Here is a 71251-nt window from a genome sequence, read left to right as displayed (position 1 = left end):
TATTGTCAGTTATAGTCAGATATAGTCAGATATAGTCAGTTATAGTCAGTTATAGTCAGATATAGTCAGATATTGTCAGTTATTTACATTTACATTACATTTACATTTAGTCATTTAGCAGACGCTTTTGTCCAAAGCGACGTACAAGGGAGAGAACAGTCAAGCTAAGAGCAATAAAAAAGCATGGTGTAACAATAAATACTACTTTACATGAGAATTAGAAAAACAACAACCTAGAAAAGAGGAAAAAGAAGTGCAGGAATGTAACTGCTGAAGTGCAAGTTAAGCGCTAGTCAGGTGCCAGTTAGGAGGGGAGGTGCTCTCTGAAGAGTTGGGTCTTCAAAAGCTTCTTGAAGGTAGAGAGGGACGCCCCTGCTCTGGTAGTACTAGGCAGTTCGTTCCACCAACGTGGAACTATAAATGAAAATAGTCTGGATTGCCGTGCTTGCACGGACGGCAGTGCCAAACGACGCTCACTAGACGAGCGCAGCGTCCTGGGTGTAACATTTGCCCTTACAAGAGCATTTAGGTAGGTGGGAGCAGAACCAGTAAGCACTCTGTAGGCAAGCATAGTTATAGTCAGATATAGTCAGATATATCCTAGTTATAGTCAGATATAGTCAGATATAGTCAGTTATTGTCAGTTATAGTCAGATATAGTCAGTTATAGTCAGGCAGCACTGCTGGGGCAAACTTAGTCAATTCTGAACTTTGGCCTCACGGGTTAGGAACCAAATTCATTGTCATTAATTGTGAATTAATGTTCGCATATTTAAACCGATTTTCTTCTTATTTGCCTTTTCCCCCGTCTCTTCCAATCTGTTCTTAGCCTCGTTTGCTCTAATCCTGCCACCACAGTTGGTGTGGCTCGTGCGAGCGGGCACACGCCCGTAAGACGGTGGGTCAGTGTTAATGGCGGAACTTGCCCCCGGGGGTGGGTGTGGGGGGTGAAGGGGCATGGGGAATTGCCTCTCCTTGTGGTACCTAGCCCAGATTATGTTCATCAGACTTATTTTTTGGGGTGGGGGCTGGGGGGTTGGGGGGGCAGGGAGGGGGTTGGGTTGAGTGAGGGCAGGGGTTCAAATAAGCACTCTCCAATTTAGCTCTAGCCATATTTTTAAACCAGTACTTTACTCAACACTGAATCCTGAATCCCTTTAAAACACCTCCACAGAACTACCAAAGAAGCCCATGTGAGTGTGTGTATGTATTTGTATGCATATTAAAGTGGGGTTGAATGATGAAGCATCCTAACTCCCCACAGACATACTACACACACAGAGTCCGGGAGCTAAATTGCTTCACGGTCTCCTTGCTGGCTGACGTGGGCAGCCTGAGTGACTGGCCCGGGGGGGGCGGGGAAGGTTGGGGGTGGTGGGGTAGGCTGGGGGTGGGCGGGGGACTGGATGGGTGGTGGTGACTCCAGCCTGGCCTTGCCTCCAACAGATCGGGGGCCAGATTGTGTATGTGGGTAGTGTGTGTGTGTGTGTCTGTGCGTGTGTGTGTGTGTGTGTCTGTGTGTGAGACACTGGTCCCTGTCGGAGGGGTGCGGCGGGGAGTGGCCCCGGCGCTCCTTGATTTTAATCATTGAATGTTAACACTTGACATCTGCTGCCAGCGCAGAGCCGCCATGGGGCTCGTGCCACGTCCTGGGCCGCACCATATTTCCCTAATTACGACAAGGAATTGTTTTATTCCTCAATAGTTCTTTTTTTGGGCTTACTGTTAATCCGGACCTAAACCCTGCTCCCGCCACACCCCTCCTGCTCCTTGTAATCAGCGAACGTACTTTTATAGATACAGGTATTATTTAAAAACCGAAATTAATGACACACACAATCTGCTGGGGAAATAAATCCTTTAATGTAACAGCATGATCATATTCCATTTTTTGGGAAGGAATAATTAAAGGAGTGAAATCTTTTAGGATGATGTGAAGGATACTTACTAGGAATCACATGTTAATCCATAAGGAAGATTGCACTTCTGCATACCTCATCCATGACATGGACCATATGCCTCCTACCATATGTGAGCTGTTTTTTTCTGACAATGAAAGAGGCAATGGTCTTTAGTCACATTAATCCCCTGGTTTTTAATATCAAAGTTATTATTTAAATCAAAGCCAGATTTCATTTTCATTTTTTATAATACTCTTATGAGGCCACCCTCTCACTTTCATCCGTCTTTTCACAGTTAAAGCAGAACTTTCTCTCTGGCGTGAGGACACAGAATCCAGTAAAAAAAAAAACGCAGCAATTTTTACATTTTCAGAAATGCACTCATTTTGAAAAAAAATATAACTTTTGTTATGTTAATTTATACTTCATTGCTTGATTTATCACATTAGACTTAACAACTACACTTAAATCACCCTACAATAGAATGTTTGTTTTTGTCATTTCCCAGTCAAATTTGAAGTGCTTTACTGAATTTATTTGGGAATAATTTGGTTATCGGAGGGTTCTTGATGACAGAGAGGAAGACACGAGAAGAGGCCCGGCGCAGTTCTGCCCCCACAAAAGGCTTCTTATTGCCCCTGTGGGAAAACAATGCAGGGGCGCACAAAGAAGCCGTCCTGATGATTGGGCTCTTTATTTCTGTGTCCGTAAACGTTGGCCGGTGACAGTTGACAGTCTGGTTCGCCACAACATTCCCTGGCTGGGGCTCTTCTAATGAGGCTCCCCTCGTAAGTGACTTGATGATTTCTCCCTAATTAGCACACTTTGGGAAGGTGGGCTGAGAAAGAGAGGGTCGAGCAATCAGCCTACGCCGGGGGTTAAGTTAACCCGACAGGCCTGTGGTGGCCTGAAGAATGGCGCCATTGTTAGAGTGAGTTAACCGAAGTGGACAGACTCTCCCCTTTTCGCAGGGAGCTGGGTGGATCAGCAAGTCGAGCACAGGAACTCGACGCCAGTTAGAGCCAACGCTCAGCGGACGCTGGGTGTTCACACTGTCCTTTTTCTTCTGAGGCTTGAGCTCTGCTGGCCTCATGGAGTGGGCCCACTGGGTTACCCGGCCCTTAACTGAAGGGAGCGGGCCCACTGGGTTACCCGGTCCTTAACTGAAGGGAGCCGCGGGGAGGCTTTGTGGCGTGGTGGGGAGGGTCAGAGATGGGAAAGATACGTTTGTTCTCATGACCCTCCATCAGGATGGCTTTTGGATGGTCAGCCGTCTGCATGTGGTCATCTCACTAGCTTCCAACCTCTGTCCTGCTGTCACTGACGAGACTGTAGAACACAATGCTGGCATGAGACACCTATAAAGAACTGACTGAAGTCAGCCTTGTTTGTTTTTGTTGTTTTTAGAGGGCGATGACTGTGGTCACCATTACTGACACGTTCAAAAAGAAGAATCCGCGAATTGATGCTCATTTCAAAGGCCATTTACGATTAAATTGAATTGAATTCAGTTAATGTTATTAGTGTCCCAGGACGGTGGCTATAATTAACGTCAGAAATCTGGGCAATGCTTGCATCGCTCTGAAATACTTGAAGAACAATCTCCAATCAAACACAAGCATTGTGCGGGGCCAGACCTGAAGCCTGTGCTCCATATAGGAACATTTTCTTGTTGTCTATTAGACATTAATCCCATTATGACCCCCTCCCACCCAAACACAACAATCAACGACGAACAAATAATTGTCTTCACTGTACATAATAAGTGCCACACGCATGCATATATTAAAGGTTAATTATCCATACGTTGGCCGCAGACGGCGGGAACAGAATGCATCATATGGCACGTGGGCCCACTTAGCCACCAGAAGGGAGGACGCCACTGTCAGGAGAGTGTCTCGTATCTGGCCAAGGAGTGTCGCAAGACTGGCATTAATCTTTAATCATAAACTGTTACACCTAATCACCCCGCTGGGCGCTGACAGTTGCGTTGTTTATGTTTGTGACAGATTTCTCGAGTGTATCTTGTCACAGCGTGGCCTCACTTCTGAAGTGACGTTTCTTTCTCAGATGCAAGATGGGCCCGGATCATTAGTGGCTTGTCAAATGTTTTACTTTAATCCTGGTTCGAAGAGTTGTTTACGTGGGTGAATTAGGTTAATCTACCGGGGGTCTATTTGCATAAATGTGCATTTTTGAATAATAAGTAGGACAGCAACGTGGTGTGGAGCTTGCTTTGCAGGAGTGTGACGCGTGGCCAGACTATTGTCTTTTTTGCCCTTAGCTTACATAAACAATAGACCAGCAAAACAATTAACAACACGCCCAATAAGGCCTGGTGTTGGGCTGGCTCTGTGGGGGTGACCCAGGCGTAATCACTGTCTGGGTGGAGAATTATAGCGCGGCAATTGCTGCTATCGCTTACAACACTTTTAGGATGGAATAGAGAGCTGCTCAGTGGAGCAGTGGAACAGTTTAGTTTAGTCTAGACATAAAAATCCTGCTAACTGTTATTCATGAGGTTAAGTGCCTTTTTTTGCTGAGCTTGTTTATAGTAATCAACAGCGGGGGGTTGTGATAATGATACCCATCAGGTCTAGGCAATGATATCATTTCAAACTTTTCATCAACTATTTATAGATTCTCTTGAAAAAAGATGTAGTGATGAAAATAAATATTGCACATTACATTGAGTTGGATAGCCACCCAAAAGCCCCCCATTGGTTGTTCAAGACTGAACTCCATCTTATTGCTCAAATTGGAGCTTGTACTGTCACATGCACGTGCGTACACACACACACACACACACACACACACACACACACACACACACACACACACACACACACACACACACACACAACACACACACACACACACACACACACACACACAACACACACACACACACACACACACACACACACACACACACACACACTCACAAAACATTAATCAGAGGCTATCCAAGACCCAACCAAATGTCCCTCTCACAAATGGCCACAGTTGCTAATTATTATTCCTTCTCATTGATCACGGGCGGCTCTCATTCCCAGGTGGGCACTTGATGCCTTTTGTCAGAACTCTCCGGAGAGACGGAGGCAAGCCGCGTCCCAACGCTCCTTTCCCTCTCCACTTTGTCTCTCTCAGAGGACAGACACTTGCCACTGGGTGGGCCTGGAGAGGTGTCACAGTTTAATGGTAGCGCTAATAGTTTAATTATTAGAAGCATGTGTGTGGAGGGGAGGGGAACGGGGTGGGGGGGGGGGCTATAGAAGAAAATCATTAGATTAGCTTTTGCAGATAACAGTGAGAGTGTGCCCCATTAGTCAAAGGCAGTGGTTTATATTACTGAATGGTCCATCGTGTCATACACTCTCTTCATGTAATGGCTCCCAATGACCTATCTTTTCTATCCTAAACAGCTTTGATGCTAATGTGTTTGGTACATAAAGCAATTTAAAACATACAGTAGGTAAGATGAGCCAGTGGGTGACACCTGTATCTAGGCAACCATACACTATGTTTTGTCATGGGCTCCTAAATTTAGTTTGCATTCTCCATTTTCATCTTCACTGAGGAAGAAAGAACCATGTGGATGAAGTGGATGAAGAAGAAAAAAAGACAAAGATTTTTAATTTTTTTGCCTGTTAAATTATAGTTTTGGCATATCAGGTATGATCAGTCTCACATCAAATGTAATTCCTGTCAGTTTAAAAAAGTTAAATCAGATATGCTGATAAACTGGCAGTTCTGGCATGTAAAACTGTGAGTAAATTAGCAAAAGTGAAGCTCTGGGTTGCCAGACTACTAAGCACTTTTCCCAAAATGGTGGCTGTGGGGCGAGGAGCCAGAGTTCAGAGGTCAACCGGTGGTTCATCTTACCCCCTCATGTTTCCATGAAGTTCAGTTAAATATTTGGTTTTTAAATTAGTGTTGCATCCTAACAATGAATAACTGATATTATATTTCATATTTGAGATGTAGCATAGCAGCGGTCATGCCACGTAATTACAGAAGAAAACAGTTTGGTGGCTCCATCGTCATGCGCTTGTAGCCCTGGTGTTTGTTTACCTCCTTGTGGAGGATGTAGAAGCATCACTCTTCTTTTGTTCATTTTGAAATGCATTTTCTATACATTTGTGACGTGTTAGTGTTTATATTATTGGTTACAACGTTTGCAATTATTTGCATATCAGAAGATGATGTGACATGTTGGTGGTGGTATAACAACAACAAATGATCTATGGATGTTCCTGAAAAAACAACAAAAGTTTCATTCAATTTAAGGCTTCCATCTCTTGATCCTAGAGACTTGGCAAACCATCTTCAGGTCTCGAAACTAAAATTTTACGAACGCCATAAATTAGCAGAGAGGGGGGTGATTTCAATTATTAATAATTACATTTAGAATTCTACTCTACAAAATCTGGTTAATACAATAGTTAGTAACTGTTACTGTACTGTAACTGTTCCTCAGAAGGCTCAACGTACCCCGAACATGGGGCAGACATTTGTGACCTTGCCAAAACCTTTGGGATGGAAACAGATGTCAATATACTTATAGCAGGAACAATTAATCAGGCCAAAAAAATGGGAGATATAAAACAATGGCCAAAAAATGAAATGATGAAAATAAATAAGTAAAATGATGTGGGTGGGGTTAAGCAGTCTAGCGGAGCTAAGAAACCCCAAAAATCTAATCCAAACATTCATTCAGCGTAGCCCTCATCATCACGCAAGCTTTTACACAGCAGAATCCCAAATCTACAAAGCAATAACATACGCTCCCGAAGCGAGCAGCCTCTCATTATCCCGCTCGCACGCAATGACAATCAGAGTTGGAAAAATTAAACTTTCTGATTCTGTTTTTTATTTTTTTATTATAACAAACAATGTTAAGCCTGTTCAGGTTTAATAACGTTGGCAAATGGCTATTTTTTTTTTTTTTTTACAACAATGAACCCTTGTGAATCTATTCTACATTTCTGAGTCTGTTGTTTCTTTATGATTAAATAAAAGATTACATTTGAATAGATGCAAAAATCAGATTAATGTTGTCAGGACAGTTCATATTGAGGATGACTAATGTGAACAATTTGTCTGTTCAGAGGGTTATCTTTTGTTTGTGAACTTGGGCGGATGAGACCACACCAACTCAAGCATCTGTTTTGGGGTTTCAGAAACTGCTCTTCTTGCGTGTCATCGCCTTTCCTGGACATTCTGGAAGCACTGAAACATGTCCGTCCGTAATTGTGGAAACAGAGGGATAAGAGGGGATGGCTCACAGCATGGAGCTGACAACTCTTAAGAACAAAACAAGCCGATCATGGTCAATTCTTCAGACTGGCGTCCGATGACTGGTGCATCCGCAGGGGGTCTGAGCCGACAGACACGGGTGGTTGGGTGGAACCCTACGGTCTCCTCTGTTTTTCCTTGGTGGCTGAAGCAGTGGTGTCCCATGTTCCTGGCGATTACAAATCTGGAGGAATCTTTAATAGATAGGCCCAAACATCTGGACGTGGTGGAGTCCATCTGGTTGCTCAACATGTGTACACCCTCACACCCCACCAGTCCTTCTCTCCACTCAACTCCACTCCACTATGCTCCACTCCCCCACCCCACCCCACCCCACCCCACCCCCGGCCCACAAGGATTTGCCCATGAACATCTGCCAGATGTGGCCGGCCGCTGTGCGGAGGTAATGGTTTATGGGGAGGATCACTGGACGCCATGTAACATCTCTGGGTGAGATTTACATTGCCTTTAAGAAGCTTGTCTCCACGCAGCTTTTTAAGTCAAAGTCCCATTCTTGAAGAGCATCTTGTTCAAATGTGTAATGAAAGATCCGGTGTCTTGGAGCTTCTTAAGCTAGCTTGGAAACAAATGAATGCTAGAGATATACAGTGGAGTTGGAAATGGAAGTGTTCGCCATTTTGCAAGTCATAACTTGTCCATTAAATTCACATTTTTTGAGTTTCTGTACAAGTTAAATGTTCTAACAAATTCAAAAAGATGTAAAAAACATCAATGTTTGGAGTAACATCTGTACATCTACATCTCTTAAGTTTGTTTTCTTCCTGCTAAAAATGTTTACAGCCTGAAACACATTATTAGGTTTAGTCCTTTAGCATCCTTAACCCACCCAAGTCTTTTCATTGGTGGATCATTACAGGAGGGATGCTCAAACAACTGAGTATTATATTGAATGTTTCTCCAGTTCCTAGTGGCGGGATCCATCTCAGAATTAGGGCACGTGGCTTGTCTATTAGTCAAACCACTTCCATGTGCCAGGAGATCACCAGAGAAAATTAGAGCAAAAAGCGATTTTTGACGTTTCCCTCTTTAAGAGATTAATAATCTTGGCGGTGGAGAATTGACTGGAAATCTTCTCTGGAAAATAATGAGCAGAGAAACATTTACTGATTAGTTTAATCCCAGATAATCCCTTCTGATGACACCATGAAACCCAGCCTTGTAATCTGGCCCTTAAAATAACATAATTTTTTCTTTACTTGGTTTACTACAGCAAGCAAACATGTGAAGGGAGAGGGTTGCCTCTTTTTGATCATACGTGATTAAACATTTAATTACGGAAGTGCTTCTTTTATTCTTTTGAGTGCTATTTTTAATGTGATTCAGAAGTCTTGACCAAATTATTAAACAATATGATTTGGGTGAGTTGTGTCTGTTGGTCTCATTTTGTGGACTACAACTGACATTAAATATTTGCCCAATTATTTAGGGAAAAAATCGAAGAAAGTGCTCAAAGGAAAGGAAGAGACACTATTTTATACACTCTGTACAGATGAATATTGCAGTTTGTGTCAAAGGCCATCATACTTAAAAGACTTTGCTGCCCTGGGTTTAGAGATATGCTCAACCTCGTTTGACCAATCAGAGTTGACTATTGTGGTTTAAATTAATTAAAACTGTTAATAGTTAATACTTTTCTTTCAGTATAATTTGTATTAATACATTTGTTAAAGAGATTCTGATGCTGAAAGCACAAATATTTTAATTCTGAAAAGACACCATACATGACCCTAATAATCTCAGCTAAGCATTTAAACAGTATTTACACCATAGAATAGCTCAATATAACTGCAAATATTAAATTAATGCTTTGCACCAAAGTCCCATGAACATCTCTGCCGACAACAAGGGTTTTTTATCCTAATGGACAAATGACCCAAAAGCAGATTTCCAGTAGCCCTTCATTCAAGCCATAGATTAATGAAAGAGTAAACGAATTTAATGTATTTCATTTAATTATCTTGTGTAGACGATTTTCTCTAATTGCTTTTTAAACCAGGGAGGCCGAGATGATACCATTTTGCCTCGTTTAATGAAGGCATTTGGGAGACTGTTTGCTGCAGTAGACTACCTCAGGTGACTTCTCTATTGCCTCAAATCCGATCGACGAAGTTACCACTTGCGCCTAATTTCTCAAATTACTTTTCCACTTAAGGAGCTTCATTTTCTCCTGTCCCCACCCCCCACTGTCATTAAACCAGAACCCACCGAAATAAAGCTGATTTGATGGCTACGTCCAAACAATTTAGGTTTTATCCTAATATCTGTCTCGCAGGAAATTTGGCGGAAGGTCGGATTACCAACTTTAATTACTACAGGAGAATCTCCTCACGTTAGTCTGCCTGGGCGAAAGTGTGCATGCAGGGCACACGTGTCATTCAGGGTGTCAGGCGCATATGAACCTCTTCTCCAGCAGAAACTGTGAGACTCGTGCCAAGCCACAAGTTTTAATATCTAAACATGCCTACAGTGACCTCTCTATATTCTGTAACTCATTCATTTATAGGCTAATGAAATGTCTGGTACATTAAGTGAAATCGAGATAAAAACATGCAACAAGTAGAGGAGAAAATCCTCTACATAGATTACACAAGAGATATTTATTGATTTATGTAGAAGACAGCATAAACCAAGCGTAGGATACTGGGATTGAATATATCGATAAAGTAGTATTTTATTAATTGTTTGCTCAAACGTACTTGCAACGTATATTGTGTTAAACTCTGCTGAGCGTATTAGAACATCCAAAACAGCCATATATACAGTTATTAGAAATGTTTTGGTGAACTTTGAAATTACTCGCTTTTTTGTGGCATCACGTCAATCAATTCTCCCTCTTTAAGTGCTTACCTTCAAGAGGTGCAATCAGTAGATATTTCTAGAGACAAAGTCACTGTGCTGGAGTCTTCAAGTATATAGGTGATGATGGATTGCCCTGTGTGACAGTGTTTTTTCTCCAGAATGATGATTTCTTGTTGCACAACCTGTTTGTAAATGTTTAGACGTCCCTCATAAAATGATCCTACATTTTGTTTAAGATACCAAAGCTAATGTGATATTTGAATAAATGTCTACCTTTAAATACCGCTCTCAATGTACCGTAAAAACTACTCACGGAATTCATGCAAACTTGACCGATATCACACTACGAAATAGTCTTAATGTAGATGTACTGTATTAGCATACAGTTATAGACCATTATATGTTTATACATGCAAAGTGAAATGAAAAAAAAAATCCATGCCAGTTTCTGCGTTTGTTAAAATAGTTTATTTACAAACATGAAAGAAACCACAATTGTCAAACAGAAAAATACATGTAAACCCACATTTTGCGTCTACATAACAAGCAACTTGCCTGTCTGTCCGTGGGCCTACTGTCTAAGTGAAATCTGCCATCTAGAGCGAAAAAAACTACTTAGGACCAATTCAAATAGAGGGAAGAAAATCCTTATCGGATTTAAGGGAAAATTGGTGGCAATTAATCCTTTGGGATTGAAAAAGGGAAACGCCTCCTCTTAGTTGACATCCCTTGCATTGAATCTGATTGGACGCTGAAGTGATGCGGGCTGTAGATAAATTGTCCCGCTCATGTGCTCTGTTGCCTCATCCGTTTGAGCTTTAGCAGAAATAGAAAGTAAGATTTACAGATGACGACCATGACGGGACGAGAGGATGCAGCGGACGAAAAACATAAAGTCAAGATTTTAACCCCATCTTTTGGAATCGACAAAGCACGACTCAATGGCTCAGGATTTAGATCTAAGGGTTTTGCCATCACAGACCTGCTGGGTCTCGATTCGGATCTCCAGCCGCATCAGTCGGGGCACGGTGGTGGCGGCCACAGTGACAGTCCGAACCCGGGGATAGGAGGGTTCTCTTTCGCCGGAGGCTCCTTGCCGCTTGGTTTGGGGTTCCTTTGCAGTTTGGCGGCTCAGCAGCCACCTGGGGCTCCGTGTTTCCTACCAAGTCATTTACCTCTACTTCAATCCAGGACGGAAAGCCACTACATGCAAAATTTGGAGCAGCAGAGAGACGCTTATTCTGGTAGTTATCCTATTGAAAATATACGTGCTTTAGTTTATCTTGGTCAGTTTACCTACAAGGAACTGTCCACTGTAGCCATGATTATAGCGGTGCTGAAGATGTTCGCTAATAGCTCAAACATTTAGTCAGCACACAAAATGATAAGCATTTTACTTTTTTACAGAAAAATAGCCTACAAATCTATGTCTAGAGTCGTTATCATACATTTGTTTGTGAGAAAAAATTAGGTTTAAATGTTAAATTATTTTTATTTAAGTAGACTACATTTTAATTAAGTAAATAATACAAGCAGCATTCCAAAGCTCAAGTACGTAATGTGAAGTACTTTAAGATCTAAACGAGTAACCTAACCTACTGAATACAAAGTGCAAAATTGTTATTTAAATAATTTCTTTTTTTTTTCTGTCAGATGACGATTGCCTCTCTGGGGATAGAAACGATGGCAAAAATTCAAACTCTCAAAAAAGGAAGAAAAGGAGGCACAGGTATGCTTGCTTCACTTTTCAGTTTGGACCAATAACCGACATGTGACCAATGTGTTGAAATGAAATTCGATGCAGCTTTTACCGATCAGGGTTTTTATTGGGATTCTTTTGACTTGTAGGACCGTATTCACCTCTCATCAACTGGAGGAGCTAGAGAAGGCTTTCCAGGAAGCGCATTATCCAGATGTTTACGCACGGGAAATGTTGGCGATGAAGACAGAATTACCAGAGGACAGGATACAGGTAATTGCCCGAAATCACGTCTGACATAAAAACTGCGCCAGCAACATCAAGCAAGATTATCAATCCTTCAATCCCCGGACGGCTTTTAAAATATATATGGTGTGTGTTTGAAACAGGTGTGGTTCCAAAACCGTCGCGCCAAGTGGAGGAAGAGGGAGAAGTGCTGGGGGCGCAGTAGCGTTATGGCGGAGTACGGCCTCTATGGTGCCATGGTCCGCCACTCCATCCCCTTACCGGAATCGATCATCAACTCCGCCAAAAGCGGCATGATGGGCTCGTGCGCTCCCTGGCTTCTAGGTGAGCCAGCAGGTTGTTCACCCTATTAATAATTTTGACTCAAATATGTATTTAATTGTGAATACATAGTTGAGACGTCTGGTGAAAAGTACATTAAATATAACATCTAAAAACTTTAATAAATAACTCAGAAAGTAAATATTTCTTTATGGTTTCAAATAGAATATTTTGCTACACGTTCACGGTGAAATAACAGTGTACTTTCGCTTTTGACGCAGGAATGCACAAGAAGTCGTTGGAAATTACCAAGAAGTCGCCCGGCACTCCCGAATCCACTCACTCGGACTCGTACAGCGAAGAAGCAAAGGGAAAGGACAGCGACATTTCCTGGTCAAACAGGGCCAGTGCAACGGACGACATGGAGGACATGGCAATTGACCTATCCAGCACTTCCAAGCAGGAAAAGAAAAGCACTTTGAAATCGTCGCCGCAGATTAATCCAACGAACAGCGATTCCGACACCGAAAGTTAAATATTCCTCTTATTTAATGAATGAATACGGACTATGTCACGAGGAACTATATCAACTTGAAGACTAATTTATTCAATCTCTGGGCAACTTGCCCACCATCTTTTTAGAGATGTATTTGTCTTTTGTTTTTTTAATTGTGATTGTTTAAGTCTCTTTGTTTGAAATATGAGAGTTTAATGTTTATTTTATTGTTCTTGTTCATTTTTATTTCAAGCATTAGTACTTAAGAAGCCACACTGGGTTTTTCAATGGTGGTGAGGGCACTATTGAATCCACAGTTTTGATTTAGCCTCTCAAAGTTCCCTTTATTTTGATCATTTCAATATTGGCTCAGTTGTTTCAGTTAAGTAATTAGACTACCCTTGCGATTGAAATACATGGTGAAAATTGGGGGTGTAGTCATATTGCCACCTGTTTTATTGTGTTGTGTTGTCAATGTTTGGGGTACACACCTGGGACCTTCAATACACAAAGGCTTCTTCATGAGCCCCAAATCTAAAGCACTTTAATTGTGTTGATGCTGAATGTCATGTAAAATTCTCAAGAGAAAGATGTACTATCAACAGGATCAGCGTGGACAAATAAAAGATATTCTATGCATTTTGTTGTGCATGTATATTAATACATAGAAACAGTTCTACAGTAACCATTCATCTATTTAACACTGTTACCTCTTCCACTTGATGAATTACGCTACCTAATAGATGGGTGATTAGAGTAGAAGAGAGATAAAGAGTTGGATTTTGCAAATCAGGCTGAGTACTTGTGATGACAAAAAACGAATTGGACAAACTGCCTGTAAAATTCAGCAGCCCCCTAGAGGAATCGTCCTTAGAGATTATTTTTTATTTTATTATTTATTTATGTGGGTTTTAAGTGAAGAAAGCAAGACATCTCTTCCAACCATGCTTGTGTCTTCAAGGAAAACATCTTTTTTTTTTTTACAGAATTGAGAAGGCACAGTGCCAAAAACTGACGTCACGAGCAATAGGGTCATTTCATGACCTATGCTGTCAGGCTACGTAAGACACTAATGCAGGATTTAGCTTGAACTCATTCAGCATTGTTGATGTTTTAAAAGCATTGTGTGCCCACACAGACTATTTCAAGGGCATCCGGAAACAGCATTTAGAGCATTTAACAGCACATAATTGACATCCCTTTTCATGTTATGGACATTAGGGATGATCTAGTCCGCATGCATCGCTGGGCTGGTCAGAGATGAAAGACACGAAAGTCAGAATGTCTGTCTTTCCGAGGGGAAAACTAAACCCTCTTTAGATGACTCTGCCTCCATGTTTCTGCAGACGAATGACAGAGGGGGTGTAATGTATACCCATATGACCCATCGCACCCTTAAGAGGTGCTTAGAGACCCCCTTTTCAGTCTCTCAAGAAGGAAGAGCTACCTTAACACCTCATGACCCAATATCATCACCAGCAAATAAGACAGACCCCCCCCAAGTTTTAAACTGTTTCAAGTTCTGAGCATAAAGGCTTTTTTTTGTCTAACAGAATGATTCATAGAAAGGATGTTTTTCTTGCATAGCACAATTAGACTGTTTACACATTACTGTGTAATTTATCCGAAAGCGGTGATGTCTTCATCATTTTGAAAAGACAATGACATTGATTGCTCTTATATTTCATTTCATCATCAGTGGTACATCGGAAAGTATAATGCAGGAACATTCCTCTTCAAATTTAACCTTTTCAATTTGATAGTCTCCGTTAAAACAATGTGTTTCAACCTCAGTGACTTCTATTGTTTACCAGAGAGAATGCTGTTGTTGACAGGTCACGTAGAGCCATTAGCCACATTGCCCTGAGCCCCATAAGCCCCATTGTGGTGGCTTTAGCAGCTATTAAATATACTAACTGCCATGGTTGCTGCCCCAGTTAGGTTATGGTCCTTAAGATACACATTAATATGTAGTTTTGTTATTTCTGATGTGGAGGTTAATCTTTAAAACCCTCCTCACATAATCACGTATAATTCCCACTTAATGGTCCACAAATCACATTATTGCCCCTGCCCCCTAGTTTGTTTATTGTGCCTTAATGCCCCCGTGCATTTAATCTCGTTTTGTTTTGAAATGACAATGTTGACTGCATCTCTTGTGCATACTTACTTAGTTAGACAATATAGCCTCTTGTAATGTAATTCCTAATATGGTACGGTTATTTCAACATTGGTGACACTACTATTGATAACAGAGTCTCCAGTGATAACATAAATACAACAACCGAATGTCATAATGCAGATAAAAGGGCTTGCCCTATAATGACATGACATGCATGACATGAATCTAACACATGACCTATAAACGCTGAGATGACACTCAACTGATTTACATGTTCTATACACTATACATAATCAAACACGTGAGTTTGCTAAATATAATGCCAACCAAACACACAAATGCAAGTGTGTAGTCATGTGTAACTATACTGAATGTATGGACAGGAACAAGTACAAATACAAATACAAATACAAATACACACACACACACACACACACACACACACAGACACACAGACACACACACACACACACATCCCCAACTGCGCACAAACATGCAAATGCACATATATATGCGCTGCATTTCTTTTTTAATATCGGGTATATTTTCAGTTTAAGTAAAATAATATATCAGACCCTTACATTTAGGGCTGAATGTACGAGCACGGAAAACATTTGTATTGTCGCTGAAGGTAACAAGACAGACGGTGATCTTACTACTAGCTCGTAGACGTACTATAGATAAAATAATATGTTATTGTTTTTACTATGGATAAAAGAAAAACAGATTAGGACGAGGAGGCCGAAAATACAGACTAGTGGGATTAAAGCCACTTCACACAGACTGAAGGGTATTAATCTATTAAAATGTCATCAATCACAATACACCCACCAAATCCTTCAGCCACTTTCATACCCCACTACCTCCCCCCTTAACTAAATGACAATTATATGATGGCACCATTGTAAAGCATTGTTAGCAAATAAAAGAGCAAATAATCAGGTGTATTGCTAAATCCTCCAGGGAAAACAATATTGAATAACCTTATTTGCATGGGCGATGCAATGTAATGTCATTTAAAACAGAATTAAATTATAATCTTAGGGCTGTTTTTTTTTTCTGTCTCTGCTGCACAGATCTGAATTTGTTGTGACATACCAGTTATCTATTTGCTTAGGAAATTAAATTGGAAAAGCGTATATCTCCTGTTTGGTAAATTAAAAGAAAATGATTTAACTTATAATATTGCAATGTAATAATATATCATTATCTTCCTCAGTAAGGAGATACTTTCCCTAACTTAGATGTGATTCAAGGAGGCCCATAAACATGTTGATGAAATGTATTAATTAAATTCATTAAAACAAATATGAGACAATGAATCATTTCAGATGCAATGGGAATAGGCACACTATACGAATTTATGAAACGTGTCTTCTCCTCTGTCAGGGATCACGTGTCAACAAGACGAAACGAAAGTACAGTACATATGTTTGTCCACTAGGCGACAGCACTGTTGTGCTATAAAGGATTTTGGAAAGTAATACACGCGCCACATATATTTGGCTTTTTATTGAGCTTGAGCAACAGGTTCTATATTGTTTTTTTTTATGTCTTTTTATTTTTTCAGATTATTTACAACCATATTTTAAGTCAATAAAGTGAAAACGACTAATTAAATTAAACTTCAAATACACTAGGCTATTGCACTGCTTTTGTGTAGGGTGTCAAAACTTTATAGCCTGCTCTACACTGCTTGAGAAAGAAGAACTAAACAGCCCATGCATAATTGGACACTCATAACCTTATTTGCCGAAACATCACTACAATAGTAATGATAGGTACATGCCTTTTATACTGTTATGCTAGCTGAAGTTAGGTTGTTCAAAAGAAAAGTATATGATACGCCTTAAGTTTAAGATAAGGACTGCACAACAACGATGGCTTCATGCAAGATTTTCCGCCTTTCTTACGCAACATAATTAGTCAGACTCGAGTTGGTGAAGATACAAATGAGGATGTCCAATTGATCCTGGTCTCTGATAACTTTCGCTTACTTATCCCTGCCTTCCTCTCCGTTATAGGCTACAACCTGGGGAAACTTGAGAACGCAAACCAGACAGCGGTCTCAACATTAAAGACGGAATATGGCCGCACATAGGAGTCGCACAAGTTTTTTATCTCTCGTTAACAGAGGGACTGTATCATTCAGAAAAGACTGTTACCAAAGACATGTCCTGGTTCCGTCCGGAAAAACTATTGTGCACTTTAGAAGAACAATATCGAGTACAGGCGCTAAGAACAAGGAGTTTACTGCCGCATTTAAGCTCAGAGCTCGCTGGTCGCTCATACGCAGAATTGTACGAGCTGTCAGTGAAAAATTCAGAGACATTTTGGGGATCAATCGCAACAGAGAGGTTGACATGGACCAGACCATTCGACCGGGTGAAGGATTGTGATATTTCGAAAGGAAGTATCAACTGGTTTCTTGGAGGGCAACTAAACGTCTCTGGTAATACATGCATTCATACCAGTTGTTACTAACCCGATTATGTAATCACGATTCGAGCCAAAACCCCACACCCTAACCGTTATTTAATGCACCCCACCATGGCCACCATGTATGTTTAAGTGTACAGATTCCACTACAATTGTAGACGTCACAGGACAGATGTACCTTCTATTAGCAGACAGTGCAACATGCTGGGACATTTTCACCAACGTATTACAATTGTATCGATTCACTGTTTAAAGAGACAAAGACACTGTCTGTTATCACGGCTGATGTGTTCACCATGTGCCTCTTTGGTCGGCAGTGAACTGTTTGGATGTGCATGTTGCAAGTCATCCCGATAAGATCGCCCTGGTGTGGGAGAGAGATGAGCCGGGCACAGAGGTTAAAGTGACCTACAGGTAAACGAGTGCAGTCAGAAGACCAACTGAAATCCACTGCTTGCAACAAATGAAACATAAATACATGTCAAATTGATCTAATGCATCGTGTAGGGTTATTATTATGCAGTCATCCAGGATCTTTGCTTTGCAAGTCAAATAGTATTTGCATGGTCTGCTGAGGCAGAGTGTTCATTGTTTACATGTTCATCAAGGTTGGAAACCAACCCAGCTGACAAAGAATACATTGAACAGAATCATATGTCTCTTTAGCATAGAAGGTTGTTTTCGGTATATGTAGGGTTCTAATCTTTGTTTAGGGGCAGAATGGTAACTTGTCAGGGCACAACTTTCAGGTCGATGTCAGTGTGTTACTGTGTGTGATGCGTCCATAGTGCTGGGAGACAAAAAGGGGTTAACTTTTATAGTACTTAAGAACTTCCTGTTTCAGAGTGCAAACAGGATACTTGGGGCTCTGCCACAGATAGTTGAATCCACACTGCATCTTGCACTGGGAATGGTATTATAAGTGTGTAAGCACATAACAGCTGGAAACTGAAAGCATGGTGAAGAAAAAAAAAGTGTAGGGTCTCACGAGGACAAACTCGATATTAATTTATGTACATCTAAAATAGACTTATATCTGAGGTCTGTAGCAGTTTCACATGCAAGTCTTGCAGAGGAGTGTTATTATTTTATTTAAAATTGAAACTTCCATGAACTACACTCCTGATTTCTCCTCAGGGAGCTGTTGGAGACTACATGCCGGTTGGCCAACACTCTGAAAAGCCATGGGCTTCAGAAGGGGGACCGAGTGGCCATCTACATGCCTGTGTCGCCCGTGGCGGTGGCCGCCATGCTGGCCTGTGCGCGCATCGGTGCAGTGCACACTGTGGTGTTCGCTGGGTTCAGCTCAGAGGCTTTGGCAGGGAGGATCCAAGACGGTGAGTTGCGTGTGTGTATGTGTGTGTGTGTGTGTGTAAGTGTGTGTTTGTGTGTGTGTGTGTGTGTGTGTATGTGTGTGTAAGTGTGTGTGTGTGTAAGTGTGTATGTGTGTGTGTAAGTGTGTGTGTGTGTGTGTGTGTGTGTGTGTGTGTGTGTGTGTAAGTGTGTGTGTGTGTGTGTGTGTAATGTGTGTGTGTGTGTGTACACCTGCATTGAGTCATCACCCCCTTCAGTCTCAGTACAGCAGGTTTGACAGCATGTGAATGAGCAGATGAGTGAACCACATCATGAACAGTGAAAGGAAAGTTGGTTACTCACAGAAAACAGGAAATAATGATTCAACACGCACAGCAATCGATAGGGACATTCTGCTGAATGTGTCAACTGTTGTGAAATGATGGGATTACTGAATTTCGTCATAGTTACTACACAATGAGGTTAAGGGTTGTCATAGTTACTACACAATGAAGATAAGGGTTATCAAGGTTTTCAAACTCCATTTTAGCAAACAACTAAGACTTCCTTTTACCTCAACATTTAGTGTAGAATGTAGAATGTAGAAACCACATCTACAAGTCACTGCCTGTTTGTGAGAGGATTATGGTTATGGCCCAAAGCGACTTACAAAACATAACACGCATACAAAAAACATTACACAAAATAATTTAAAATACAAATTTAAACCAATAACAACAGCAACAACAACAACAACAACAACAACAATAATTATAATGATTACAGTAATTCCAAATATCAAAACTGTTATTACAGTATATCTATAAAGTATAAACATAGATGATGTTTTAAATGTTTTTAAATGCTTTTAAATGAGATGTACTCCATGTCTCTCTCTGCACCTCTACAGTTACCAGTGCAGTTCACTCTCCCGCTCACCTTGAGAGGGGGTTATAAGTGTTGCATGTGTCAACACCGCGCACACTTCAGAGAATTTCATGCCAAGCGGTGATAAAAGCGGCTCTGGTTTGTTTTGGACATACGTACACATAGCACTTGTGCCTGAAAATGAAAACCTGACGTCAGCAGACCTATTCATAGTGACATAGAGACTGCACTCCAAAGACGTACAAGCCAGTAGAGGGAGGGTCATAGAGTCGGGCTCAGGGCAGAGGGAGGGTCATAGAGTGGGGCTCAGGGCAGAGTTATCTGGCTGTACAGTTTGTACGGGTACAGTGCAGTCTTGCGTAACACTTTCCATGCAGGGGAATGGGGTGGGGTTCAAAGTTCATCATAGAAAGGCACATAACTTTCAAAATCAGAAGAAATCCATTGGGATTGATATCCATTGGGATTGACTGGCAGCCACTGCTATGGCTGGACATCACATGTTAGATTTAAAAGTACACTATGACAGGGGCACTTCCAGGGTTCTTTAAATGAGGTGGGGGGAACAAACACTTATGGGGGGGGAACAAACACTTATGGGGGGGGGGGGGGGGACAAACACTTATGGGGGGGGGGGGAAACAAACACTTATGGGGGGGGGGGACAAACACTTATGGGGGGGGACAAACACTTATGGGGGGGGACAAACACTTATGGGGGGGGGACAAACACTTATGGGGGGGAACAAACACTTATGGGGGGGGGGGGGGGGGTACAAAAACTGATGGGGGGTATATAGCGTTGAAAATTGGCTCACAAATCATTGGGCACAACTTTCAGGCTCTTGTGCAGTGACCTGAGACCAACAACTACTGTAGACTACATACCTGAGACCTACTAAATAAAAAACCTCACATTAACAGGCATTCATTATTAATTCAACTTGTTTATTTTCAGCACAAACATTGCAGTGTGTGTTTGTGCGAGTGTGTGTGTGTTCTCTGTAGTCCATGTTCTGAGCTTGAAATCTGTGCCTGTTCATGTGGGTTAACTGTAACACCGTCACGCATGTAGGCTATGCTCTGTGTTTTTTTGTGCTGGCTACTTAATAGTCCAATAAACTCGTCCATATCCAGATTGGCAGTGAATTGGGGCAGTGAATCGGGGCAGCAATTAGCAGCGCCCCGATCTAGTGGCATTTGGCATTGTCAGATTGACAGTACTCTAGCCCAGTGCCATTGGGGGAGGGGTGGTAGTGGACCAGGGGGGCTAATCATATTTCTTTGGGGGGGGAGGCGCTCCATGATTACAAACACAAAATGTATTTGTGGTTAAACATGACTAAGTGCCCCTGCCCTTGATGTAGGGTTAACCCCATTGCAATATATAATATGTGCTATCATAGAATTGATCAATTTAGTCACATTAGTCATATTTGGTTGCATAATATTGCTCACTACTTATGTGGTTATTGTGTGGAGTTAGTTGCTGGACAGTTTGAGAAAAAAGGGAAATTAATTGAGCTTTTCTGGGGGCCCAACGGGGCACTAACAGGCGTACTCCCCTTTAGACCACTTTCATGTGAGGGTCACTCTAAATTAAGCACGCAGTAAGAGTATGCACGTGTAGAAGAATTTGGAGACCATTTTAAGCATGTCACGGAAAACATTCCCTGGATGCCGAGCGCTCACTCATTCTCCACCCGGTTCCCTGTCCTCCTCAGCCCAGTGCAAGGCCGTGGTCACGTGCAACCAGGGGGTGAGGGGCGGCCGCGTCATCAGCCTGAAGCCCACTGTGGATGCGGCGGTGAAGAGCTGCCCGTCTGTCCAACATGTGTTTGTAGCGCAGAGGACCACCAACACAGTCCCTATGGGGAAACTGGACATTCCACTTGAGGAGGTACAGTAAATCTCTAGGGTTACTCGAGTGCACTGGTGAGAGGCCTCTGGGAAAAGTGACTGAACGTGCTCAAGGACTACTCAAAGACTATACTGAACCACAGACAAAAGTCAGCCGTGGACTTTGGCTTATTCTTTGGGAATCTGAACCCTAAGGGTCCTTGAGTGAACACAGTTTAAAATGATAATGCTCCCGTTTCTTGACTGCCGGTTCAACTCCATGTTTGGTTCCGGTAGCTAAAACAGTGGGGTAAAGGTTCTAAGAAGGTCACTAGGGGGAAAATAAACATATTCATTCATTCATTCATTCATTCATTTGTAGTACTGGGGTGGGTTTTCAATAACAGTGTCTCTCAGTTGTTTTACGGAGACTAGAAAAGTATACCTTATTAAAGTTGTTCACTTTAGGTGTTTCCCAAACCATCTTTTAAGTGTTCTCCCAAAGAGAAACCTTCCTACATATACCTTAAGAGGCTGAATCCATGCTTCCTCTAAGAGAAACCTTCTTCAATATACCTTAAGAGGCTGAATCCATGCTTCTGGCATCAATCAATTATTCACATAAGTTTGAGTATGCATGAGATGATATGATGGGCATGACCCAGATTGGAGTGGAGAAAATCAACAAGAAGTATATGCAAGTTAAAAAAAGTTCCCAAATAAGGACATCTGTAGCTAGGGATTTTTGTTAGCAAGGGATTAAAAATGAACGGCTAATTATTCTATTTAATGAAGCCCATAATGTAATGCAACACATATGTTGGTCTTACATCGCTGCCAGTGTAGATGTCCAGACACTAACACAACATTTTTGGCCTCTAAAAAGTTTGTTTTTCAGAAAACTCTGTTAAGGTATACCTAAGGGTGGTCCACCCCAACCTTACGAAAGTATCTCTTAGAGAAGGTATACCTTGGCTGAGGATGTTCTGGGAAACGCCTTGAAACGTGAAACGTACAGCTCAAGGCATAAGTTACAATTGACGTAGCATTAAGAAGGCGTTGGGAAACCCACGCTTATATATGTGCTTTGGGTCAAGGTATCTGCTAGATGGTAACAAACGCAACTTGTCTAAAACCAACCACTCAATTGTCGTCTCTCATATTACGGCGCCAATTTCATTTTCAGGCTATGGCCAAGGAGTCGGCCGAGTGTCCGCCGGAGCCAATGGGGAGCGAGGACACTCTCTTCATGCTGTACACCTCAGGCAGCACTGGGAAGCCCAAGGGGATCGTCCACACACAGGCCGGCTACCTCCTCTATGCAGCCCTCACTCACCAGGTGGGGACAGGTTCTCCTTGAGAGCCGGTTCTTTGTCTTCTAGAGTTATTTGTTTACTTGGGCAGGCTTCAGCCAGATGGTCTCCACGTATATAATTGATATAAACATGCGGTGGTATGTCATCAGCATTTTCGTTTCCAGTCGTAAACATGTTTGTATTTACATGAGCGTGTATGACATGCAAAGTGTGTTGCTTTTGCAAAACTGGCGTGTGTTTTTTTTTTTTTTTCACAGTCCTGCAAAGATTGTATCACTGTGTTGTGTGATGCAATAACTAGAAGAAAGATACGAGACATATTTTGATCTGTTTGGAATTACCAGATCATAACACACAGATTAAGCGATAAACTATTGTGTACAACCGGAGCATTTTCAGAGGATTGCCCCTGCCAGCCTTATGTTCCCCCTCAGTAGTGAGAAACCTTGCTCATCATCCACGCAACATACGGGAACAGATTTTGGGCCTCTGCGAAACAGAATTAGCCTGTTTTTGTGACACACTGCAACATCTGTCTTCTCTCCGGGGCAGGAGGGTGTTGGAGCATGGGGGGGGGGGGGGGTTGTCAGGAACAAAGCTGTTTATAATGACTGTCAGACAACACGGCATAGATGAATCCGCACGAGATGTGCTGCTAATTTCTAAGTAGCTTACCGGCTCAGAGGCACACAAACAGACATTAGCTTTCCGTCCTCATCCTGTCCCCTTGGCACTCCGCACGTTTGGAATCGAATAACAAACAAAGCTGCTTTATTCTGCATCACCCCTGGAAACACTCTGGGTTCCTTGGCATGAGGCCAGGCGAACCTGTGGTGTTTTGTTAGCACTTGCTAATAGAGCCACGTACGCAGCAAGATTCACCGTGGGGATGCATGAGCCGGCTTCCGCTCATGAACCGACCCGGGGCTTTCATATCCTCGGCCCAAACTGTGACATGAATTCATCTGGTTTATTTGGCAATGCTGGCTTGGTGTACTATACAAATGCCACACTGAAAGTAATTTCATTCAGAGCTTATTAATTGCTGATTTGTATTAGCATGCTTCCGTTAGCTGTGTAATCTCGAAAGCAATATGAGCATCATGCTCCCAATATGACCACCGCTCTAATCTCACCCAGGTCCTTTCTCTTTGCAGTATGTGTTTGACTATCGAGCAGGCGATGTGTTCGGCTGCATGGCGGATATCGGCTGGGTGACGGGCCACAGCTACGTGGTGTACGGACCTCTGTGCAACGGCGCAACCACTGTGCTGTTTGAGAGCACGCCTGTGTACCCAGACCCAGGTGAGATATCAGGGCAGGCTGAGTCAACACGGCTTTTGTGAACGTCTCAAAAGAGCCTCGTGTTCTATCGTCCAGAGAGGATCGTTCCTCGGTTCCATGTAAACATCCCATATATCATAACCGAATAGCTCGTATCTAGTATTACCCTCTCCATGGCTCTGAGCGGGAACATTTACTGCATTAGTTCATTATTATTGAAGAGGTATGACATCATTATCAGAGGTCACCTTCATCAAGTCCTCGTTCACACAGAGAGTGAAAGTTGGCCATGTTGTCTGTTGGTTGTCAGTGCTGCTTTAAGTGGTATCAGGGCTGATGAATGAATGAATGAATGAATGAATGCTGTGGGGTCAGATAGTGGCCCTGATAGTCAGATAGGGGCCCCTTCATCTTTAGGCCCTTATCTGGGGCTCAGTGTCTTTTTCAACCTCAAGATTCATAAAACACCTCATAAAAGACATGACCTCCAATATGTTGCTCAATAACTGAATCACTTTATGGGAGAATACTGAGATTTTTTGGTCAAAGACTACAGTGACTATATATGTTATCAGTATTGTTACGTATGCTGGTGTGGTCATATATGTCTCATTCATTACAGTAAGTAGATTTTAGCCACAGCAGAAGACCTAACTTTAAAAATGACCTGAATGGGTTGATGTTTTCATTACACCATCTGCTGTGACTTTCTTTGTTTAGAACACCTTTTTAGTGCAGATGAGATGTATTAATGGCTTGCTATTAGTGATGCTGTACATTAATTACTTGTTAATATGATCACCTTTTATGATGTGGCTACAGCAGCCACTTCCTATTGTCATTAAACAGTACACTTAGATGGTGTCCTTTACACTATACCGAATCCATAATTTCTAAAAGTATGCATTGGTATTATATCATATCATTGATAGTCCTTCACTGTTAATAATAATATTAAACGATGTATGTAATTAGTGTTGATTGCCTTTTCTCCCTGTCATAGGGCGCTATTGGGAGACTGTGCAGCGTCTGGGGATAAATCAGTTCTACGGCGCCCCCACGGCCATCCGCCTGCTGCTGAAGTACGACGAGAGCTGGGTGAAGAAGTACGACCGCTCCTCTCTGAAAACCCTCGGCTCAGGTTAGGGAAAACAGGAAGTGTTACTTCAGCTCACATTTGGACATTGCACCCTCTCTTTCTAAATGACACTGCAGCTACTGTTTATCACCCTTATGAAATTATACAGAGGGACATTTGGACAACATTTAGTGTCCAAAGAGTGTCTGTTTCTGTGCCAGAGACTTACAAATCAAAAGATCATTTCAAAACAAACGACTCTGTTCAGGTTAATGAGTTACCCAAGACAAGGTCTCTGATCTTAGGTTCACCTCGACATGGAAGGAGCTTTAATGAGTCTGTGCTCACTGGGTTTAACAGCGAGAGGGCAGATTCAGTACCAGGGCAACTGGAGCACATCTTAATTAGAGTGTGTTTTGTGAACTCAAAGCTGGCCAAGGATTTTTTTGGCCAGCAGTGGAGCCAACAGTGTGCTCCTTAAATACCAAACAGTGGACAATCTACTCAACCAGTGAATTCAGATCCAATTACTTTGATTGAAAGAACTGCATTTACAAATGCAAATACAATAGAAAATAGTGGAAAGGAATTGTTCAGCTTTGAAACTACAAGCCACTGGAACTACTTCCAGATTGTTCATTCACCTTGTACTTAAAAACATCTCTACTCTCAGAACTAGATTTGTATATAACACAAACAGTAGAAAAGAACATGTACTGTATAAGAGCACATTCACAAGGACCTCTTTTTGGTGTATGCCCAGTGATATGTGTACTTTTGTTGCTGTCGTTTGTAGTCGGCGAGCCCATCAACCATGAGGCCTGGGACTGGTTCTACAACGTGGTGGGCGATGGCCGATGCCCCCTGGTGGACACGTGGTGGCAGACGGGTGAAGATTTATGCTCACTTACGATTTCTCGATGACTTCTATTGTTACTCGTATTATATTATTTATCACTAGTACTTTTGAGTGAGCTGGTGTCAGTCTGATTGTGGAATTCTCTAGGATTACTCCTAATGCACTAGAGTTTTCCTATCGTACCTCTGCATGAGTTTTCCTATCGTACCTCTGCATGGGTTTCCCCATGGTACCTCTGCTCTCTATTTTCTGGAGTGCTTCTCAAAAGTGCCGCTCCATCACATCACTGGCTGACAAAAAGGCATAAAAACGCAGGCGGTTGTAAGTACAAAGAGCAGATGGTATCTTCTCTTAAGCTCTCAGACAAATGATTCATGAATTCATAATCAACACAAGCACATGATGCTCGGAGGCAGAAGACAATACGAGGGGCAAACGAGTGTGGGTGATCTCGGAGAAAGCGTGCCATTTCTAGCCCTACTTCATCTGTCGTGGTGCTTTCCGTGTCGTGTTAACGACACGCATTAAGTACGTCTGATACTGTTTGTCCGTGGCTCGGCTCTAATTTGCGATTAGCACGTGGAACATCTGCATCCTCTATTGAAGATGAGTTAAAATAATCCCCCCCCCAGCAACCCCCCCGCCCATGCTCACTCACTCGTCTTGGCCACGCCTCTAGCAGTGGGGAGGTTCTTGAGGGTACTCCGAGCCGCAGGGAATTGGGGAGGTCGTGGCCTAATTCCTCGAAAAGCACTTTCGGGCGATTTCTCCCTAAACACACTCAGCAGCTGGTCTTGGCCTAGGCTGTGTCACGTTTTAGGGAGCCAAAAGATCAGTTTTTGCCCAAGTTATTATACTTAACTGTTGTATGTATTTCACTACTATATACTATTTATTCAGTCTCAAGTGATGAAATTATAGAATGCCTTATAGTCAAGTGAAATTAAGTCATACAATTTGTATATTAAAGTTTTATATTATACATAATAATTAAAACTGTTGTAAATCACCAGTTCAGCTCCCAGAAACAACTTGCTTTCTCTCACGATGCAGATTAGATTAGCTGCTATCATACTCTTTAGCCTCTTACTGTCCAATGCGCAGTGGCGTCCCTATGGTATGTTGGTGTCAAGGATAATGGTTTTCCAAAGTATGATGTAATATGGCAAAGTGTTTCTGCACATAGACAAAACCAGTGACATTATATCTTTCTTTCTTTGCCCAACTCTTCCTCCCTCCTCTCTATGTCTTCATCTCCTTTCATCCACTCAGAGACGGGTGGTGTGTGCATCGCCCCTCGCCCGGCTGAGGAGGGAGCCGAGATCCGGCCTGCCATGGCGATGAGACCTTTCTTTGGCATAGAGCCCGCCCTGATGGGGGAGAAGGTGACATTCCTCCGAATTCTATTGCCCCTTTTCAGAATAACCTCCCCATACATTTCTGTTGCCAACAACTTGCCAAGACTCTCACATGCCAGTTCAGCCTCTCCTGTAGTCACCAGTTGTGATCACTTAAAATTACAAAACCTTATTATAGCTCTAAAAGTTAATGATTGCCTGAACATACTCTGTGAAAGCTTGAAATAACTCTTCTGAACTCCTCTAACAGAACCCCATGATGTGTGTTGCAAACCCAAAATGCTCAAGGATGGGAGTTGTTTGTATTGTTTCCTCCCCCTACCCACACCCCCACCCCCCTAACTGAATAGAAGGGTGAATAATGCGTTTAGAGAGGGGCTGACCCAGAGGAGGTGTGCGTGAGATGAGGCTCAATAAGGGTGGGGGGATGGGGATGGGGATGATGGTGGGATGGGGGTGATGACTATTGTGTGGTGGGGGGTTAGGGGGGGGTTGGTTAGAGTTAAGGATACTTTATTAAACTGGGACAGATAATCAGTGAATAATAATCCACCTCCTGAAGTGACTTATGAGGAGAATGCCACCCATATGTTGGCCCGTGCCAACTGCTCTGTGGGGTGAGGGTGTGAGCCGAATGAGGGGCAGAAGTGAGGGTTTTGGGGGATTAGTTCACCCCGGCAGACTGGGTCAGATGTCTAACCCTGGAGGCCTGTCTGGTGGCTCACAGAACACTTATGTGATATTATTTATAGATGATATTTATATGATACGTGTATTCTAAAGTTGAGTCAGGTGTATATATATATATATATGTTGTAGATGAATGATATACTCTCAGACTGATAACTTTGCATTTAATAACACCTGAGGTATATTTTAAAGTATTGCAGACTAAAGCTGAAGGATCATCTTGTTGATGTCTGGCAGCAAGAGTCATCATTGCTCCACTAAGATATTTGTCGGTTGCAAATTGACCTGATTTTGTTACCGCAAGATGGCTGATTGGTTAATTAAAACTAAAGGACAATTAGGGAAATTAGTGATTAGTGCATACGTAATGAGTTGCATGTCTCGTCTGTGACAGCCCTGATTTAATCGTTTCATGTCTAAAAGCACCGAGTGCACCCATGCGTTGCACCCTTATCCACTCAGCATTACATTCTACAGGTAGCTGAAAATTAGCATCATGAATGCTAATCCACAGAATCCACAGCAAACATTTTGCAGCAAAAACAAAAAAAAAAAATATACTGACATTATACTTTGCAATAATGTTTTATGTCCAAATGGCTGTGTCTATGTCATATATCTGTGATCACTTCCCAGAACTGTTCCTGAAGAATGTCACTGGTACTTTGAACCGAGAGTTCACAGCAGCCATAAAACCATAATAATACCTGTCTGAGCTCTGGCCAGCTAACAATGGGAGAGCCCTGCTCTAAACTGCCCTTCAGTTAGAGGGATAAGACTTCAGGTTATTTTCTCACCTTTCTCACTACTGCAGGATTGTCCGTTTAAGTCTTGATCTGCTGTGGCCAGAATGCCTCGTTCAGTTGACTGACTTCTTGGGATTGACCTACGCTGACATCTGCGCCGGACCCCCTCCCTCCCCCAAGTCCTCTTTCACTTTGCAATTAAAACGGGCCTCTACGCTTTTCCCCCGATTACCAGATTTAGACAGCTTTGAGGGTGTTGTGGTCACTGTACCCTTTTCACTCTTTGACCTCACGCAGGCTGTTGCGCTCTGGCTCCCGCCAAGGCTTCGGGTCCCACCGCGTAGTGTCCAAAGTCGCCTTCCATTTTAATCTCAACTCTTTTAATGACGTGTTATTAAACACACCCAGGTCATGTGCTGTAGACCTGCCACATTAATACTACACTGTTATAAATAATGATAATAATAATAATAATAATACTGTTAAATAATGACATCGTATTAACTCTGAATCACCACCAGCTCTGTGGTTTTGCAGTGTCTTTTTATTGCTGCTGAGCCATCCAATAATATCCTTTTGTAACAGGGACAGAAAATAATAGGAAATGACGTCACTGGAGCACTTTGTGTTAGTCAGCCTTGGCCTGGAATGGCCAGAACCATATTTGGAGACCATGAAAGATTTGTGGATGCATACTTCAAACCATATCCTGGTGAGTGGATTGGGTCTTATCTTTTTGGCAGACTTCTTGCTTTGTAAACAAAAAAGAAAATGAAATATTTGGTCTGTGTGTGTGTGTGTCTGTGTGTGTGTGTGTGTGTGTGTGTGTGTGTGTGTGTGTGTGTGTGTGTGTGTGTGTGTGTGTGGTGTGTGTGTGTGTGTGTGTGTGTGTGTGTGTTGTGTGTGTGTGTGTGTGTGTGTGTGTCTGTGTGTGTGTGTTGTTTGCGTTGTGTGTGTGTGTGTGTCTGTGTGTCTGTGTGTCTGTGTGTGTGTGTGTGTGTGTGTGTGTGTGTGTCTGTGTGTCTGTGTGTGTGTCTGTGTGTCTGTGTGTCTGTGTGTGTGTGTGATATCACTCTCTAGGTTATTACTTCACGGGCGACGGAGCCTACCGGTCTGCAGAGGGGTACTATCAGATCACAGGACGCATGGATGACGTTATCAACATCAGTGGCCACCGCTTGGGCACGGCCGAGATAGAGGACGCCCTGGTGAGCTTACACACATGTGTGTGATATGTGTGTGTGCTGTGAGGCCGCTATCAATGACACTTGTGTTTTTGTGTTTTTTTGTGCCATAAAAGGATGAACATCCCAGAAGTCCCTGAATCTGCCGTCATCGGTATTGCACATGATCTCAAGGGAGAGGGTAAGGACTCAATAATACACAATAACCTGCAGTGACATACTGTATATCTGATCTGATCACACATGTGTATTGTAGTGATTCCTAAACATGTTTGATAAAATATGTACACAGGGCTCACGCACATGAACTGTCACATGCCTTTTGTAGAACTCTACAGTGGATACGGGATGTTTTAATAAAGATACTGCTTAGTCTGTTGACCTTGTGACACAGCCTTTGTCATTATCTCCTGGAAACTCTGAACTGAACTTTTTTCATGGGGTTGTTGAGTTTCTGAGCCTAACAAACAGCAGCAACGTGTTATCAGCCATCCTCAGCCACTCAGTTATAGTCTATCAGTTGTAGTCATTACTGTGGTGAATGATTGAACTCTCCTACTCCAACAAGCCCTAATTGGGCATTAATATTGATAAATAATTTACACATGAAAGATATTAAGAGCACAGGGACAATATTTTCTTATCCCGTATGCATACAATGACATTTACACTGGTCCTTGGCCTTATTCCTGCTGAATCTTTGGCTATTTGGCACCACCTTGTGGCAAAAGGGATGCATAGCAGTTATACCCCTGCAAAACCTTTCATTCCTTCGTTAGCATTATTTTAATCATTTTCATCATCACAGTTAATCACAGTTAATCAGAAATCCTAATTGATCTAGGTGTAACATTAAGCTGTCAAAAATGACAAATATATTTTCAAAACATAATAGTTTTTTGTTTTCTATAACTATTCTTTCTTCCAAAATGAACATTCTGTCTCTAATTTCTCCCCCCTCTGTAAACAGTGCCTTTTGCTTTTGTGGTCGTGAAAGAGAGTGATGGCCTGGACCAGTCAGCTGTTATTAAACAACTGAGAAACCTAGTGGCCACTAAGATAGCCAAATATGCCATTCCTGATCACTTTTTGGTAAGAATGTTAATTACTTTACTAAAGCTGTACTATGTGAATTAAGTAAGAGACCAGTGGATTCAAGCAGTTCTACCAGTTGCAAATCAGACGTGCTTGATATTAAATGTATTACCTACCCGCCAACAGATAGTGAAAAGACTGCCTAAGACCCGTTCGGGTAAGATAATGAGACGCATCCTTCGGAAGATTGCCATGGAGGAAACGGACACCCTGGGTGACGTGTCCACTCTGGATGACCCCACAGTTGTCAAGGAGATTATAGAAGCCCATGTACAGTATAAGAGCCAGCTATCCCAGAAGAAATGAGGGAACGGGTAAAGAGAATGAAATTACTTGTGCACAATTTTTGCCATATTAGTTATTTTAGCTGAATAAAATCGATTCCACACATCAATTCCAACAGCAACTCTCATACCACCAGTCCTAAATTGTGAGGATAAGAGGGTAGCATGTGTTTTCACTAATTAGCATACTTAGCCTTTATGTATTTGAATTGACCTCATTATTGCTTTGCTTATAATCCCTATGAATCTCTATGCAGTAATCCAGACATTTTAAAAAGTGTAACAATTCTTTGAGTGCCTTAATGTTTTTTATGAACACATTCCGAGTAATCATGACCTTAGTGGATCTAAAATGATATGATAGTAGGCCTACTCTATAAACTTGAATAAGGATTTTGACTCTGGATCAACTATAATATTTGTACTCTATGAATTTTCGCAGTTTTACATAATATGAATAATGATTAATCTAAAACTCTAATTCTACACTTGATGTTTGGGACAATGGAACACTTTTTCACAGAAAACAATGTTTGTCTTTCATTTTCTGTTTTCGCGCACACTCCCCTTGTCACAGTTTTTCTATGTTTTCTATGTGCCTTATAATGTTCTGTATTGTTAAAGTATTAAAATAAATCTCGCATCTATTTCAAGTGTAGATCTATTTTTGTCAATGGCATAATTGTCACATGCCTCCATCTCAACAGGGGGCAGTATACCCTGGAAAAGGAAAGCAAAACTTCCGGTTCCAATTTTTTCGGAAATTCTCTGATACAAACAAACCACACACATGAAGTTCAGTATCTGAACAATATTCAGACTAGGGGAAATTGGTTAAGAAATGTCAGATCATGGCGCTTTTCGAACAGCGTTAGCCGCCGTTATACAAGTATTTGTTGAGGCAGCTGTTACTGAAATAAGTAGGTATGTCGATGGAATCGTTACTCTGACATGCAAAGAGATGCCTTGCAGAGAGGCCAAAAAAGATGCAGGTCATTTATCTGAAGCGGAGACGGACAATGAGAAATACACAGTGAGTAACCTTTGCCTCTATTCGACATGCCTCAGTCTCTATATAAGCGCACGTGTTTTATGTCAGCGTTATACAAACTACCGTAACTTAAAACTTACCTCAACCTTGTTTGAGGATGATGGAAAACAACAGGGAACTTACTGCAATATAGAGGGAGATCCTACATAATGACCAAATCCCACGCCTGGTCTGCTAGTGAAGTAATGTCCATGTGAATGAATCAGGATGTGGAGCAGTGAGACGGAAATGCGCGCAGCCGTTCCTCGTATTGTTACTTTTTTTTTGCATCTATCAACAGATGTTCCTGTCCGCAATTTTGGGGAGGCTATCCAGAGATGCCATGGATAAAATCGTCACTCTAATGCAGGAGGTGTCTGCCACGCTACAGTTAGAAATCAAGGACTATCAGATCAAATATGAAGCCCTGCATTCAAAGATTCTGTCACTGGAGAGCAAACCTGGAGATGCAACAGGCTGCCGTGAAGAACTAGATGGAAACAGACCTACTTTCAAATCCTGCCTCTCTGTTGGGATCCAAGCTGGAGATACTGTTAATGGACTTTCATTGGGTAGGTTCATTTAACTTCTTGACTTTCCGTGTGGAAAGATGACGTTCCGTTTTTTTAACAGACATTCCCACATTTGTGGTTGATGCATTATTTTTTCATTTTTAGCTAACATGAACTACCTAATAGCTGAACTGTCAACAGGAAAAAATAACAAATGGCAAAATTCTGCCTATGTTAATGCCAACTGACACTGTGATCAGCATCAACTCTAAAACCAATACATGAGTGAACCTTAATGATATATGCATTTTGTTTCAGTTACATGCCAGAGAGTATCTAGTGAGGAAGGCCAGGTGGGTGTTTTAGACACAGTAAGTTTAAATCAGTGACTTGTTTCTATTTTCCCACCAAACTGCTCTTCTTCTCAACCCATAACTCTCCTTGATATTATATAACACGCTATTGGCTGCCTTTAAAGTGGATTACCGGTATATGAACAAGAAGGAAAATAAAAATGGGTGACATTGTCATCTTCTTCCGTCAGTTTTCAGGTAACGTGAAAACCACAGAGCTGCCAGATGAAAACAACACCAAGCATCGGATCGATGGTATGTTGGTTCTTGTGTCAGCCTACTTTGCAGACTACAAGAACAAGAATTGGGCCCTGTAAAAAGCCTGGGATAACCAATACTGTGTTTTTGCAATTCCACAGAGTCTAGGACCAACACTGCAGAAGTTGTTCCTGATTCCCTTGAAAGTACTGCAAATGAGCTGGACGGCCCTCCGTCTCTGAACTGCAGGAGCCAGCGTTCACGAGGCCGCGGAAGGGTCCGGAAGTCATACTCCGTTCAACCGGCACAGGGTTTCAGCTGCAGTCACTGCGGGAAGGCGTTTAGCAAGCAGAGCAATCTGAAAGCCCACCAGGTGGTCCACACGGGCGAGAAGCCCTTCAAGTGCAAACAGTGTGGGAAGGGCTTCACCGCCCGGTGCAGTCTCAACGTCCATCAGCTCACTGTGCACAAGGGGGAGCGGCGATTCAAGTGCGCCTACTGTGGGAAGATCTTTGGCACGCAGTCTCACCTCAAAGAACACCAGGTGGTTTTCGAGGGGGAGAGCACTTCGAGCTGCACCGTGTGCGGGGTCAGTTTCCCAGCCAAATGCAGCCTGAAGCTCCACTGGAAGACTGATCACAGAGGAGAGAGACGCTTCGGGTGCAGACTGTGTGGGATGGTCTTCCCCAAGGTGAAGGAGTTGCGCACCCACCAGGTCGTTCACACGGGGAAGAGGCCGCACAGCTGCGTTACATGCGCCAAGAGCTTCACCGCGCGCCGCAGCTTGAACGTCCACATGCTTACCGTTCACAAAGGAGAAAAGCCATTTAGATGCGACGTTTGTGGGAATTGTTTTAGCCAAAAGAGTGGGCTCAAATCCCACCAGAGGGTACACACGGGCGAGAAGCCGTACACCTGCGAGAAGTGTGGCAGGAGTTTCAGCATGAAAAGCGCCTTCAACACACACCAAAGGGTTCACACGGCGGAGAAAGCCTTCAGCTGCGAGATCTGCGGCAAGTGTTTCAGCATCGGCCCCAACCTGGTCCGCCACCAGCTGATCCACACGGGCGTGAAGGCCTACAGCTGCGACGTGTGCCAGAGGGGCTTCACGCAGTCCAGCCACCTGCAGGTGCACCGCCGCATCCACACGGGCGAGAAGGGCTTCATCTGCGACACGTGCGGCAAGAGCTACAACCAGCTGCACTCGCTCAAGGTCCACCAGCGCATCCACAGCGGCGAGAAGCCCTACGCGTGCCCCACCTGTGCCAAGAGCTTCCGCTCGGCCAACTACCTCAAGCGGCACCAGCTGACCCACGCCGCCGAGCGGCCGTACGCCTGCGAGGAGTGCGGCAAGCAGTTCCACGCCAGCGGCACGCTCAAGGCCCACTGGCAGGTGCACCGGGGCGCCAAACCGTTCGTGTGCGAGGTCTGCGGCCAGAGCTACAGCTCGCTGAGCTACTTCACCGCGCACCGGCTGGTGCACAGCGAGGGCAAGCCGTTCAGCTGCGGCCTGTGCGCCAAGACCTTCACCAAGCAGAGCAGCCTGGACCTGCACCAGCGCGTGCACACCGGCGAGAAGCCGCACAGCTGCGACGTCTGCGGCAAGAGCTTCAGCGTGGCGCAGAACCTCAACCGGCACATGAGGGTGCACACCGGGGAGAAGCCGTTCTCTTGTGCCCAGTGCGGGAAGAGCTTCAGCCAGGCCAACAACCTGAAGGTCCACCTGCAGGTCCACACGGGCGAGAGACGCTTCGGCTGTGACCGGTGCGGAAAGAGCTTCTCCTCACAAAGGAGCCTGTCGCACCACAAGTGTGTTGGTGACGTAAAGGAGGATTTTGTTTACCTGCAGTAGGATTTTGGAACGATTACGTTGAAATCGCCGTTTTCTTGTTTTTTCGGTGGTGCGGCTGATGTTTGCGTATTACACACTCTTGACTGGCGATAATGGGGTATTATAGACATGAGATTGTAAACAACAGCCATTTTTTTTATCACAAAGTATTTTTGTTTGTATTTAAAGATGATAAGACAATCAAGTACATGTTAAGACTCCATATTGGATGAATAATTAAAAAAAGTAAAATGTAAGACTACTCTTATGGTTCAGGTTCTTCGACTGTTTGCAAAGAAATCTATGCGAATGTATTTTCCGAATAGACTATTAAACACACACACACACACAGAACACACACACACACACACACACACACACACACAGAACACTCACACACACACTCACACACATACACACACACATACACACACACACTCACACACACAGAACACACACACACTCACACACATACACACACACACTCACAGAGAACACTTAAACACAGGCTGCTGAGATCTTGGACTACAACTAGGCAGCCTGGAAGCAGTTCGCAGAAAGGACGGGGCCGGTGGAGATCAGCTACATACTGAAGAACCCCGTCAAGCAGAAGCCTTTCGGAAAAAAAAGAAAAAACTCAGCACAGGCTGTGACTCTAGATCTGGCCATCTGTGACCGTCAGCCATCAACAGTTATTTAATAATATGAATATTTAAAGTCACTTTAAAAATGTACTTTGAATGATAAGCTTGCACATTTAGTCCTCTGGCCTTTGCTAAATGTTGCACTGTATCCTGTCCTTGCTGCTATTCCCTGTGGGAGAAATAAAGCCACAGTGTTATTGACATTGGCTAATTATGTTTGTCTCGTGTTTTTTAAATACAAAAAGGACTGTGATGACTGAGATTTAAGTTCTTGTTCCATCATAGTTTGGTGCTGCTGTATTAATAACTATTGTTAAAACAACGGCTTTAAATTCATAGGTGCTGTAAGTGCATTTTCATGTCATGTTGTGTTACTGGTTCTAACAGTGGGAAAACACTGGTAACCACTAGAGGGCAGTATTGAGTCACAGCCCTTTGACAGGTTCTCGCCCTCAAATGATTTTTGTGGCTTGCATTTTAAATGATGTCAAATAAATTGCTCGTTGAGGAAAATTAGAATCACCCTGGAGGGTTCTGCCAAGTGTGCAGTTTGGGACTTGTTCACTCTTCTGCCCTTCTGTTGACGGTCAGGTTGGCGTTTCTGGGTGGATGACTGTGACGAGTCAGCTGAAAGTTTTAATCTGGTTGAGCTCATAGAACTGAGCTGTGTAATTGAGATCCATGGGCCACCTCCCCTTATTCACACTAATGATAAATGCCTTCAGCTCATCTTATCGCAGTAGCACTTTGGCTTCAATTTAGCGACACATTCATTACAATGACCTTTGGTGCGCGGCGGCATTATCTCTTATATATTTTGCACTTGAACTTCGTCTTTGCAGGTGTCGCACACGCTGATGAGGCAGACTACCAGGTTGCAGTTCTCATGAAATAGGCGCAGGAGTGGCGGTCAGATTAAACGAGGGCCCGGGAAGAGCAGGCACAGTGAAACAAGTCTTCAAGAGCCTGAACACATGGACCCCCCCCCCCCCCCCAGGAACCTGAACACATGGACCCCCCCCCAGCCTTGAGTGGCCTACATCATTAGGCATTCTCTCTGCGTGAGCTTGACATCCTCTGATGTCACTCAGCATATGGCCACCCTTGTGGTGGCATTAATTAATGACACGGCCATTCATTGTCAGCGAGAGATAATGATGCTCCGGTGGTCTGTATAAATCACTGCATGCTATGCTAGTGTTGATTATGTTGGAAAACAAAAACAGAAGGCTGCCAACTGTTCGGCGACACAGCTTCCATACTTTTGACATGGCTTATTCACAATGTATGATGTGTCTACGCATTCATGCCACCTCATATCTGATCTCAATCATGAACATGAATTTAGCAGCTTAATTATGGCAGCTGTATGCATTCCCAATAGGAAGTTCACTAATGAACAGAAGGGGTGCTGCATCTGTGAACATTTCTTGCTCATTTTTTAATGGACGGATATCAGTAGTTGGCCTATTAATGAATGTAGCCTATTATACCTAATGCTGATGACACACTGATGTCCATGTGTTTCATACACCTTTCAAACCGAGGCCCAACCAGGGTTATATTCACGTTGATTTTGTCTTTAAAAGGGTCAACTTGCGTAGTCCGACTTACAAGGGTCAATTTCAATGTCAATGGCATGACCCGGGTCGCTAACAAGCTCCTGCCCATCCCACCCACTTCCAGTCTGTGAGTTACTTATTATGCATCTCTCCCAGGTGTTGACTAACTGAATTGTCATAACCGGGGATGAACCTGTGTTGACTGACATTGGTGAAATGTTTTTTTTCTGAAATACCCATCAAGGGTATTATCACAGAGTTTGCAGGCACGGACTAGAAGAATCTGGTTAATGCAGCTGCTCATCTCTGGTTATCTCTGGTTAATGTAGCTGCTCATCATGGTTATCTCTGGTAGCAGTAACCGTTTGGATTAGACCTATACACAGGAAATTCCCAGAACGCAATAGTGGTGATTGTTAGGCTTAAAAACAATCAAAAAAACGTTGTCTGTAAACTTTAAGGAAACTTTAGATGCAACACAGTGCTGAAAAGAAAACGAAGTAATTCATTCATTATTACTGAGCACTTTGAAACCCAGCCCTTCTGCCGTCTTCATCAGATGAAAATGGTTTTTAATTCTTTGTGGGAGAAAATGATCTGTCTGTTTACAGAAAGCATTAACTTGAAAAATGAGGGTGGGTGCCGTATCCAGCTATACTGCGCGAAGGAGCCCCTCTACCGACTGTAATTAGAGAGAAAAAGGAGATTCTTCGCTCGGTAACATGGTCTATGACGTGGGAGCGCGGGAAAACTTTCATCTGTTCCCAAACAAAATCAAAATGTAATCAAAATGAAAGCGTGGAGGGGGTAGATGAGTTGAAGGTGGGTACGCACACAGCTAAGGACTATTAAATTATATAGAGATATTATAGACCTACGGTTTTCAAAGGCAGAATGTGAAAAATGGGCAGAAGACTTTTCATGGGCTAAAGATGTGAAGATGACATGTTGTGTGTGGTCTCAAACAAGCAGGACGGTGGGATTTCGTTGTAAGTTGATATGGAAAGAAATCCTGCTTGTCGTCCTGTTTCACTTGGCAGGCCCTTAAGGTCTTCCCAAGGGGAGCCCAAACAGGAGTGATGCTAGGCAAGTGGATAGTTTATTTTTCCATAAAATGAAGCACATTAGAAATACTATCCATTGCCTGCCTTGGATTAGCTCCCACTGGAGCTGTCATTTATAAATAGTTTAAATTAGCATATCTGATGTTGGGAAATCAAAGATATGGTAAAACTGTGTATTAGCTGTCTAGATCGACCACAGGTTAGGGGCCCATTGAGGAAACCAAAGCCGAAAAAAACATCACGTAAATATAAATATAACTTTGGATATTGGTATGGTACTCCTATATGTAGAGTACATCAATGCAGCATCCTTCAGGGGGGAGAGGATTGCCATGCCAACTGGTGTGTTACACAGAGAATAGAAAACCTGTTCTCCCAGCATCTGATGGGAAAATGGAAGTAGCCTAACCCAAGTCTGAGCTGTAAATGGATAGCAGAGACCATTATATTAAGAGGACATTAACACAGCTCACTGAGAGATGGTGCGCTTAATGCATCAGTGGTGTGTGAGTTCATTTGGGTATTTTTGCTTTCAATCCCGTTGCTGGTTTCACTAAGCAGGAACTGACACTTCAACGCTCAATTCGAATGAGTTGTCACATGAGTTTATTAATTGAATGTATTGACTTGTGCAGACAGGCATGTCATTTGATGTGGTGCCATGTTAAAAGGTTTTTGAAATTGTTTTTACATCCCACTGATGCGTGGCACCCCTGAACTCCACTCCACTAGATGGCAGTGTGATCATAGCTGATGCTGGTAGGGAATACAGCCAAAGTTTCTTTTAAGAAAAAGTGGGAGCATAAAAGTAAGCTTTCTTTAATTAATGTTGACATTACAATGGGAGCACATAGCATGTCTGTATGCCTTAACTAGAGTAAAATAATCGGTTTGGTGGACATGTACGGAGCACAATCATGGGCAGTCATAAACACGTGTCGGGCAATCGTACTTTAGGTTATTCACCTTCCTGCCTTCCTGCCAAGCAAATTCTGCTCTCCTGTCTGAGTCATGCGTATTAGTGTCAATGTCGTCCCACTTCAAGCTGCTGTTACTCGCTACACAAGGACTCAGTAAACCTGGTGTTGCCAGCTGACTGCTAGTCTGTGGGAGATCAAAGGGTGGGATACATCCTACCTTGTCTCTGCCAATTTCTGCATTAAGCAGCCTCACAGCTTACACTTACAAGTCTTGTAGTTTAGTCAGGCTTGTATTCTCTCTTGGTATAACACACCGTAATTGCTAGTGGCAATAGCTCCAGTGATTTTTTTTTTCTTCCCCACTCTGTTAAAATAATCACATTTCAATCACAGCAATTTCCCTCATGCCTTTTAACGATGGGAGCACATAACAGTTCTGGCTTTGATCATATCAGAGTTGCTTCAGAATGAACAAATTCATGTGTTTTACTTTCTCTGGCCTATTGTTTCTGTTCTTCAACGGCATACATCGGTGTTGTCAGTTGAAAGAGCCTCAATGTTAGTTTGCTGTGGGATGGACATCTGGAAAAGGAAATAGTTTTGAAATATGAAGCTTCATGTTAATCTGACCTACTTTTTACTTGATGAAGAAGAACATCATTTGTCTTCAGTTGTAATTGTGCGATTGGTGGGGACTACATATTGAGCTCTCTCTCTCTTTCTCTTTTTCCCAGTTTATTCTTTTCAATGGACAGCTCAAGGAGATTAACATATCATTATTTCAGGGAGTATTAGGGGAAAATATGAATTAAATGTCATTCTCTTTTTTGCATCTATATATTATTGTTCAACATCAGCACTTGTAATGCCCATTTTAATGAATGACAAATGTAGATGTCTGTTTTAGCGCATTTCTCATACAAGCAGACTGTTTTTGTTGATCACGCAGGCATACTGTGTGACAGCTCATTAGCAGTGAAGCTACCCAAACCAGCAGGTGCACGGAGAGGGAGCGGGGGAAACAGACTGAACCGTACGGAGAAGAATGAGGCACGCAGACGTCTCTTCTCCTCTCCTGTCCTCCAGATAAATTGACTTTTCTTATTAGTCTCCCTTGAAAAAGTGTGCCTGAGACGTTTGCGCTAAGACAACTCGTGTTCGCTGCTGATGCGCTGTCTTACGTCATCTAAAAGCCAACGTGAGACCGATCCACGTGTGTCTGCGGCTTACGGTGTCCTATCATGACCTCTGCACAACTCAGGCTCTGACCATCACAGCAAGCCTGTACGGCCAGCTCAATGTGAGGTGCTCACCTTACAGACGCCTACCATGTCCCACTCTTTTAGGCTGCGTGTGTGGATAGGTGGTGGAGTGCCACTCAGCCAGTATTCCCACTCAGCCGGTATTCCCATCCCTAGATGTCATGACGATTGTTATGGTTCATTTGGGTAAGAGGGGCTGAGACACCACGCTGGTTTTCAAAGGTTCCTTAACTTCAACTGAAGCACTGCGGCTGCTCTCGCCTAGCATAACAGAGCGAAAACCATTGATTAAAACAACAAAAATATGCAATTTTAAAGTTTTTTTTTTTTTTTACCATTCTTGAAGTATGCTTTATCTGTCATTTGTTATTCATGGACTTACTTAAGTCACTTTTAAAATATTCAACATTGGAGCTAGAACCCCTTTGGAAAAGTTTTGGGAGCGTAAGTGCAGCACGCCAAAGCGAGCAGCGTTGCCTCCTCTTCTGAGGACAGAACCTTTGTATGAAGAGATGTTTACGCTTGCTATCGCTTCTTTGCTTTCGATCCCACTACAACGCAACAGCCAGGAGAAATGGATGAAAAACACATTGCTTACTTTATTGTATGTCACTCATTTTTAATCACTGGAAAAGGAAGTAAAAAAACATCTCATCTGGCAACTCGTGAACTAGTTAAAGAGAATTTTAAATATCTCTCTTTCTCTGTCTCTCTCTCTCCTACACTCATACATTTTCATAAAAGCACACTTCACTGTTACAAAGACACAGCAGGCAGATGAGGGGGAAGGGACCAATGTGTGATGCATTTCATCCACAGTCATAGTATGCAATATCACCTCCACACTGACACATGAAATATTCACATTATATTAAAGATACATCAGTGTTTTTATTGCAGCCTTATCTGCCAGATTAAATGACCGTTACCCACGGTTACCTCTCTGCCTCCACGGTTACCGCGGTTACCTCTCTGCCTCCACGGCGGCCCCACCTCAGTGACCTCGTGTGAGTTGTGGCTCCATGACAGCAGCTGTGCACTTATCCTCAGTGTTTGCTTAGCGCGGCGCAAATACAAGCCCTTACAATGGGGACTGCCACTATACTAATCTTGATAGCAAACACGTGCCTTTGTCCGAGACCTCAGCTGGAATACGGGTCAAGTGTCATCCTTCCAGGCGGCAGATTCACTTTTCACCTTTCCTTATAAAAAAGCTCGGGGGTGACTATTTATGTACGCGGCAGATGAGGGGCAGATGGGGGCAGATGAGGGGCAGATGGGAGCAGAGGGGGGCAGATGAGGGGCAGATGACGGGGCAGATGAGGGGCAGAGGAGGGCAGAAGAGGGGTTGAGATGATGAAAGGCATGAATAGTCGCCTTTGCACACGCGTTTGGAGACCTTTGACACAATGTAGTCATTACAACCAAAGTTACACCTCACTGACACTCTACAGCAGAGAGACTAATCCCTTTCATATTTGAGAACTTTTCATTTTGAAGGGGAAAAAGCACAGAGCATACACTGCTCGCTTAGGGGTTGCACATACGGTAACTGAAGCGTGGCTTAATACCTTGTAGTCGTACCCTGTTCGTACTCGCATCCCTCTTACTGTGTCTGTCATTGCTTTCTTTTGTTGCTGTTCCTGTTTTATGGTCCCTCCCTCCCTCCCTCCCTCCCTCCCTCCCTCTCTCAATATATGGAAAACTCTTTGGGCAGATCGGCTTACCCTTATTGTACTGTGCATTAGATGCCGAGACTGAGTGGACCCCTCTGTGAAACTCATTTATTTATTTTTGTTCCGCAGCGCTTCTCCTGTGCACTCCCATCATGTATGGTAATAGTGTGTGAAAATGGGAAAATGAACAGGGCTCTTTTTTTTTCTCACGCAGAGGGGACTTTGGGAGTCACTAATCCAAAAGCAGCACCTTGCTGCCGTGCCGTGCCGCCTGCCACTCCAGCGATCTGGGCTGTTTGCAGAAATTGCTCTGCTGTTCTCATTTGTGTTCGCTGCCTGTGCCATGCATAGGCAAACAGTTTAACAGCGCCTGTTCACATGTCACCTGCATAGGGGGGGGGGGGGGGGGATGGAATGGATGGACTGCAGGTATCAACCTATCAACATGCTCTCGCTCATTAATTTGTTCACAGAGGGAGACGGAGTGATGTATTAAGTGAGAGCGAGAGAGAGAGAGAGAGAGAGAGAGTATACCAACTACACTCAAGCATGTGAGTGTGATGATCACAGACAATTCAACAGAGACTGATGTGAGGCCCTTAAAAGACAAAGGGGGTTGAAGCGGGAGATTAATGTGACAGAGAGGGCCGTCACCGAGCCTAATTAGATAGTATGTGTAAGGCGCCGTGTGAGGAGTCCTTTCAATTGGCTGTCGGCCCGTTAGCAGCACTATGATTTCCCCGGGGGGGGGGGGGGGGGGGGGGGTACAACGCGGCGTCTGATATCGGTCCACTTTTCTTTGGCCTGCTGTGTATCGTAGTCCCAGACATGGTCCTGAGGGACCAATTTGTGTTAGGGTGCGCAGAGGTAAACAGTGAAGGGGCCATTGTCTGGCTCTCCTCTGGTGATGTAACCCGATCAATCCCTCGCTATTTTGCCCTCGCCGGTCTCACAGCGGGTGGGCCGTTCCTCCAATCACCTGAAGTCTTCTTCTCAACATGTGTCAATAAGAACAGCCACTGCTACTGAGGAGGAGGGAGGGGGGGGGGGGGGTTGAGGGATTGGATACCTACACTGAGCCCTTTCTTTTCTAAAGAGAGGTTGTCAAACGCCGTCCTCTTGAACGGTGAAAATCCTCCTGTCAGGAATCGCTGTAATGTGACACCCAGGCTCTATTTCTGTTCGTTCGGTGGAATCGGTTAGCCAGTGCACTCCGACAAGATCATAACAGGAGCTTTAGAGAGAGAGAGAGAGAGAGAGAGAGAGAGAGAGAGAGATGCTCTGAGAGTTCAGGAGGCAGGAGTGGGAGCCAGGAGCTTTAGAGAGAGAGAGAGAGAGAGAGAGAGAGAGAGAGAGAGAGAGAGAGAGAGAGAGATGCTCTGAGAGTTCAGGAGGCAGGAGTGGGAGCCAGGCCTGAGCGCTGAGGGTGCCTTGCTTCCCTGCTCCCCGGAGGGCTTCTCTGGATGACAGCTTCTGGGAAGGATTTATTTTTCTCTGACTGTTTCTGAGCCATCTGTATGTTCCTTGCCTCTTATTTTTTGCCTTTCTCTTCTACCTTTTCATTCTTTCTTTCTATTTTCTCTTGTATTTCTTTCCTTCCTTCCTTTCTGTCTGTCTGACTGTCTGTCTGTCTGTCTGTCTGTCTGTCTGTCTGTCTCTCTCTCTCTCTCTCTCTCTCCTTCATCACATCTGTCCTCTCCACTGCCCATAATCAATCCTTGAGGCCTGTGGTTTGCCACAGTAAAAATGATGAACAGACTAAAAAAAGTCTGTTCCTTCTTTTTTATAGTCCTGTTGTATAATGTCCTCTTCTACAGTCCCCAGAGTATGAAACAGCCCACTGTATCTTGCTCCTGTCACTGACTGACGAGACTTTAGGAGATACTTTCCTGTAGGAAACCCTCACTTAAGAAGCCAGGCAGCCACAAACCGCAGAGTGAAGAGTGTAACCAAGGTTGAAATTCTGCTGTGAAATGACCCCAAACGCAGCCTCCCTCAAAGGAAGGAAGGAAGGGACAGGGGGGGGGTGGGGGGGGGGGGGGGGTGTAACCTTGATGGCATTCTGTTGACACACCCTGATGATCAGAGTGGAGCATGGAGAATCAGCCTGAAGGAAGTGTGGAGAATCCCTCTGCACTGGAGAGAAGAAGTCCACAAATGTGGCTTTTCTGGAGCATGCAGGGCCTTTCATGAAGTGTGAAAGATGCCCAATGGTACAGAAAGATAAATACTGGGCAATGCACAATAAGGGGGGGGGGGGGGGCATAATATACTGTATGTGACATAAATAACATAGACAACCGTGTGTGTGTGTCTGTAATCAGGCGTAGAATTTGTAAGCCTTTGTGTGCACGCATATCAAATATTATAGGGAAACCTATTTATGGAAAAGCCCATAACCAGTACTCGTGCCTCATTGGCTAAAGAATCGGCCGTCAGGGCTGAGCGATGTGTTCATGATAAAGTAGGAGATCCTTTATGAATGCAGACCCAGACCTCAATAACGTCCGATATCTATAGTCTTGGTGAATTTATCTCAATTGATGGCATGATTTATACACATCCTTCTTTCTGAGTGCCCCCACCCTTATCTCTTTCTGTCACCAAAAAGCAGAGCCGCACAGCGCCGTACTTTATGGCCCAATTATGTGCAACAGCCGAGGGCAAAGCCTCTTTTTTAACTGGCCTGTAAATTAGTGGAGGGCAAAACAATACAGGCCAAACTCGTGAGAAATGAATTCACTTAATCCTAATCAGGGAATTTATTTTCGTAAATGACTCTACTGAAGCCATTAGACTCCCCGCATACTGAGCACCCGCAGCTGAAGAGTGAATCTGGCTAAAATGAATCCATTTAGAAAATATTCAGTGTTGAATCTAGCCCAAAAAATAAAACCCCTGCTTTTGTGATTAATGATATTACTAGTCTTGATTAATGACATAGGCAGATGCTGTGATTAAAGTCTTTCCCACTTTGAACACTGTGACTGTAACTTACTTTTATCTAGTAAGAGAAATGCCTTCTGAATTCTCTCATTTCATTTGAACAGCCTCAAAGCAGCATATGGCGTGTGTGACGCATCTGAAGGATATTATCCATCCCTGCTTGCATCTCCACCTTCAACAATATGGCCATCGCTAATACCCCATGTGGTACATCTGCAGGAAATGCATAGTGTTGGAGTATACTCTAGAGTGTGCGTGTTGTATGTTTCAGTTTAAATCATTTCTTTATGATTTTTTCTGCAAAACTGCAGATGTAGTATATAACATGCTACATTTGGCATTGGAAGCATGGGTTATGGCTTTGCTCTTCTTATCTGTGGCAGTACAGTCTGTGAATAAAATAAAGGGTTGTGTCACTTTATGCCCTACAATGATGCCAGTCATATACCAGCTGGTTAAGTGAAAGTAACTTTGACAGCTAACAGACCTTATCAAAACTTTGTGAATATTTATTGGTGACTAGAAACATTTTTCGTTCACATTGTTGTCTCTGTCACGTGTGTCGATGGAAAGCCCTCTAACTGCGAGCGAGGAGATACAGTATCTTGGGTTTCCATGACGTTTCCAGTCTTAAATGATTCAGCATTGTGGAGCTGCCAGGCTGAGATAGGACCGAAGCTTCTCTTCTTGTTCTTTGATGGGATTTGTTTGGATGTATTTCTTTCTCTCCGCGTGCATTATATTGCTCTCGTGTCACTGCCTGTGCCTGCCGTACGTGGTGTGGGCCTGTGTTGTCACTGCGTGTCTGTCTCCCTCTCCCGTGGGTTTGTATCCTTCACAAGCGAAAAGGAAGAGATCTGGTCTCTCATCGCTTCTTTCTTTCATCGAGTGGGAGAGGTTACTCGCAAACTAATATTTAATCTGGCTCTTCATTTATTGTCTCTGTGCGGAATTTCAGTGGCTTTTATTCGGTAAAATCATGAATGATAAAACGTCCGCCTCCTCAGGGGTATCCAGTGTTATGTACCTCAGAAATCTACAGATATTTCTCTGTTTAAATCACCCTGCTGTTTGCTGCTGTATACTCTAGAGTTTTCCAAACGCTTCTTAAGAATGCACAGCCGTCAGGAAAATAATCTCTTTGTGATAAGCCCGAGGAGAGAACATTGCTGCCTGGGCTTTTTGGTACGTCCAGAGTTGCTAAGTTATATCTTTCCTTACAATGCAGCCATGTAAAGGTTTTTCAATAAAATCATAGCGCAAGGTTAACAGACTGGGGCAATAGCTGTGCTCCTCGTCTGAATATAAAGTGCACTGGGGAAATAGCTGTGCTCGTCGTCGGACTGTAAAGTGTCAAACATGCTTTTAATGGCATCACTGTCACTCACCTAATTGAATCGTGGCATCACGTGGTGAACAGCATTAGCTGGGGAAGCTTTGCACCGCCTGACTGTGTAATGCTACTTTCCTTCATTATTTGATGCATTGGAGTAACAGTTTTGATATCGTTTCGTGTCCGTCGGGAAGCAATTAGTTTGGTGCCACTCCTGCATTGGCCACCGCAGAGAGCCAGCGACATAACATCCTCACAGAGGGGGTCACACACACACAAACACACACACACACACTCACTCACACACCTCACAGAGGAGGTCACACACACACACTCACACACACACACACACACCTCACAGAGGAGGTCACACACACACCTCACAGAAGAGGTCACACACACACCTCACAGAGGAGGTCACACACACACACACACACACACCTCACAGAGGAGGTCACACACACACCTCACAGAGGAGGTCACACACACACCTCACAGAGGGGGTCACACACACACCTCACAGAGGAGCTCACACACACACACACACACACACACACACACACACACACACACACACACACACACCTCACAGAGGAGGTCACACACACACCTCACAGAGGAGGTCACACACACACCTCACAGAGGAGGTCACACACACACACCTCACAGAGGAGCTCACACACACACACACACACACACACACACACACACACACACACACACACACACACACACACACACACACACCTCACAGAGGAGGTCACTCACACACCTCACAGAGGTCACTCACACACACACCTCACAGAGGAGGTCACACACACACACACACACACACACACACACACACACACACACACACACACACACACACACACACACCTCACAGAGGAGCTCACACACACACACACACACACACACACACACACACACACACACACACACACACACACACACACACACACACACACACACACACCTCACAGAGGAGGTCACACACACACCTCACAGAGGAGGTCACACACACACCTCACAGAGGGGGTCACACACACACCTCACAGAGGAGCTCACACACACACACACACACACACACACACACACACACACACACACACACACACCTCACAGAGGGGGTCACACACACACCTCACAGAGGAGCTCACACACACACACACACACACACACACACACACACACACACACACACACCTCACAGAGGAGGTCACACACACACCTCACAGAGGAGGTCACACACACACCTCACAGAGGAGCTCACACACACACACACACACACACACCTCACAGAGGAGGTCACTCACACACCTCACAGAGGTCACTCACACACACACCACACAGAGGAGGTCACACACACACACACACACACACTCACACACACACAGAGGAGGTCACTCACACACACACACACACACACACACACACTCACACACCTCACAGAGGAGAGGAGGTCACTCATAACATCCTCAGAGAGGGGGTCAATCACAAACCTCCCAGGCTCTCACAAAGCTCATAAGGCACACCCTACTCTCTGTCTCTCTCTCTCTCTCTCACACACACACACACACACACACACACACACAGAGAGACACAGACATAGACACACGGACACTGTTTCACTGCAGTTGATGAAATATACATTTTGCAGCATGTTTTTTCAGGCTGATTCCTCCTGTCTTGTTATTTAGAGTTAAAACACACACACACACACACACACACTGGGTTTATCCCGGGGGTCGGATCTGTTTGGGTGGTTGGAAGCGCTTGTGTTTGCGCTTCCGTGGGAGTGACTGGTGTTTTTTTTGGGGGGTGCACTGTTAAGTGGTGAGAAAGTTAGATCGGCATCGCTGTTTTCCTGGGAAACTGTTCGTGGCGGAGCCCACTCTGCTTTCATCTGCTATGGATCCCATTGAACCCCTCCAAATCCTCCCTCGCCTCGCCTCGCCTCGCCTCCTGCCTCAGGGATTTCCCTGCAGAGGCTTCTGACTTGATTGGCAGACCATCGCACAGCACACCCCAGTGAGCCTGCTTGCATTTCCTCCTTCAGATGGAGCCTGTTTAGCCCACCTCAAGTGCTAGACACAGAGACAACACAAATTCTTCAGTACACACACAAAAAATTGTATAATCTTTCTACAATAACACCCAACAATCTTTTTTTAGCTAAAATCTTTCTATACAATGTTGATAGAACGCAATCTAGAATAGAACCCTAGTTTAGAATGTTCTACCGTGTTGAGTCATCACCAAAGGGACTCATTAGAATGCCATTCAGTAATTTGGCACACCTGAATGATGAATCTGCCAGAAGCTAACCTAATCACCAACAACCCTTTTTTTTTAGCTCCAAAAAAGTATTACGATAATGCTTTCCACTGTTTACCTACAGCTTTCTTTTTTGGGTTCCTGAAACATGTGGGCTTTTTGGCTGTTTGAACCCCTGTTCACCCCTGAACACACTGTTACACTGAGTCATCTTAGGACATGCAAAAATGTGCATTATGAGACTGGTGTCTACTGGATTTGCCTCTGTTGCAAAGACCTCCAAACAATCTGGTCTTTGTGCTAAAACATACTATGAAGAAGACCCTGACTTCAAATGAAGGCACTGATACTTGAATAAATCTCTCTCCTGGTGACAATAACATTCAATTCAATTCAATTCAATTCAACTTTATTTCGCCATGTATACAGATACTAGAATTTTTTTTTGGTATTCTCCATGCAGGCTATAGCATCACAAATAGAACAACAAGACAACACAGAACAACAATACAAGGACAGATAGTACCAGTATGAGCAAAATAATAAATAAGAATGGAGGTAGTGCAACAATTATAATGTTAAATAAAGTTAAATAAAGTGTGATAAAGTTCGTGTGTGAGAGCTATTTAGGAGGGCTATTGCTTGGGGGAAAAAACTGTTGAGGTGACGTGATGTTTTGGCATGACAGTAGAAGCGGTGCAAAGTGTTCTTTGCGGCTACTACCCTCATGAAGCCATTATATTTGAGTTGAACGCTACCCTTGAAGTGGTAGAGAGGGGTGCTAAAAGCTCATCCCCTTGGCTTCATCTGGTTTTAAGTCTGAGTGGCAGGAGCAGAAAACTATTTGTTCCCATCAAGTGAGGGTGACAGTTCAACAGAAAGCTGTGAGGGCTGCTCAGATGCTGTGTGTGTGTGCATGCGTGTGTGTGTGTGCATGGGGAAGGGTGGTGTGTAAGTCTAGATCATGACGGCAAACAAAAATGGAGTGAAATGAGGTGTTAATAACTAATATCTCCAGTGTGCTAAAAATAGCGCTTGCATAACCACATATTTTTGACAGGAGGTTTGTCTCTAGAGTCGTTGGGTTTGATTTATTAGAGGTGTGTTATTAATGGATGGGATTCACCTGCTTCACCCACATGAATTAGGTGGCATTTGAATCATGCAGGGAGTGTGAAGGAGGAGAGGAAGCATGTCTGCCACCTAACTCCTCTGGCTCCTCATGTATTCTTCATGTGATGATGATGATGATGATGATGATGATGATTACGTCAGTGTTCTCCTATAAGGGCTCCTTGAAGGGTTTATGAACCTTCCGATGGCATTTCGATGGTAGCATACATGCGTTGCAATTTTTCATCATGGTATATGTAGCACTCCTTTACCTGGATGTTCCTCAGTAATATTAGATCTGTTCCACACCACCATGCTGTGCCTCTAATCCACTTTGTGCAACGTTATTAATAATAATAATAATAATAATAATAATTAATTTTATTTGAAACGCACTCTTCATTCAGAAGAATCTCAGAGTGCCAACATATTAGAAACTAATTATAATAATACAATAAAATAAAAATGAGTTAACCTAAGCATAATAGAAAACTTAGTGGCAGTGATCATTTAACACATTACCTTATTATTATTACCTCCATTTTGTTTTCACCCTTTGGACACTTAATGGCCTCGGAGGTTATTTCTGGCCCATGCTCTCATTCACACCACCGTCTCCTGAAACATGTAAAACATCATGTCCTGCGGAGAGACCTACTCCCCTGTGCTGTTCTCAGTAGTTATGTGTTCATTATGATGACCACGAGTCACAGTGGTGTAACAGCCAGGGGCACACGTTCCTCACATAATGAGCGAGGAAAGGCTTAAACATTTAGGTCCCTTGACAGTGTTGAACTTGTTTGTGCACTTGAGCCCACAGGCTTGGCTTGTAATGGAAAAGTGTAGTTTGGGCTTTTAGGATGTAAAAGTTATCACATCAATTTTGCATGGACATTCTCCTCTCAGTAAGAAATATTGGCCCTTTGGTTTGAGTCTCCAGCTAGATCACAGGGACGATAATGACTATCTGCCAAGACTACCTCAGGTTATGGAGATAAAACAATGTTTTTCCCCTCCATCTACATTTAACTGTTCTATAGAATAAGCAAAGTCACTATCAAGACTAAAACATCAAGACTGAAAAATACACTGTACTCACAGTAATGATTCAAGTATTTCCCTTTGGTTCTTCTGAAACTGGCACAAACAACATTTCATTTCAAATTACAACCCCCAGTGTTCTGAAAAAGCAGCCCAAACGACATGAGTGAAGACCAATACATGGGGTGACATGGGGGCTCGACTGAGTGGAGGGGGGGAATTCAATTCTTAGTTAAACAACATGATAATGTAGAGTGATGATCTGCAAAGGGTCTAAAAACCATGATGTGTGCAATGCTTATAACATGCACAGGTAAACCAGTGCACATAACACTATTTGACTAAAACCTTTCTTGTCGCATGTCTCTCCCTTTCTCTCTCTCATTCTCTCTCTTTCTTTCTCTTCCCCTCTCTCTCTCTCTCTCTCTCTCTCTCTCTCCTTCTCTCCATACATTTAGTTGAGATATTGGTCTCATCTGGCAGCTCTGCAAATGCAATGAATAATTCAGAACTTCTGATCACCATTTGCATATAGTTGAAGTGTTACTCTTCAAGTTCTGCTCTTCGAGAGCAGACTGACACTGCACTGTTTCACCAGATTCTTGGTAGAAGATAACATTATAGGTAGTAGGTATGTCAACACTGTTAAGGCTATCTTCTTACAATATACAGTATATATTTTACAATACAATATATATCTTTATACATTTACAAACCATCCTACAGCCAGTCCATAGCCATAGTCACTCTTTTGCCTGGAAAAACATTTGACTAGTCTGATGGAGGAATCAGTGAGGTTAATGGAAGCAAATATGTGTTCCTACAATGTGACCATATGATAATTGACCTAATGGTTTAATTTCACATTCTTTTCATGGTTATGTACAGTATATACAGATATGGCATCATATTTTTGTCTTTTTTGGAACATTTGTGGTTTGGATCTGACCAAACATTAGTTCTCTAAAAATCCATTTCATGCCATCTCTGGACTCTGGCCTCCAGACGCATGTTGTGTCCCAGGACTGTAACCAGGGAGCGAATCAGAGAGCCCCTATTAGGGCTCAGCCTTCCAGTGAGCACCCACAGCAAATGGACATGGAATAATGGATGAACTCCAGTCTGCAGCCCGCGGTTGGGAAGGCACCAGCCTGTAACAGAGTGTAAGAGTGGGGTGCGGTCCACACAGCTCAGACGAGGAGAGAGAGAGAAAGAAAGAGAGAGAGAGAGAGAGAGAGAGAGGGAGAGAGGGAGGGAGAGGGAGATAGAGCGGGAAAGAGAGAGAAAGAGAGAGAGAGAAAGAAGGAGAAATAGAGAGAGAGGGAGAGGGAGAGAGAGGGGTAGAGGGGGAAAGAGAGAGAGAGAGAGACAGAGGGACAGAGAGGGAGCGAGAGAGAGAGGGAGGGAGAGAGAGAGAGAGAGCGAGAGAGGCGACTCTAAAAGCCTAAGGTGCCTGCCTGGGTTTCTGCTCAGCTTGCGGAGCAGGTACATCATCTGGACCCCTTTGCTGGGCTGTCACTGGAGAGAGTAATCATGGAGAGATTGCCAGTCTGATGTTTTCATTCAATTGCAGTAGCAAATTCAATTTGCCTCCCATTCCAATTGGAAAATTGCGAGGTATTAAGGCTTTGGTGTTGAACTGGCTCAGACTATATGCTTCATTGCATGAATAGTGGGTACGATTTTAAAATATTTATTCTTAAAGTACCAGTTAATGAATCAATCTATGCAAATACACGTACTCCAGGCCTATTAATTAGATTCAACTTGATTATTCTTGATTATGCTTCTTCCCCATTATATTTTATGTGTATTCAATAATTCCTCAAGGTGATGATTTTGCCTTTACTCAGAATAACTAATTCGATGAGCCCTGCTACAAACAAACTTCTTAGTACAGACCAACTTTTTCAATTAGGTGGACCTGAATAAAATGGTGATGATTTTGCCTTTACTCAGAATAACTAATTCGATGAGCCCTGCTACAAACAAACTTCTTAGTACAGACAAACTTTTTCAATTAGGTGGAGCTGAATAAAATGGTAAGCAGTGCATCACGTACGTATGTCTATTCTGGAGTAACAACAATCTGAAATGCAATTACAGAAATGTCATGGTTCTGGTAGAGGGGACTGCAATCTATGGCAATGGGCCTCACTATTCTGTTTCGGGGAAGTTCAACTGAAGTTGAATGACATCTACTCACCCCAGACTCAGAAGTTGCTATTTGAATATACGATGAGTCTTCACTTGGGTATTGGGGTTTTATAATGTCTCCTCACTCAACATGGTGGCACACTCAAGAGTGTCGGCAAAAAAAAAAAAAAAAGCCATGATTTTTTCATAGCTTCATTTTACTTCATTTATATTGCAGGAGGTACGGTAAGTTGGAAGCCGTGTTCGTATTGGTCTATTAACTCGAGCAAAGTGACTTTGCCCCCTGAAGGAAAACAATTACGGCCAAAACAAACCAACCAAAAGGTGTATAGAGTCTCCCCTGTACCCCACAGCCCCCCACACCCAACCCCCTGAATACAACAAATACCTACACTTAAGTTAGCAATGTTAAGTTTATCTTTAAATTCATCACTCATTGATGTTATACTGTATTTAAAGGAATAAGGCTTTATTAATGTTAACTACTTCATCTTATTGGAGTAAATGGAACAGTAATATAAGGTGAACTAAACAGAACATAAAAAAAAATACTTGTAATTTCTCCCATATGCATTTTACCTACAAAGCTACATAATGTGACGGGATATAATGAATACCTTCATGAAAACATTTGTTATGTTTGTAGTTTTTGTATATTTTATTAAATAATAACCTTTAAATATAAATCCATAAAGCAGCCAATGTCCGATAAAACTCAAAGGACAGGTTCCCCATTTGATTTAATACCATGCAGGGTTCAGTAAGCCCCCAGTGACTTAATCTCACACAAGTCCTCTATATGACCTGCAAGACCATTCTTTAAATATCTAAAACAGAGAACTCTCTGCCCATGAAGTCTTCAAGCCATCTTTCTGGTGTTATGGTCATTTAAAGTAAACAGGGATTTTCGATGTCGACTAATTGACCCCTCTGCGATGTAATGTGTCAGTGTATGATTGAAAATGCTTGAGTCTGTTGATGTGTGACGGATTTGCTCCCCTGATTGGATTCTCAACAGCTCGCCGAGGGGAGATCTCTCACCCATCTCACTGCCACACAGCTGACGCAGGCAGAGTTCAAGTATTGCATCATTGAAGAATCGTTTTGTGAAACGCAAGATTAAAAAAAAGACCACATCAAAGAGATATGCCTGCGGTGGAAGTGTTATCACAAAATTGTTTTGTGTGACAAGATTTCACATCACAGATGATGAGATAATGTTTTTTGAAATTGTATTGAAAGGGTTTTCTGTTTTTTGTTGTTGTTTCTTTTTGTTCACCTGTGTTTGATTTAGACAAAACTTCAGTGCAGAGGCCTGAAATAAAGTCAAAAATTCCAGGCACCTTAGGTGTGAGACTGCTGCTGTACTCACGGCACCGGGGGAAAGTAACAAGCCACTCAAGGTTCAAGGGTCAAGTCCAAAACTCTGCTGGGCTCGGCCCCCTCTTATCACAAGCTCATCACGTATCACACATGCAGTCCCACTGTTTCTGTAAAATACACACGGATCGAGCCATGTGGACGAACTAGTTTTGGCTGGTTTCTGTCAAGAAAAGTGATCTCTTGAGTGGTGCTTCACAAAACAATAAACTACAGTCATCCTTCAGTCTTCCTGTCATCGTCCTTCCCTGTCTTATGCTCCATCCCGTGGTGGAAATGATGTGTGTCGGCAGACATTCCCGTCGATTTTTTGGCAATGCCTGGTCACATGGTAGCACATGTCTGCCTGAGGGAAGTCCCAATAGTCCTTGTGTTACTCATGAGAAAGAGGTACCAAAATGTACGATGCATTCATAAGAGCTCAGGGAAAGAAAAGGAAGAGCATTTTTTTCTTACACACAGTGAAAACAAAACTCAACTGAGCACCTTATCCCACACATAATCTTCCATGTCTCGGCAATTATCGATACTATACCAGTGCTGTTCATCTTCACTTAAAGTATAGAGGGAGTGCAGCTATTTTTGTAGGTTACGAATTTGTCTGTCAGTTGAGTGTTGAAATGTGGAGAAACTTACTGTTACTGAGAAAGACCTAAGTACAGAAACAAACGGTGAAAGAAAAGTGTGTTTATTTGCTCACTGCAGAGGGATGAAGGGTGAGGCGCTTGTTACTAATATTGTTTATTAACAGTCAAACATACAGATGAACTCCAGTCCCGAGGTAAACAAACTGCTGCTGTACCCTGTGAAGTGAGTGAGTGACGTCACATGAGATGCTGTGCAGGACCAATCAATCCCAGAAAGATTAGGATGATAGCTAGACATCATTACATCCTTCCCAGACAGAAGATAAAGAATGTTTTTATCAGCCTTACCGGCTGACATTTACTCAGGACTGCTGAGCCCCCGTTTGTTTATGTGTTTATGTGAACAGTCGATTTAAACTGGGACCTCCAGGTAGACTGCCCTCCGTCCACAGCAGCATGGGGATTATTCTGCCCTCAAACAACAACGGCCCCTCCTTTTCCCCTTTTTTTTAAAAATAAAAAGAACAAAAAGTCTTTCTTTGCCCTTTTCTGAATATAACATTTTGTCAGTTATTTTCCTCTTCTAATCTCTGACCCTGAGAGGGTTTTTAACCTCTCAAGTTCAGTCTCACAGCCCATGAGGTTGTAGGCCATTCAGTAGACGTTGGTGGAGAGCTTGTAGTCAGCTGGGTACGCAGGCCAGGCCCGTGGGCTGGTCTCTGCTCTTGATCCAGGATCTCTTCTGTCTTGTTCTCTCTGAAGAGGGTGACCCTGGGACAACCTGAATATGTCTCGAATCTGATGAGTTACTGTTCCAGTGTCAGTTCTGATCCCACAGGACCTTGGCTCCAGAGATTTGCCTATGACTTTGGCTGGTGTTTTCCAAGCATTCTCTCCATTCAGTTTGGTTCTCATGCTCTGACCGGGGTGCAGATGAGGCAGATTATGTGCTGAAGGTCGAAAGTCAGTTAAAGAAGAATCGGGAGGCTTCTGTAGCTTTGTTGCCCTTCTGAAGCACTTCCTGATGTGGTCAGGTTGTAGCTTCTCATTCAGCACAGGAAGTGTTCTGACGTCCGGTGATGAGGATCTGGCTTTGGTCAGATCGCAAAATGTCCACACAAAATTACTATCTTTGCAATGTCCGAACTTATGACTGGCCACCAGACTGATATCCTGGCTCTTTCCTTGCACTTTGTCAGCCATTGGTGACCCTGGTGAGGCCACCTGACTCGGACAGATGTGCTCTCGCAATATAGAATCGGCACAGTGATGGTAACTGAATCGGCGCAGTGATGGTAACTGTGACTCGGACAGATGTGCTCTTTCATATGGAATCGGCGCAGTGATAGTAACTGAATCGGCGCAGTGATGGTAACTGAATCGGCGCAGTGATGGTAACTGAATCGGCGCAGTGATAGTAACTGAATCGGCGCAGTGATGGTAACTGAATCGGCGCAGTGATGGTAACTGAATCGGTGCAGTGATGGTAACTGAATCTCCACAGTGATGGTAACTGAATCGGCACAGTGATGGTAACTGAATCGGTGCAGTGATGGTAACTGAATCGGCACAGTGATGGTAACTGAATCGGTGCAGTGATGGTAACTGAATCGGTGCAGTGATGGTAACTGAATCGGCACAGTGATGGTAACTGTTCCCTTCTCTGTGGCAGGCCTGTCCTGATGAAACTCATCACCATCTGGAGACCTGCGTCATCACATGACCTGTAGCCTCCCTGATTTTATCCAGTCTGCTTGTCACCACAGCGTCCACAAATGCCTTAACGTCCTCCTCTGTGTCAGACATCGTCTCTTCTCTCGGTGCTCACACGCCCATACACGCCAGGTACTCCTTTTCGATTTGAGCGTCTGTTAATGTGCGTGAACAAAAGGTGACAAGCCTAAGCTCACTCTTAGACCATAGCTGCTCACGTTGGCCCTGACAGCTGTCAGTTTGCTGATACTAACACAGCTTTCACTCTGGCAAACGCCTGCTCTTGAGGCTGATGCGAGTAGTCTCCTTCTTCAACAGCTCTGGTGTCGGGTGCAGTGTGGTTGACAGGCCAGGCAAGAATGTGCCCAGGTAGTTGACGAGTCCCAGCACTTGGCATAGCTCATTGGTGTTCGTAGGCCTTGGGATCTTGGAGATGGCTTTCACTTTGCTGGTGTCTGGCTTTACCCCATCCTGTCCAATGGTGTGTCCAAAGTACTGTATCTATTTGTTCTTGGTCTTTGATGGCCTGTAGCACTGCACTCAGCACAAAGCCCAAACTCACAATATCTTCTCTTGTGGAAACATGCTTATTCATGAATCACATTACACCTGGGCAGAAAATGGCCATCAAACTTTGTGATCACTGTGTTATAGTTGAACTCATCCTCTTCCTCATCACCCAGTCGGAAAACATTATAGAGACGTTCACTGCATAAAGCAATAAATTCACCTGCACTCTGCCGGTCTCCTTATCCAGTTTCAATGCTACTCGAAAATGGGAAAAATTAAGTCTCCACACTGGCTACGCAGTCGGCTGGGAGAAATCAAACGGCTCCTGTGGGTTGAATTTTGGCATTTTCCTTGCTTGGTTGGTGTCCTCGAAGTCCTTCAGTTCTGACACCACATCATGGTGACTGAGACTCTTTTTAATATTTGTGTTTATTAACACCATCAAACATACAAATGAACTTCTGTCCCAGAATAAACTAACTACGGCTGTACTGTGTGCATTAGCACAAAGGCAAGTGAAGTCAGTGAGTGACGTCAAAGTCTATGTAGGCAAGTCTCAAACCATCTTGGCAACGCCTCTAGGCAGCTATTTCTGGCAAACAACATCAGTCTCCTATCTCAATAAATGGGGAGAGATCAGTCTCCTATCTCAATGAATGGGGAGAGATCAGTCTCCTATCTCAGTGAATGGGGAGAGATCCATAACTGCACATAGGATGGTCAAACAGACATTAAAAGTGCATCACGCTAATCCGCGTTTAAATTTGACAGAAACGGTGTGAACATTGTTTACCCGACCGCCCAAATAAGGTTAAGAAAGACTTTATTCTTCATGTTGACTTGCTCACTGCGCATGCTCCAAATTCCGCGACACAGCTATCGCTATGGCAACAGTGGAAATAAACAGAACGTGTAGGGGAGGCGAAACATCACTAATGCCGCTTCCAACCGTGTGATTCCCTCCTTCTTCCCCCATTCATTTTCCCATCCGTGATTTGTCCCCTCCTTTAGAATGTCTCTGGTGACATCACATAAGATGCCGTGCAAGACCCATCATGCCCAGATAAATCACGATGATAACTAGACATCACTACAGAACTCGAAGAACAGAACTTAGGAAGCTATCAGAGAGGAACAGGTCTTGATATGCGCGCACGGTTGCTGGGTGCAGTATATGGAGGGATGGATCAATGTGCTCTGACTACCATCAGTTCTGCTTCATGGCCTCATCATGTTACACCTCCCGTAATGATGGCCTCGGTATGTGAGCAATCCATTTTAATGAGTGGATTCTGTGAGTAGTGATGCTGACATCTGGCAGGTTTCTGCAGTTGAGGTTTAATATGAACACAGGAAATATATGGAGGCTAAAACTAAAGAGATATAGTGATGAGAGTATAATGAAGAAACATTGGCTGAACACATTTCACATAATCAACGTGTATTTGTCACAGCTAATACCAGGATCCCAAAATTTGACTTTATTGGCTTGAGGTATGAATGTCCATTAAGATCAGAGTTACCAACTTTCAAGGCTGACTTGGCATTAGAATCGGGGAGATTGATCAAAACAGTTGAGATGCATTGAAATCAATGGAGAAAAAAATACGTGCTAGCATGAGACAGGACATAAAAGTGCGTGTCATGCTAAAAGCGTGAGCGTTTGCAACCCTGTCAGATGCTGAACTTGTGTATTGTGGACAAATAATGTCAAGGCGATTTCAGCCAAGCTATATACTATAAAAAGTAAATACTTCATGGGTGGGATTCACAGCAAAACATTGCAAGTATTAGTCCTCTGTGTCATTATCTACGTCATATCCATAATGTGCTGGTATTCTGCAGACAAGGTAGACATTGTACCCCCACTACAGTTGAGGTGAGGTCAAGTGAAGATGTATTGGCTTACATACAGTATGTACACCCTTGAAATATATTCTGCTTTCTATGAATATTTACATGTCAAATTCCTCTGTTGTTTACAGCTTACGTACACAGGATTCACCACTCTGAAATAAAATGATTAGAAATCTGGGAGTCCACATTAAGGCGATGATGTGTGACAGGCCAGCCCGAGACTCAAAGGCGGCAGTCTACGTCTTAATCAGGTTTGCAGTCGAGTGTTTACTATGGAGCACATCACAGAGGCTTCTTCACTTAATCCTTCTGCATTCTCAGCAGTCAGTGGGAGGTCTGAAATCCATCCCAACCAGCCACCTCAGTCAGGAAATGAACAGGCACCAACGCACTCGTCAGTCAGTGACTGTACGATTTTTTCCAAAAGTCCATTTCTATTCTCAGCCTGTGTTGATATGTATGCTTCCCTGAGGGTACTAAAGCATATTAAGAGGCGCAGTCATATTAGATTGAGGACGTTTGCTATTTCTCATGATGCCATAGCTCTCATTTGCATCTTTATGCCCCATTCGGTCTTGTTGGCAGAATTGTGAATATGCTGTGAGTAGCTAGACCCCCTCCAGGTTTGTCATGCAGTCCAAATATTGGCCCGTGACTATGCTTCAGGATTATGGTTGAATGGATGGAAGAATGTAAAAATGAAGACAGAAGACCGTTGTGCCTTTTTGGTCCCCTTTTGTTTTAAACTGCATATCACCTCATGGCAGAGTGACGTGGAAGAATTTACGAATCTAATCCAACGGAATATTTACTTTATGGGAATGTAAGGCTGTAATCTTTCATCCTCTCTTTGCATTTCGTTGCCTCTGTACCTGTACTCTGTGCAATGACAATAAATTCATCCATCCATCCATCCCATGTAAGGTGGGTTGAGTATGGTTTCAGATATAACTAAGGGACTAGTATATACCAATAGATTATGGAAGAATTAAGCCCCCCCCCCCACACACACACATTAAGAGGGGTGCCATGGTTTCACAGAAGATTCAGATAGTTTAAGTCATATGTCATTTAAGTAATTATAAGGTCTTCGTGCCACAGTACACTAATGACAATTACTCAGCACTCCACGGGAACTCACAACCTATCTGACCCGGAAGTGATGGCCCAGAGCTGAGTGATCAGAGAACCTAGTGACCTTCTGACCCCTGTGTAGCTCACACTGGGGAATCACTGGGGGACAGAGCAGGCAGTGCATTCACACATCTCTCTGATCCACCAGGTGCGTTTCTATCCACTGACAGAGGGGCGACACACAATGGGAAACAGGGCTTTTGGCTCAGCAGCACCACAGATAGAGGACCACCAACACAACATATTTGAAAATGGAACACCAACACTTTGATTTTGAAAAAGGAACACCAACACAAGATATTTGAAAAAGGAACCCATAGTCTGATTTTGACTATGGCTCTGACATACTTAAGAGTTGTTTAAACCCCACACAAGACCTGAGTATGTAAACCATGAGCCAACAGGGGGTTTATCTATAGGATAAGTGTTATCTATAGGATAAGCGTTGATGGAGATAATTACCAAACACTGTTAATGACTGGATAATATATGAATCAAGTGCCTTCTTTTAATAATTATCTTATATGCTTTTCTTTTAACAGGGACATGGCTTTTCTGTGTTCCTGTGTATATGTGTAACTTTGATTAACTGGCGCCACTGATTGTTTTCTCGACCCTGAGAAAACACAAGAAGCTCGGACGAGAACCTTGTTGTGATTATGATTGTTAAACACGTACGGCGTCAGCATTAGATCAATCTAAGTATATAAACCCTGTGCGATTTTATTGAAATTGCTTCACCTTCATCGTTGTGTTGTGAGTGAGCCAGATTGCAATTGTTGTTTGTCTAATAAATATACTGATTGACAAGCTCCGGAGTCCTGAATTTTCACCTATTAAGTGTAAATCATCACACATCCCAATACATAAAAGAGTCCAAGAAAATAGTAATATTATGATCACAATCGTTTTTAGCCACACAGTATATCAGTAATTATGTAATTATGTAACTATATGCATTAGCTACTGCGTAATTAATGGTTAATTAATTGATTATTAGAATGTAATTATGTTTTTAAAGGTTTGGGTTAGTAATGTGTAATAATGTCTACTTGCATGAGAAGTCTGTGAGCACTACTACACAACACAATGAGTCTGTGAGCACTACTACACAACACAACACACTACTACACAACACAATGTGTTGGAGGGGGTGTGTAGCTGCTGGACAGCCCAGTGTCTGTGAGCACTACTACACAACACACTGTGTAGCACTACTACACAACACACTGTGTGCACTACTACACAACACAATGAGTCTGTGAGCACTACTACACAACACAATGAGTCTGTGAGCACTACTACACAACACAATGAGTCTGAGCACTACTACACAACACAATGAGTCTGTGAGCACTACTACACAACACAACACACTACTACACAACACAATGTGTCTGTGAGCACTACTACACAACACACTGTGTGCACTACTACACAACACAATGTGTCTGTGAGCACTACTACACAACACACTACTACACAACACAATGAGTCTGTGAGCACTACTACACAACACAATGAGTCTGTGAGCACTACTACACAACACACTACTACACAACACAATGTGTCTGTGAGCACTACTACACAACACAATGAGTCTGAGCACTACTACACAACACAATGTGTCTGTGAGCACTACTACACAACACAACACACTACTACACAACACAATGAGTCTGTGAACACTACTACACAACACACTACTACACAACACAATGTGTCTGTGAGCACTACTACACAACACACTACTACACAACACAATGAGTCTGTGAACACTACTACACAACACAACACACTACTACACAACACAATGTGTTGGAGGGGGTGTGTAGCTGCTGGACAGCCCAGTGTCTGTGAGCACTACTACACAACACAATGTGAGCACTACTACACAACACAACACAGTGAGCACTACTACACTACTACACAACACACTACTACACGACACAATGAGTCTGTGAGCACTACTACACAACACACTACTACACAACACAATGTGTCTGTGAGCACTACTACACAACACAACACACTACTACACAACACAATGTGTCTGTGAACACTACTACACAACACAATGTGTCTGTGAGCACTACTACACAACACAATGAGTCTGTAACACTACTACACAACACACTACTGTAAGCACTACTACACAACACAACACAATGAGTCTGTGAGCACTACTACACAACACACTACTACACAACACAATGAGTCTGTGAGCACTACTACACAACACAACACACTACTACACAACACAATGTGTTGGAGGGGGTGTGTAGCTGCCGGACAGCTCAGTGTCTGAGAGCACTTCTACACACTAATGTGAGCACTACTACACAACACAACACAGTGAGCACTACTACACTACTACACAACACAATGTGTCTGTGTGCACTACTACACAACACAACACACTACTACACAACACAATGTGTCTGTGAACACTACTACACAACACACTGTGTCTGTGAACACTTCTACACAACACACTGTGTCTGTGAACACTTCTACACAACACAGCATGAAAATAGAGAGACTGCCTAGTCACCTATGTGCCAGGTGTTTGGACATTCTCCATCACAGTGCTTATTAGTCTGAAGGAGAAAATATAACATGACAAAATGAAATATGTACCTTGTATATTACGTGAGAAGCACAACCTTACATACCTTATTTTTAATCACATACTCATAATGTACCAAGTATGGGACAACACCGAATACAGTCTCTGACAGGGGGAGACTAGATGCTTTAGTTTATATGTTGATATTGTCTGGCAGCCTGGAGACAAGGGAGAAAAAGAGGCAAATTACTGCTGTGATGTCTGTGGCATCAGTACGATAGATATCAGGGTGTGATGCACAGTGTGTGTGTGTGTGTGTGTGTGTGTGTGTGTGTGTGTGATGTCTGCGGCATCAGTACGATAGATATCAGGATGAAATTGGGCTGCTGTGTGGGTTGATCTGGTGAGCCTTTCTCAGGGATCCGCCTTCTTCCCTAAAGCTGTGAAGCTGCATCCACAACAGGTTGGATCCTTATGATCCTTCAAACCATTAAAAACACATATTAGAACGCCTCAGCGTATCGATTCCTTGATATGCACAAGACAATATGTTCTGGGAAAGGGCGTTGATATAGTGTTTGTGTTATTGGACTGCATTTAACCCAAGATTGGATCAATATAATTAATGTACCAGTATTGATTGCCATATGGAATCTTCCATTGTTGATTCTGCGCAGGTTTGTCCATATCCCCCCCCCCCGCCCCCCCTGTCATCGGCTTTATTGTTCATCAGTTGATTAAGATGAAATTCTTGAGTTACTTTTAAAAACGTGAGTTTGCTTTTTAATCGGCAACTTTCATTTGCATAATTGGTGTCATTTTTAATCCAGCGCTGAAGTATTATGAGTGTGAACCCATTTCTCAGCATCATGTCATGTCAGTGCTTGTAAACATCGTTTGAACCAGGAACAGAATGCAATTTGGCAGCACGTTTTCGGCTGACAATGTAAGGGGATTAATAGGGAAAGTAATCAGCAGCTTAGGAGACCGGGTGAGACTCCTGAGAGGAAGACCTGCAGATGCGGGCTGTGGTGGATGATTGGGCCTCTGACTAGTACAGTCCTCTCCATATAGATATCCGCCATCTTGACCATCTCTCAGCAGGGGGTGGGGGTCAGTCATGAAAGATGCAATAACGCGTTTTTGCTCCCAGCCCTGTTTTTTTTTTTTTTTTTGAAGGACTGGTGTCAACAGTGGCAACAAATGACAGAGTCCAGTGACCCAAGGGAACCAATTTGTCTTCTGCTGCAACACTGCCAACGAGCTGAAATAAAAAGTCCCCTCCGCCCAGACATACCCTTTTGCCATCTGTGTCCCGACTGTTTCCAACCACCCGTTTGCATTTGCCCAGAGGCTATTTTAGACCCCCTCGCCTCGCCCAACATACCCCATTACACACAAACACACACACACTTACCTAAGAAAAGATCATTTTAATAGATAACAGTTTGACAGCCATAATAGCTGGTGTCTGTGAACAGGCAGGAATGCTGACATCCCACCACACTCCTGGAAGCCAAGCAGATAAGTGTCCTCTCCTCAACTGGTGAGAACTTTTTATATGTAGACAATTAACTCGGCGCGCAGTTCTCATGAATAATCAAATACTGGATAATTGCTCGATTATACCACTGAATTGTTTATTAATCTTTTTTATTTCGATGAATAATGCTGTCTAGTTTTTTTTTTCCAGTGCCTTACCTAACTTTACAAAATAGGGAGCAGGAAATGGCTGGATAACAAAGAAAGCATCCCCCTGATGTTGTCTTTTGCTTTGTGACCTTGAGAGGTGCCAATATTTGTCTTTGAGATTTCTGTTGTTTGCCTCAAATCCTGATCCAGACATTTTAGATTTGACCTCAAGTATCTCGCTTTGGGGGGCCTTATTGCGTCTCGCTTTGGGGGGGCCGTATTGCGTCTCGCTTTGGGGGGCCGTATTGATTGTCCCAGAAATCCTCCCTCCTGGACAGCTGACCTGGCATGGCCAGATTGGCCCGATAAACAGCCGAGTTGATCCCAGAATCACAGAGAGAAAACTGGATGGATTCACCAGCAATCATCCCTAGATATCATAATAGCCAGTAGGAAAACCCAGCAAGGCAAGGCCCATCTGCCCTTTTGGACCGACTGCCAAAGTCTAAGCTGATACCGATGTTATCTCTTGTGCTCATGTATCATATAGATAACTAACTTGAAGTTTCAGTCGAGTGACACCATGAAAACCTTCCCTAAATCAAACTTTTTAGAGATGCTGCGTACACAGCAGGAAATGATAGATTGCAGAATGTACATGTATTGATTTGCTTTTCATTGATGTCGTGTTGATGTACTCAGAGGTCAGAGGTTTAAGCCTATGATGAGTTGGGTTTCAGTGGTTTGGCAGACATGCTAAATGCGACTATAGTAACCGGTCTTGATAATGCTCTGGCACTCCATAACTGGGCCTCTGTTAGCTCTTTTTAAGACTGTTGCATTTTATAACTATATATTAAGTGCTAGTGTAAGAACCAAAATGCTTATTTGAGTATTTCGATGTGTCATTGTAATGTCTTAATTCATTTCCAAGCATTTGACACACACACACGTACACATGTACACACACTTAATGACACATAACTAATTTCCTTCCTTAAGTTAACGGCTTCTGCAAGACATGTGTAGTCTGTTTGTCTGGGAAATGTCATGAATGGAAAAAAGAGAGACAGACTATATTAAATGGGTCCAGCATACCACTGTCTACAATCAGTTTACTGATTATGTTCAGCTAACAGCCCAAGAAATTGCTCAGCTTTAAAAAAATAACAATGGCGGTGAAAATGTCAATGCCTGCATGCAAAACCATACACGACAGAGATAAAAGTGCAAAATAAACAATAGAAGAAACAAAGACAGCAATTCCAGACTCCCAAGTCATTTCTAGTTCAAACCTTGTGTGTCAAATAGCTGGTGATACAGTGAGCCTTTATACTGAGGCCCTCTCGTTGTTGCTACGGTAATGGTTTTCCTTCATGCGCTCCTGGCAAATGGAAAGGCTAATGGCTATAAAACTGAAAGATAGTTGAAATTGTTCCCTGTGAAATTGCAGCTGAACATGTTAAAGGATCTACTTATTCAGCAAGAATGTGTATAGTGTATAGAATCTTTACATGTCAAGGTTGCTCAGACTTGTAGCAGAGCAGTGTCCATGATGAATAATTTGTGGAATTGATTTTTAGCTCAGCCTGACTGCATTTGTCATGTTCCATAAAATGGGTCTAATAGTAATTAAGATGACACGTATCCTAATTACATACAACTGACAGTGTAATAAATAGGCAGTAAAACAAGCCACGAGGTGTTGTGTCAGTACATGGTGGAGTTATGTGGCATTATAATACACGCGGTATACGACCCCTTAAGGATGCATTGTGTGGTGAATAACTGTGATTTACAGCGTTATCAAAGTGACTAAACAAAAGCATTGTCACAGAGAGTGGTTGGGGGTGCCAGTGTATTTATGTCATCAGCAGCCACTGAGGCATGATAATGGAGGTAGCTCTTTGTGCCGTTTTTTTTCCTCACAGCAAATCTTCTTTCTTTTTGTCGCCCATGTGTTACGTTACTATGGATACACACCTACTGCTATGTTAGTCCAGTGTCATCTGCAGATGAGGAATATGATGAGGCTCACTTCGTCTTTGGAAGACAGGGCTGTGCTTGAAGCGAGAGTAGCCTCAGTATGCAGACAGAAGGTCGGAGCATGTGTGTGGTGTGTCTGGGGTGTGTGTGTGTGTGTGTGTCTGGGGTGTGTGTGTGTCTGGGTGTGTGTGTGTATGTGTGTGCGGTGTGTGTGTGTGTGTCTGGGGTGTGTGTGTTTGTGCGGTGTGTGTGTGTGCGGTGTGTGTGTGTGTGTCTGGGGGTGTGTGTGTGTGTGGTGGGAGGGGGGGGGTGATGGGTGCTTAATAAGATGTGAGGTTTGTTTTAGGAATTAATTCTTAGATTTGTTTTATTTCTGGTGAGGCAGCCCATGTGTCCTTTTCATTATGGAGAAAACAAGGTGTCTGTGCCTGGCTGACAGATTAATTTGGGTCTCAATCGGTGCTTACGGTGTGTGGGTGGCAGAGGGGTTCGGGCGAGATCACTGCGTGGGTGAAGGTTTGAAATCATGTTTTATGCACGGACAGAACTGAGGCTGGAGAAGAATCTGTTGGCTGTGAGAGGCTTGAAGGCCATGCGATTATATTCTCTGCCAGATTAATTTAACTTTTCATTCAAATGCCAAGTTGTGATTTGTGTGTTATTTGTTACACACCCTATTACTCTGCTTACCGCCAAAATAATCTAAAAATGGCAATATTGCTATTATACTATTCTTGCAGTAAGTATGAAGAAAGTTGTGTGTTGACAGTGACGTTAATTACAGTCAGATGACTGGTCTCACATATCTCTCACATAACATAATTAACTTCCCCTAAGGCCTCTCCACTTCTTAACTCATTTTAAACCACTTTAACTTATAAATAAGAATAGCTGCCTCACAGATTCAAATGAGGAAAACTCCTCAGCTGAAGGAATGCATTGCATTTGAAGTTACTGCTACAAAGGAGAAGCAACCATCACATTACAGCTTTTGAAAGTCTACCTAACAGAATGGTAAAAGTAGTTAAGGAGGCGGCCAGGAGGACGCTGGGGTGACCAGTCATTTGATGATGATGATGATGATGGTGATGATTATGCTATCAATCCCGCGAAGCGAACAGGTGATGGACATAGGTGAGTGTAAATCAGGTGCAGCATGACAGAGAGCAGGATTCAGGCGGCCATAAAGCACACCCAGCACCTGCTTCGCCGGTGAAGATAAAGAGCCCGGGGCGTTTTAACGCCGGAGGAGGGCAGATTTATGAGTGCTAATGGAGGCTCTCTGCACACAGCTTGGCCAGGTCTCGTTAAAAAAAAGGGCCAATGATCGCCAGCCCACTGATGCAAAATCCAGTTACTGTGCATGAGTCAAGTATTCATTCACTGTCTCTCTCTCTCACACACGCACGCACACAGGTGTGAAGACACCGACACACACACACACATACTGGGTGTAAAAAGTTATCACCCATGACCTGCCAAAGGCCAGTTCAACAATTCTTTACAGATGAGATGGCTGAAGTAAACTTGAAAGATTCTGTTCATGGTCAGAAGGACACGTCTCATAGGCCAGTTCATTGACAAAGTGCTTTTTCTTGCTATTGTATACAATTCAGTATATGGGGAATGTGTAGGCAAACACACACACACACACACACACACACAGTCAAAGATGCAGAAAGGTTGCTCATACACGTTGATCACTATGCCAGGCACTTTGTATGGATTGATCTCTGTGGGAGGTCTCTTTAGAGAATGATTCAGATGATTATTGATAATGAACTCATACACAAACAGCTGATGCTTCGAGAGGCTACCAGCTAACGTCATCATGAAGTGGGCGAAAGCTAAATCACCGGGATGAGAACGGCCATAGGGGTCACTGGGTAAGACAGGGAGAGTAGGCTGAGGGGATTAAGGGGGAGAAATGCACACTTCATTTTCGTGGGAACCAAAAACTCTTGCCAAACCCTTTCTGAATCCCAAGCTCTCGCTCACATTAGCATATTGCTGTTGCTAAGAGCTCTCTGGAGTTAACTACTGTGTGTCAGCTTTGCCGAGTGGGAGCTTGCATGGGTGTCAGAAGTGCCTGGTTAAAATGGTGAAACACGACGCTCCTTGGATTTCTCCGCTGAGTCGACAACTAAAGTGCCATCGTCTTCTCACCTGCCAGAAGGCTCTCATTGTGCCAGGCGTCCTCTTTGTACGGTCGGGTCTTTTGAGAAAGGAAGTCTGCGAGCTGCGCACTTATTTTTGTTCCCCTTGTACTTCTACTCCATTTGCCTCCCACGGCTCGTCTTCTTCCGTAAAAATAGCTCTGCCGCGCTGTACATCTATGGGGAATGGGGGCAATGGGCCTCCTCCATGGAAAATCACTTTTCTCAAATTATCATCTAAATGGGAAGCCAGTGATGAAAAGGCTGTTTTTATTTCAGACATTCATGAGCAGAAAATGTCCTGCTTTTGCCGACCAAGGGCTGATCATGACATATTGTATTTTGTCATGAATTTCACCTTTTATTTTATTAGCGTTGAATTAATGAATTAATAATTGCATCAGACCCATGGAACATGCTAGAAACATGCTTGTCCTTACACAAGTCTCACAGGCTTATTCTGATTTCTCAATCAATTACATTAATGGGTTTGAATGTTTTCTCTAGGATTAATTTCCCAGCTGAAAAGACTACACCCTCTGTCAGTCTCTCTCCCTTCGGCTGGTACACACGCAGTGGTCGTCTGGTTTGTCTGAGGATATGTGTCTCGAGCATCTGCAGTCAGACACCGCCCCTGTGTTCTCTCTTCAGGACCAGCAGTTGCTCTCCCCCCCCCCGCCCACGTCCCGTTTTGCTTTCTTTTAATCATCCGGCTGAGATCGCCCCCCTTGGCTCATCTGTCTGCTTTAAACCGAAAGCTCCACGGTATGACAAGACCAAAGTCCACTAAGTCCTCATTCCGCCTTGACTGAGTTCTCCTCTTCCGACTTTCTTTTATAAGGAACAGACAGACAGGGGAGAAAAGAAAATGAGCTGGAAACACAAGGAGTGTGATGATGTATCTGTGGGACTGAGCTGGAAACACAAGGAGTGTGTGATGATGTATCTGTGGGACTGCTAACAGCTGCTCATTTCTCAAGTGTGCTGTCCCCACAGTCAGTGACTGCGTTTCACCTTGAAAGGCAATAGCTGTAAAAAAAAAAATCTGGTGAGCCACTCGTGTTGATGGTTTTACTCACTAAGGTTACGCTGAGATTGGTTGTGGAGGAATGTGTGTGTGGGAGAGGCAGAGTATGAGCAGTGATGAATAAAGTATAGGCCTGTGTTTCCTGACACGCTAAGAGCTCTCCTTTAGCTATTAATGCAGTAGGCTAGTCATCCAAACAGATGATATATGCTGTCCTCACATTCATGCATCATACTCTCCCCCCCACCCACCCTCTCTCTCTCGCTCTCTCTCTCTCTCCTGCTCTCTCTCCTTCCCCCCACCCTCTCTCTCTCTCCCCTGACTTTTAATGAGCTGTGGAATGTGTTCTTTCGCGAGCTGTCTCTACGTGTGCGTCTTTGCATTCGGCATCCTGACAAAGCGCCTGCGTGGTGATCGATGGTACGGCGAGTCATGCCACATGTTCCCAGCTTATCATCACAAAGAGCGCCGCACACTCGCGCTACGGTATGTTCTAGCGTGCTAAAAAAAGCACTTTTGACTGGAGTCACACCTGGGATAGCGGGCTCGGCTCCAGACGGCATGGCTCTCTCTCTCTCTCTCTCCCTCTCTCTCTCCCCCTCTCTCTCCCCCTCTCTCTCTCTCTCCCTCTCTCTCTCTCTCTCTCTCTCTCTCCCCCTCTCTCTCTCCCTCTCTCTCTCCTCCTCTCCACTGCCTTGGGCCGCTGCTGGAAGACCTGATGGTGGGATGGAAGACATGCATCAAAGAATGATGACCCATTTTCACTACACAGCAACTTCAACAGTGTTTGTCTGTGTCTCTGGAATAAATCTTTCAGGAGAGTGCAGGAAAAAAGAAATAAAAAAGAGCAAGCACTCGGAGGCTGGAGCAGACGTTTCCTTTTATTCCATTGGAAGTGTTGAAAAAATAGAATCAAAAAGACGCTCACCTTTAAAAAATATCCATGCTGGAGGCTTCTCTTTGAGGGAAGCAGAGACAAGGCCTCTCTTATGATTTCCTTATGAAAGAGAAGTTGTTCTGCTATTTGAACTCGTTTTTCTTTTTTTGTGCTTTCTCTCCCATGAGTTTGCCAAACATTGGCAACAACCATCAAAATACTGTTAGGACTGATTCAATAAAGATGAATACTAATGTTAGCTATTCTGTCTCCTATAAATTCTCTTTATCAGAGATTGTGGGGGATTCACAGCAGGGAGAGCTAACGTCTGGACCATCAGGGCAGCAGTCACTGCGTTTGATTGTGTCAAGCTTAGCAAATGGCCCTCGTTTCAGCAGCCCGCTATTCAAGATCAACTGACATCATTTTCACTGAACCTTCAATGTTACAACGCGTGTCCCCCAATGGGAGGAGAGTGCCCACGGCTAATGGCAGCTTATGAATACCAAAAGGCAGGGAAGGAAATGTTTTATGAGAGTAATCAGGCAGGGCCATGTCAAGGTGGAGGGGACACAAAAGAGCCGTATGTGACCAGCATGCTGCTGAGAGTTATTGGTTGAACGCCTGTGCCATCTGAGAGAGGCTGGGCTGCGAGAGCCAGTGTCTTCTCCCTGATGGATATAATTTCCAAACACTGTTAATGACTTAA

At 43.4% G+C, this 71251-nt stretch overlaps 3 protein-coding genes across 5 annotated transcripts; all 3 read left to right on the top strand.

Annotated features, from left to right (window-relative positions):
- The first annotated feature begins 10827 nt into the window (after window positions 1-10827).
- On the top strand, window positions 10828-13360 carry vsx1 (visual system homeobox 1 homolog, chx10-like). Of its 2 annotated transcripts, none has more exons than XM_031579052.1 (5): window positions 10828-11263; window positions 11673-11748; window positions 11868-11991; window positions 12108-12288; window positions 12507-13360. In XM_031579052.1, exons 1-5 carry the CDS (start codon window positions 10867-10869, stop codon window positions 12758-12760), a joined length of 1032 nt encoding a protein of 343 aa, XP_031434912.1. In that variant the 5' UTR covers window positions 10828-10866; the 3' UTR covers window positions 12761-13360. The 2 variants fall into 2 exon arrangements, with proteins under 2 accessions (XP_031434912.1, XP_031434911.1); XM_031579051.1 differs by having other exon boundaries at window positions 12108-12300.
- A 3039-nt stretch (window positions 13361-16399) lies between these two features.
- On the top strand, window positions 16400-31842 carry acss1 (acyl-CoA synthetase short chain family member 1). Its single transcript, XM_012827556.3, is given in 15 exon segments — window positions 16400-17295; window positions 17600-17696; window positions 18420-18619; window positions 21187-21362; window positions 22488-22640; window positions 23775-23922; window positions 24905-25042; window positions 25776-25868; window positions 27111-27223; window positions 29218-29344; window positions 29713-29840; window positions 29933-29941; window positions 29943-29997; window positions 30787-30908; window positions 31038-31842. Coding segments are annotated over 15 exon segments (2019 nt in total). The 5' UTR covers window positions 16400-17015; the 3' UTR covers window positions 31218-31842.
- Window positions 31843-31868: 26 nt separating this feature from the next.
- On the top strand, window positions 31869-35499 carry LOC105900291 (zinc finger protein 260-like). Of its 2 annotated transcripts, none has more exons than XM_031578869.2 (5): window positions 31869-32228; window positions 32527-32797; window positions 33056-33090; window positions 33282-33345; window positions 33450-35499. In XM_031578869.2, the coding sequence occupies exons 1-5, from the start codon at window positions 32037-32039 to the stop codon at window positions 35138-35140; spliced, it is 2253 nt and encodes a 750-aa protein (XP_031434729.1). In that variant the 5' UTR covers window positions 31869-32036; the 3' UTR covers window positions 35141-35499. The 2 variants fall into 2 exon arrangements, with proteins under 2 accessions (XP_031434729.1, XP_012683007.2); XM_012827553.3 differs by having other exon boundaries at window positions 31870-32228; window positions 33056-33108.
- The last annotated feature ends 35752 nt before the right edge of the window (window positions 35500-71251 follow it).

Source organism: Clupea harengus, chromosome 13 (genome assembly GCF_900700415.2).
Source record: "Clupea harengus chromosome 13, Ch_v2.0.2, whole genome shotgun sequence".
NCBI classification, from domain to species: Eukaryota; Metazoa; Chordata; class Actinopteri; order Clupeiformes; family Clupeidae; genus Clupea; species Clupea harengus.
The sequence above is the reverse complement of the archived record's forward strand: the minus strand, read 5'-3'. Positions and strand labels throughout refer to the sequence as shown.

What these genes read in the sequence shown, in the direction of transcription:
- vsx1 (XM_031579051.1), top strand. Translation starts at nt 10,867, where the DNA reads ATGACGACCATGACGGGACGAGAGGATGCAGCGGACGAAAAACATAAA. An exon ending in AGGAAGAAAAGGAGGCACAG is followed by an intron (nt 11,749 to 11,867) that starts GTATGCTTGCTT and finishes TTTGACTTGTAG; the next exon opens with GACCGTATTCACCTCTCATC. An exon ending in GCTTCTAGGTGAGCCAGCAG is followed by an intron (nt 12,301 to 12,506) that starts GTTGTTCACCCT and finishes CTTTTGACGCAG; the next exon opens with GAATGCACAAGAAGTCGTTG.
- LOC105900291 (XM_012827553.3), top strand. Translation starts at nt 32,037, where the DNA reads ATGTCAGATCATGGCGCTTTTCGAACAGCGTTAGCCGCCGTTATACAA. An exon ending in AGGTGGGTGTTTTAGACACA is followed by an intron (nt 33,109 to 33,281) that starts GTAAGTTTAAAT and finishes TTCTTCCGTCAG; the next exon opens with TTTTCAGGTAACGTGAAAAC. An exon ending in CACCAAGCATCGGATCGATG is followed by an intron (nt 33,346 to 33,449) that starts GTATGTTGGTTC and finishes GCAATTCCACAG; the next exon opens with AGTCTAGGACCAACACTGCA.